The sequence below is a fragment of the Euwallacea fornicatus genome, chromosome 6 (genome assembly GCF_040115645.1).
Source record: "Euwallacea fornicatus isolate EFF26 chromosome 6, ASM4011564v1, whole genome shotgun sequence".
Taxonomy (NCBI): Eukaryota; Metazoa; Arthropoda; class Insecta; order Coleoptera; family Curculionidae; genus Euwallacea; species Euwallacea fornicatus.
Window position 1 is genome coordinate 2,758,058 of NC_089546.1, and position 72,089 is coordinate 2,830,146.

At 35.2% G+C, this 72,089-nt stretch overlaps 1 protein-coding gene and 1 long non-coding RNA gene across 3 annotated transcripts; one reads left to right on the forward strand and one right to left on the reverse strand.

Moving 5' to 3' along the window:
* Positions 1–16,801: 16,801 nt before the first annotated feature.
* LOC136339748 (uncharacterized) lies at positions 16,802–17,881 on the forward strand. The gene has a single exon (XM_066283198.1). It carries the CDS (start codon positions 16,802–16,804, stop codon positions 17,879–17,881), a length of 1,080 nt encoding a protein of 359 aa, XP_066139295.1.
* Positions 17,882–23,676: 5,795 nt separating this feature from the next.
* LOC136339727 (uncharacterized) lies at positions 23,677–57,726 on the reverse strand. 2 transcript variants are annotated; one of them, XR_010732197.1, is made up of 3 exons: positions 57,489–57,726; positions 24,836–24,918; positions 23,677–23,845 (listed from the first exon to the last, which is right to left on the reverse strand). It is a non-coding gene; the product is annotated as an uncharacterized lncRNA (long non-coding RNA). The 2 variants fall into 2 exon arrangements; XR_010732196.1 differs by lacking the exon at positions 57,489–57,726 and adding an exon at positions 47,979–48,022.
* Positions 57,727–72,089: the final 14,363 nt, after the last annotated feature.

A 72,089-nucleotide genomic window follows, 5' to 3' on the forward strand; every position in this document is an offset into this window, starting at 1 on the left:
TCTATTTCGCTCTCTATCTCGCTCTCTATCTCGCTCTCTGTTTCAGACAACCATGTCCTCTCGATTCAGACAGTAGAATAACGCTATGCATAAATTTCCTCATCATATTTTCATCATCGCTAAAATAAAATTTTATCGTCTTTATTCCTTTAAGTAGTTCAATATAGAAACACAATTTCTGTAGCGTATTTCAATTACACAGCAGAATTTTTCCTCCTTCCTTCCAACTAATTTTCTATACAATTTTCCTTCCCACATTTTCTGTATCACTCTACAGATGACTTGTCCTCTAAATTTTAGAAAGCACTTTAATACGATGCCCCAACTTGTTCATCATATTCATATCTCCATCCAACAAACAGTTTTTCTATATTCTGATAGTTGGTTCAACACACACTTCGCACCATTTTTATAGCCCCATTCGGCAGAATCATGTCGTCTTTACTCCAGCATAAATGTTCATAGTCTTAAGACTATTTTCCATACGACTATCCTCTTTAAAGAAAATCTTTTGCACAGATTATGAGTAGAACGTTTCTGAGGCATTCAGATTTTACCATCTTATTTTCATCCCATATTCTGCATATATAGGATGCGCGAACTAAAACGAAACTAAGCTGTTTTCTTGATTTATGAAGAAGTTATGCAAAAATACTCGGGCACGTCAACTGTAGTATAGAGGAGAAAGGTTCTTTATTAGAAGTTTACAGGGACTTCCTTCACCCCCTAGGCAGAGAAAAAACCGCCATTTCAAATGGCAAGGGGGTTAGAATAGTACATCAAATGCGAGATTTTTTTAAGGGCTTTATGGTGATACCAAAGTTTCTTATTTTGAAAAAACCGTTGACGAGCAAATCGTTTATTTTTGTATGAACACTATTATGATACATAAAGCACAAAAACATATAAATCATTTGTCCAAAATGCCGTCCGTAAACTTCCTGACAGTGAAACATATTTGTTTCGAAACGATGACGCACCTTCTGGATTATTTCGGGGCTTATTTGGCGGCATTCACTGACAATGCGTTCTCTCAATATTTCCACGGTACCTCGAGAAGTGACAAACTTTTTCGAGATGATTCCAGAAAAAGAAATCCAATAGGGTCAAATCTGGAGACCTTGCGGGCCACTTAATTGCACCTCTTTTATCGACCCTGTAACCAAGGACATTTTCATTCGAAAATTGTCGAATCGCTAATGAATTGTGTGATAGTGCACCATCAATGTCAAAAAAATATCTGAATAATTTCGATTATTTCCACAAGATCTATTAACTGGAGATAAGCGAAGTTTTCCAACAACTCTAAATGGGATAATAACTTCTGAGGCATGTTTCGCGGGTTGTGGAAAACTTCTTGTCAAATTTAAATACGTCAAAACATAGCTTATTAGATCCTCTTCAAGCCCCAGAACACTGATTTCAAAATTTGGAGCGGCGAGCGTATAATACTGGTTTTTATGGGATCTTGAAGTTGTCAGAATGTTTTAATTTTTCTGTATAATTTGGAAATGGTAAAAGAGGAATTTCAGAGTATTTCACACAATGTAAATATTCATATTTCATATAGTTTATTTACGTTTTTCTATCATTTCTCCCTAGATTGTGAAGATGGTGACAGATTCGCCACCCAAAACGTTAAGGAAGGTACCCATCCAACCCATTAATAAACAATAGATGCTACCCTCAGCTAGTTTTAATTGATAATAACGTGCAATTTCACTGCTTCAGCAATATTTACTGAAGGTTGGGTAGTTCTGCCTAAAACATAAATAACCTGCTACAAACCTATAAAACATATTTTCGATAGTTATATTTTATATTTTACAGTGTGTAACATAAAACCGGGAATATCGAAATATCTCCAATTCGAGGCATCGTATAAAGAAATGTTTAGTATCAAGCTTTAACCATATGGAGGAGGAAATGTATTGGTGCTAAAGTTGACTACCCTGCACCCCCCGTGTGGACGGAACGTAAGTTCACTTTTTAATTTGAAATGTTAATCCCCTTTTTTTTCACATTCACATAATACGGCTAAAAATAACTGTAATTAACGAAATTCAATTCATATCTAAAATGGCAATCTCCACTTTTAAAAGGTTTCTATAGGACAAAAAAATCTAAGATAACAAAATGCGACAAATCAGCATTAACGTAAACAAATAAAATATGCTCTTTTCAGCATTCTGTTAATACTGTTTCAAGAAGGCATATCTGAGTGTAGAAGAGAAAATTGAACTGGTTTTGGTGATCGTGAAGCTGGTAGGTATTTAGTTAAGGCTATTAATCTCTATGCTCAGCGTTTTCTTGATAGTCCACGATCCCTGACTTTTTTCTATCGTGTGATTAAAAGAAATATTAATGAAAGGACTGTAAATCGGAAGAAGAGAATTCGCCCAGCTACCATGTGTGGGCGAAACAGTCAAATCGCAGTCCTAGGGGCTGTGGCTTTTCGTTCCCATATGAGCACAAGAGAAATATCAGTATTATCAGAAATTTTCCATATGGACGTATGGAGAACGCTGAGGATGCACAAATTTCATATCTGACCATATCTCTTTGCACCAAAAGCTCCATGAGGGAGATTGTAAATGTTTTAGACTTTTATAAGTCGGCATCTGAGCAAAGAGAACGAAATCCAATTTTTTTTCGTTGTGAATTATTCTCCGACGAATGATCGTTTACTAATCATGGAACCCTTGATAGGCACAAAAAAACATTACTGGAGTGTTAAAAATCCGCATTGACTTCGATAAGTTGAGTGCCAACATTCTTGGGCTGTCAAGGTATTTGTGTAGAATCATTGGCAGTAAACTCATCGGGCCCACAAAATTAACGGCACCTTGAAAATGTACCGAAATATTTTAGAAAATAAACTGCTCACATTACTCCAGGACTTAAACCTAGAAATGCGTCAGAACATGTGGTTTCAACATAACGGTTCTCCTGATCACTATTCTGCGGCGGTACGGGAAGTTCTTGATCATAATTTTAACGGAGGATGGACCGGCAGATCGGATCTGGCGAATCGACCTACTGGATCTCCAGATCTTACTCCGCCGGATTTATTTTTGTGGGGATATATCAAAGATCAGGTTTATAAAGAAATATCAACGACACGTAAGAATATCATTCTGCAAGTGATATATTTGCAAGTAACCAGGAATTTTAGATTTTTTTTTACTCCAAAAATTGCAATAAAATATCATTAATGTGACTACAAAATGACATTTATTAGTGTACAGTGTGCTTAGAAACTGCTTGTACATTAATCAAATATGCCTAGATTCAGAATGCAGCGAAAATTTCATCAATTAAGCGGGTTTGAGAGAGGTTGAATAGCGGGTTTACAAGAGGCTGGTCGGTCATTTAGGGAAAATTCCCACTAGATTGAACAGTAGTGTAAACATTATAGTGAAATGTTTTCAGGCATGATTTCAAAAAGAGCAAACACGCAGAATTAGAGGTACTGAGCGATCCCGAAGAAGTACAGAACGCCAAGATCTCCGCCTTCAAATAATGGTTTTAAGAGATAGGTTCGTCTCGTCGAGAACGAGTTTGCTGAGTATGGAACTCCCATTGGGCTTCAAATCATTTATCGCCGGATAGGAAGTTTTGGACTGATTTCCTACCGTCCCCATCTTGGGTTATCCCTCACCTTAAATCATCGTCAAAATCGACAGCAGTGATTCAGAGAACGGACACGTTGGAATCTGGAATGGGATGATATTGGGTTTAGTGACAAATCCAAATTCTGTTTGGGTATTCATGATGGTCGGGCAAGAGTAAGAGGAAGACGGGGTGAAAGATCGGATCCTCAGTTTACGATACAGCGGCATGTCCATCAGACTGTTGGGGTGCTATTGCATATGTTAGCAGGTCACCTTTACTTTTCATTAAAGGCAGTATGACAGCCTAACGATACATCCAAGAATTTCCGAAACCTCATCTCATGCCTTATCTGAAAACTCTTGTTAATCCAGTTTTCCATCAAGACAATGCACGATCTCAGATGGCTAGAGCGACTACGCACTTCTTTCGACAAAATGCAATCAATTTGTTACCTTGGCCACCTCTATCTCCAGACCTCTCACCTATTGAATACGTATGGGATGTTACAGGTAGAAGATTACATAATTTACCCCATCCCCCATAAACTCTTGCGGCGCTATGTCATGCTGTCCAGTTAGCCTGGAAACAGATTCCCCAAGAGGACATCAATCACCTCATTAGATCCATGCCTAGACGTGTACCAGAATGTATAAAACACTGCGGAGGACCGATTATTAATTTTTTTTGGTTTTTAACAATTAAATTTGTTCAATTTTTAATTAAATATTTGTTTTGGCGTGAGAAACATACACACCATAAATTATTCAAGCAAAACCATTTTTGCGGAGTGGTTTTTTTGTGTCCCGGAGTTTATTAAAGCTTGTGCCAATATTCCAGAAGATTTTGTAGATGTGTGGGTGTGTACAAACTATGCAAAAATTCACGTTTTCATTCATTCTAAAGTAGGTATGATCGAATCTTTCGATAAATCATAGGCGAAAGAGGTAATACAGAGAGAGGTGCATCTCCAATTTCGTTAGCTACAGTGTTTTTTTGTGATAAATGGAGAAAAAATTCGCCTTTTTAGCGGCATTACCCGAATCTGTAAAAAAGGAAGTTGCTGATTGATATTAAAAAGTTCACTCCCACCCGCCCGCATGAGCGGTGGTGAGGGATCAACTTCAGCACCGCTACATTTTCCCCTCAAAATGATTAAAGCTCGATTCCAAACGTTTCTTTGTAGGCTGCCTGGTATTCAAAATATTTGGATATTCCCGATTAAATGTCACAAACTGTAGCTTAATTATTATTTTCATGCCTTCCCGCAGTATTTCATGTGTCATCCCAAGTTTGTTATTTGCCTATAACGGGCCAATAACTGAAATAGAAGAATTGCCAGTGAAAATCTTCGAGAAGCAGTTCCCATAAAGTAATAGCAACGAAATGGCTCGATATGGCGGAGTTTAAAGGTGAGGCGAAGCTGGGGTGCAAAGAGACTGCTTAATTTACAGAAAATGTGACTCTAATGCCAACGTCTTGAGAGAATAAGCGAGCAGAGTCATAACGATAGTCGTTAGGATAAGAGGTTATAATTTTATTGTAGGAATAATGTCGCGAACCTGCAGAACTTACGACTTTCTTAACGATACGTATAATGCGGTCATTCGTTACCGGCGACAGTTCTATTGACCCATTTTAGGCACCGTATATATTTCTCAAATTACGAAATTCTAAAAGAGGGCTTTGGCAAATAGAGAAAGATGAGTTCTTCGTCGTGTACCATTGTTATCACAAGTCCAATTGCATTTCCGCAGTGTTCTGCTCAAGTGCGCTAAATGTTTCTTCAAACAACACCGTTTCTCATGTAAACAGCGCGTTTCAAATGAAAGTGCAGCTGCTTAAACTTCCCCGCATTTGAAGGAAATTGGAGTAGACAAGTCGTGTGACAAATAAATCCAATTAGACCACCGGCATGCGTCGCAAAATATTTGAATCCCAGTCGAAAAGAGGAATTAATGAATGCACCCCCCTGACTATTTGCCGTGGCAGAGGTTTTTGGAGCCGCTCTCAGCTTACGAGGAGCAAATTTCAAAACCAGCGGCGTAGAGCTCGCCGAACGACGATACCCATTGATCGGCGAGAAAGAACGAGTTTCGTTCAACAAATCCGACTTGTTTGAGCAGTACCTTGATTTCGTTAAATTTTCATGGTTAAGTAAATTTGCAGCTAACGATGTTTATTAAACGTGTACCTCTCCAGGATATACAGACAATTTGCATGGTTTCCGATTAAAAATTTAATTTATTTTATTAAATATGCCACCGCTAAATGTTAATTTAAACTACATTTCAGAGGCAACTGACATGCCTGGTTATATGCGACACAAACACACTCTCATTTAAATAAAATTACTTTTTAATTTAAATCCAAAACAATATGGCCATCATACAATTTGCATCTAGTGGAAACTGGCTACTTGTAATTATGCTGTAATGTTTGGGTTTCGACCATTCGGAACGCTACTGTTTAATTTTTCCGGGCAATTATGTGACGTGAAGGTAATACTCATTTTTGTAGAAAATCCCGAAAAATTAACGTGCATATGGGCATAAAAGGAGCGGGGGTCCCGTGGGCCTAAGGAAGAAAGGGCCCGTCAATCATTCGACTGCAAGTTCGGCTCTGAAAAGCGGGATTAGCATTTCAAAGGAGCCGATCCCCCGGCCCACCGCTAACTGCCTAATTCACTGTCATTCCAGAAAGCCCACAGTTATTTTGATGCGATTAGCTGACGACTTGTCGTATTTGTCGTATTTAATGCCCCCCCCCCCTCCCGCCACCCCCTCTCCACTCCCTCACCCATTTCGCGTTTCGAATTTACCGTACAGCTTTTGTGGGAACTACCAGCTGCGTAGCTGAGCCATATAATTGTGAAGAAGGTCTTAAGGCAAAAGCCCCAGAGATAATTTACTGGGTTAAAACCAAGCAAGTTGTAAAAGTTTTTGATTAAGGCATGAGTCGAAAATCCAAAGATTCGAGTTGCACATACAGGTTGTTGATTAAATACGAAGCCAAACTTTAGCAGGTCCGCAAAGGCAAAGTTCTCGAAATGCAGGGGATTCAAATTAAAATTTTAATTTCGTTTTTCGGTTATACTTTTGGACCGTAATTGATTAGCGGACTTTAAAATTACCGGGTGTATGATTAATAATGGCTAATCTTCTTCATTTTCGAGTACCGTAAAGTGGCAACTCTAACTGACCGCTCAAAAAAAAATAATCTATAGGGTTCATATCGGGTGACCTGGGAGGCCATGAATGCGGTTCCGTTCTTTCTATCAGACCGTTAGACCTATCAGAAATTGACACGCAACTAAACTAAACTGTGATGTGTGCCATCGTGCATCAACCATTTCTCTTGTCTGGTCTTTAGATCGACCTCTGCCAAATGTTGAGATAGATCGTACTCCGAAAACCTTCGATACTGTTAGTTATTAAGATTTTGGAGAACAAGGCAAGGTCAAGCAAGCTAATCACCGTTTGTTTCAACCGTAATGTTTAGAGCAAATTTTACTTCATGATGATGTTCCATGAGAACATGCGATTTCGCTGCGGCCCGAGTGTGGTTATTGTGAAAATTAGTGCTGGTGTTTAGACAACCGAAGATACATGTGTGAAATCCGGGATTGTTACTAATTGAGAACGTAATTAACTGCAAAATTGTACTTTGTGAGGAAAATCCCTATAGTTCGCACACGTAATGTATGATAAAGATAACGTTGTTGAGCTTTTAAAATTTGCCACAAAATTGCATATGAAATATTAAATTTCCTGGAAAAGTTTCTTGTATTAATTTGAGCGTCTTCTTAGATGTTAATCGTGACCCTTCATTAATCTCAACTGTTCGGACTATTACAGACCTATCTGGAATGATATGTGATAGGGGTTGTCCTTTTGAAAATACCAGTTTCATAAAATCTTGTGTGAACATTAATAAAAGTTTGGTGGCTTGGAGACAATCGGTGGGACAATTGCATTAGCATGGGTCATTCTGCGGACAAAATGCATATGTGTCATTTCTGCATTGGTAAAATGGATCATTTTACATACAACGGACAATTTATTACCCAAAAACACAGCTTAAAAATTTGCAAAAATACACATAAAATTAAAATATTGACACTCACTGTTAGGTTTTTAAAATGCACTACCAATAAATTTTCTCATTTTGCTGCCATGGGAATATATGCATTGTTTTCCAAGGCTGTTTTGCGCATAATATTTTCTTGCATATTGTCGTTTTAGAAAAAAAATATAGGTTGCATTTTGCTGTTTTAATAGAAAAAGTACAAAAGTCAAACTTGTCTTTTTTCAAAATAATTTATTTCAAAGAGAAGTACTGAGACCATCTCTTAACAGTTAAAATTAATGAAGAATAAGTTTGTCCTATGCGAAAATCGTATGAAGTGAGCTATAGCCTGTATCATAAGAAGTTAACGGGCGCAGATCCATGTTAACGTGAACTTTTTAATTTAAAATTCTTCAAAGATTCACCCCTTAAAGGACAAAAATATGACGATAACAAGCACAAAATTAATTATCCCTCATGATTCATTCTTGAAAAGTCATTAATGATGGAAATATGGTGAGAGGAGAAAACAGAGGAGTGCAAAATGGAAAATTGGACTACTTAGTGCGACAAGGAGGATACGTTTATATTGAGGAAGTAAGGAAATGCATTCCCGGACAAATTTAGAGAATCACTCTGATATGATTTTTTTTGCTCTGTTATAACGGAAAGAAAGGAATCTTATATTGTGGTTTGTATCATTAATCGCAAAACTGAAAAACATTGTTAAACATAATTCTGGATTTGAATGAAAGGAAAAATGAAAAAAAAGAGAATATTTTAACATGAAAGCATACATATTGCTGTTTATGTGCATATCGAATAATAACAACCTCTTTTGTTAAAAAAATATGGAATTTACTTCTCCCAATATCAGGATACTGTGGCACACTTATAAATATTTCATTGTCATATCATAGTTAAAAAAAACATCATTGTGATAAAAAAGCAATTAGAGCGACAACTCTGATGATGATGGAAGAAAGATTTAGCCAAAGAAAAATTGAAAATGACTACAAGCGACTGGTAGTTACTCCCGCGGGACAAGATAAGGCCACCCGAGGCTAACTTCTGCAAGAGATGACCATTTTTTACGGTTATATGCTTTTCGCGATCGGCACGCTACTGGTCCTAATTACAACTTTCTTCTATAAAATTTCAGAAACGTTGGACTGTGAGTTTACAGTAAAAATAAGGCTTAATAAGTGTGAATTGACATCTCACCAACCAGCTCCGAAACCGCTACTCACCAGAGAACACTGTGTTCGTAGATTAAGATTTGTTCAAGAACATCTAAATTGTACTAGTATTCTCGGATGACTTCGAATTTTGCCTAAGATCTCCGAATTTATTTGAAAAAGTATGGAGGAGGCCAAATGCAATTTTTCGCCTAGAATAAATTTTGGTGGAGGTTCTGTGATGGTCTGGGCGCCATCTTTTAATCGAAAGACCCCCACGGAACTAGCGGTGATCAATCGTGGTTCTTTAACTACTGCCAGATATATTACAGATATTCTTAAACCTCTTGTAATGTGTCTCTCTCCATTTGTGAACTCTCAGTTTTTATTAATACACAAACCCAAGTTGCTGAAGTTGGTCAAGAGTATCTGCATGAAGTTGACATTGAAACAGTGGACTGGCCTGCAAGAAGTCCTGATGTGAGGCCAATAGAATATATATGCGACATCCTTGGAAAACGGGAGAGAATATGGCAACCACAAACCTTGGAGGAATTGCGAAACTGTTTGCTTGAAGAGTGAGAAGAGATCATTCCTCAATAAGAAATTGGAAATTTAATAACAGGAACACTTCGGAGAATGGAAGCTGGAGATAGTGCCAGGGGAGGAAACACCAGCTACTAATTTTTAAATGTCTAAATGTGATTTTGCAATTTTTGGCTTTTTCGCTTTATGTACGATTCTTCGGTCTTAAATAAAAACGTTGGTATTTAACGTAAATTTTTATTTTTATCTGACAATCAACTAACGATAATATCGTAAGTGTTGCTTTGTATCACGAAGCAAAAATAGTCGAAAATATTAAAGTGACCTTTAAATTTTATCCGGGAATTTATAATAGCAAAAAAGATGGAACACATTACGAGGATACTTGGTGGAGAAAGGCAAACGCTATTTTCTTAAGGAAAAACAAGAATACAATGCGAGAAAATTTAGTCACGGTATTAAGCATCTAAATGAAAAATATGACCGGTTTCTGTTGAGTAAAGCTGAAAATAATATGGAACAACTTGATGCTGTATTAAATTAAATGCCAGAACAAATAAAGTTAAAATTCTTTTGGGTGGGTAGGAGAAGCATGAGAACTTTGTTAGAAAACGTGGACATGGTACCTACCGCAATCGGGAGTACAACATTGGGTTGAATAAGATTATTAACACAGTACTAGTGAAGTAAAAACTATTTGATTCTACTGAGTGTATTCACACCAAAGAATTTGCCACGGATATATGCTAAGAAAATTTAAACCTAGGATTGTATTACCTGCATCGATAGAGGGCCAGATTATATTCATGAAGATGGAAGATTTGGAGAACGGATTTCTGGCAGATTCCATAGTTGAATATAGAAGAAATGTCATATAGGAATATAGCCCGTATTAGACAATACAGGCTGTTCATTTCAAAATGAACTGCCCGAAATATCTCTTGACTGAAACGAAGATTTAAAATAATAAAAAAACGCCTATTTAGATGTCTGGAGGGCAAGTTGAATTTGACATTAGAGAGAATTGTATCAGTCACCCCCTCACCCTCAGTTACCCACACTTTGATATTTCAAATAGCACCCCCCATCGAGTGGCACATCATTGCAAGCGGAATTCAATTTACTATGTAACTGTACCGAGAACATTCAAATCTGTTAATGGAGTCGGAAGTTTAGAAGACAAAATGTGTACTAGTGCAAATGGTTGACCGAGATTAAAATAATTTATTTTATTAAGGACTCAAAACGTGAGTCATCATTAGCGAGGAAACAATCAAGTTTGTTTTCAAATTCTTCGTGAACATTGGGCAAAGTTTGCGCAGTTATAATTCTACATTACAGGAACATTCTGTTTTTCAATTCTTGAATACTTTCAAATGGAATTCGAAATATTTTATTTTTTAAATAACCCTATAGGACAAGTCTAGTAAACTGATATCTAAAGATCGTGTTGGCTACTCTAATGCTGCTCATTCTGATGCCTCTCTGCTGCCAATCAATTTTTCTGAAAATCGTTCATTGAAACATTCGCGAACTGATTAGTTACAGCGAGGAGGAGGAGGAGGAACGCCATCTTGTTGGAAATGCATGTTGTGTTCATCGAGTTTCAAAGTGCCATTCTCAACAACTTAATTTTCCAGAGATTGGACGAGAAGAGGGTCTATCGTATTTTGTAAAAGGTTCAGATACAGTTTACCAGCTAAATTCTCTTCCAAAAAAGTGACCCAATAATTTCGTTTCCATAAATTCCTGCCCAAACGTTGATTTATTGTGTAAATTGAGGGTGACATTTCTGAAATAGATGCGGATTTTCATTTTCCCAATATCTACAGTTATGTCTATTCACATGTCAATTCAATAAGGAAGTTAATTTGTTACCAAAGCAAATATTTTTTGATTAATTGAGGGGTCATCTGCAATTTGCAGATACATAATTTCGCAAAATGAAGTTCTATTACAATCATCCTTCCTGAACTGATGCAACGTTTGCATTTTGTTAAAAAAAACTCATTAAATAGTAATACTTTGAGCACAAAACCGGTTGAAATACTTGTTAGTTTAGCGACTTTCCTAATAAACAAAGTTGGATCTACAACGAAGTGACCTAGCAATTCAATCTGGCATGCTTTGTCTACAATTCTTCTCTGTAGTTTATTTGTTACAAACAGAGCCAATTTCTTGAAATTTACACACCAACTCCATCACGTACTTGTGCCCCACTTTTTTATCTAGTTGCTCCTCATTGAATAATTTCGCGATTCTACGAGGGCGTCTATTTTCAGCCCCATAAAAGAAAATTATTTCTGTCCTTTCAGCTAAGATATATCCCATTTTAAAATGATAATTTCGATGTAAAACTAAATACAAGAAAAGGACACTTCAAATAACAAAATTCAACTGTTCGTAAAAGTATCGAAAACGTACGTTTTTGCAATATTTTATTTTTTTTTATAGCGGAGGTACTATTGTTGTTAAAAGATATGATGAATTTATTTATAAAATGAAAAATTCCATTTATTCTTTCAAACAAATTTTATCGTCTTCAAAGTACTCCCCCTCGGACACAATGCACTTACGTCATCGTTTTTTCCAATCTTCGAATCAGTCAGAGAAGTCTTTTTCCGGGGCGGCTTTCAACACTTTCTTCGATTCGGCTTTTATCTCCTAAATCGAGTCAAAACGGTGTCCCCGAAGCGGTTTTTTGAACTCGCTGAACACCCAGAAATCCAACGATGCTAAATCAGGTGAATACGGTGGTTATAGAACGATATGGGTCAAGTGTTCGGCAAAAAGCGCAAAAACCAAGACTTATCTGCCCGTAATTCTGCCTTCTTGAGGTGAATAGCTTCACGCAAATGAAGCATAGTGCTCCAATAATTTTTGTTGTTTAGCATTTCGGCTGGAGGGAAAAATTGAAAATGCGCAACATCGCGATAATCGAAGAAAACTGCCAACATGAACTTAAGTTTTGAGCGACTTTGGTGCGGTTTTTTCGGACTTTTTTGCAGCTTTTGCGCGATGTTCGCCCGATTGGTCGATCGCTTCCAGATTTTATTCATAAATTCAGGTCCCATCTCCCATAATGATATGTTTCATAACGTCCTGGTAGCCAGAAATCATTGTTTGGCACATTTCAAAGATGTTTTTTTTCAAAAAATTGACTATTTTTGGACCCAATCGAGAAAATTCACCGTATTTTTTTTTATCACAGTAGTACTTCACACCAAAACTAGTACGCACACTTTTCGATCCAACTCCCGATTCCATTCTTGATACAGTTACGTACGAAATGAGTTTTCACTTGTAATAATGTGTCATTCCATGGAGGCCGCCATTTGAAATATCCAGGTGAGGATGGGTGGGGTGAAGGAGTAACTGGTACAATTGAAGGAGTAAATGGTCAAATTAAACTTCTTCCTAGATACACTCAATCAAACTTATGTGGAATGACCTAGTATTTTACCGAAAAGTGTTTTTACTGATTTGGTTTTGCATTAAAATAAAAAATGTTGTATTTATTGATAAACAATGTTTAGTTCAATAACATATTAATGTGAGTACATCGGTATTATAGACTTTATTAACTTAGAAGTAACGTCTCAGGTTTTTTAATTTGAATTTTTTGTTTTAAACTGCCTTAAAATGCCTTTTGTGGGATTATCTGATGTACAGAGAGGAAGAATAATTGCGTTAATGGAGCTGGGTATGTCTCAAAGAACTGTTGCCCGTACAGGTAGTGCTTCGCAAGGGGTAGTTTCAAAAACTTATTGGAAGTACTTAGAATTAGGAACATTGCAAAACAGGCCAAGAAGGAGTCGCCAAAACGTCACTACAGACCGATAAGACCGATTTTTAGTGCAAATAACTAAAAGAAATCCAACGGTAACAATTCCAGAGCTTCAAAGGCAATTTCTATAAGCAGCAGAGCGTATCCGTGGAAACAATTTGAAAACAACTTCGGGCTAGAGAATTATTTAGTCGAAAACCACCAAAAGTCCCCGCATTGACGACACAACATAAACGCGATAGATTAAATTAGTGTTTGCAGCACCAAAATTGGACAATGGACAAATAGCAAAATGCCTTGTTTTCGGACGACACCAGGATTAGTCTTAGATGTGATGTTCGGCGATTCCATGTTTTAAGAGGCCGTAGAAGGCAAACCAGGCTCCAAACTGCCCGATCTGTCCCGAAATATAAAGGGATATGATAGGAGAACAAACTCTCTTAATTCCCATTCGACCCACCTTAACTGGACAGAGTTACGTAGATTTGGCGCTCCAACCAATAATAACAGCTTGGAAAGGTACTGGTGGAGAGAATTTTTTATTTATGCACGACAATGCCGCACCGCTTACCAGTAGAGTCGCGAAAAATACCTTGCGAACGGAGAGCATCAGAGTTTTAACGTGGCCAGCTTATTCTCCAGACCTGAATCCCGTAGAGCATTTACGGGACATGATTAAAAGAAAGACTAGGGCTCGTCAACACAATTTGGAAAATACAGAAAGACTGATAGAGGTAGTTCTTGAAGAATGGAGAAATCTTCAAGAAAAAGTTGACAATCTTTTAAGAAGCGCCCCTCGTCGCATTTGTTCTTGCATTGAAGTTAGGGGTGGAAATACAGATTACTAAAACACCCAAAAAGTGCATAATTTTATTTATAATTTGAATTTCTTATAACTTTTGCTTTAGAAAATAGAAGTCTTTGTTTTATTTTCGTTGTTACATACAGAATTGTTTTTTTCTTTCTTTGAATTCTTGCTATATGAATATCTTTTGAACCTAATCTTTAAATTTCTTGCACGCAATTTCCACCAAAAATAATTTTTTTTTGCAAAATACTGGATGGTTCCACACAAGTTTGATGGAGTCTACCTAAATAGGTGCTTTTTTTTATTATTGTATTGCGAGTGGTCGGTTTTGAAATGAACACCTTGTGCAATTAAAAGATTAAAGAGGACAATTTGAGCCCCTTTAAAAAACTTTTAATCCATATTTTTAGTATTTTATCCGAACGTATGGAGATGTTACTGAATGCAAATAATCCTCAACATTTAATTTAGAATTGTGTAAAAAAATATTTCCACCTGCTCCACAATTTTAACACCGACAGAATAATTAATTTACAGAAGAGGCTACTGTATAATTTACATTACGTTTCGCGTCACATATCGTTCACTGACCACTGTTAACAACATTTGAGCAATATCACGCTTGGGCGAACCATGCAAAGAAACATTCTGCATGCATGTAAATTAAAATTAATTAAAATGCGTTCATAGTTAGTCATTAACGAGGTGCTCGACGTCAAACAGCATTAATCAAATGAAAAATCATCCCACCACATTAGCAAACATTAATTGCATTAAAAATACTCCGGTAAAGGGCTAAAATGTAACTTCAAAGTATTTTATTAATCGCTAATGAGAAGGGTTCGCGAGGCGGAAGGGTTGTGGGCGGATGATGATTACCGTGATGATTACGTAATTGGATGCTGTAATATAGTCCCGTTAGAGGGATGGGGAATTAAGGGACGAACGTGTTATAGTTTTTGCTACATGTAAATATTCGTTGTTAAGAAGATTCGTCATTTAAAGTGGCATATTTATAGGCGATCGTAAAATGCGGCAAATTAAACTAAGAAAGTGCCCTTTCTGCCAATTAATTTCATGGGTGTGTCGGATTTTCGCATTGTTACACGCGCAGTCTTGAACGGCCAAAGTGCTTATCTTTATGAGCTCCAGACACTCGATTTCATTTAAAGTAATGAATGGCGAGTTTTAGCGAAAACCCACTTTTTTCTCCACGTTTTGACACAAAGTCGCCTAATATTTTCCACGATTTCCCATGAACTACAACTTTCTCAATACCACAGTCCAGGTGCAGGCAGACTTCTTTAATTGCGATTGGGCACCATTATAACTAAATGCAACTGTAAAAATTTACCCGCGATAACCCACTATCTGTGCGATATGCTAAATTTTATTATCTGTTAATTGCCTAAGTATTATGGTTCCGAAGAAGTGATATTAGTCTCGGTGGTACCAGAGAGGCGGATCTAATTTACATTCGAGCATGGGATAGGCTGGTAATGGGTTTTAAACACATTACATTTATTCCAAAATACATAGATTTCGCTCTCTTTTAAGTACTATACCATGTCAGAAGAATGCAGTTGGGATAATGAAGGTTCTTGTCTCAAAGCATCTTCTCAGTTTCGATACCGAATTTCGTCTAAATTTATTATTTGCAAAGCGATATATTATATCATTAGTAATTTACAACGCAAAATTAGGCTTTATATTCTGTTTGCCAAATCCTCCCTTTTCACATTCAACTGCACCAACGGTAATATGTAAAATATATAAAACTGATTTGCATATTTTATTATCGAAACCAGTGGTACGGAAATTAAATTTATTTTAGTGGAACAGAAACAGTGTATTGGAAAATAGAATACTGATTCATAGAAACATTGTAATTTGTATTATCATTTGGTATTTGTTGTTGAAGGAGCAGACTTTCCAAGTTATTCCATCCGAAACCATGGGAAATATCTAATATATGTTTGGTTCCATTGATTTATGTCAGAATTTATGAGAAATTGCCTGCAACACCTTGAAAGACATAAGTACTTTATTTTCCAGTCGTGATATTGAAAGGACAGCTTGCAGGAAAACTATATTGTAGTACTTTCTCGATCCATTGCGACAGGAGAAATATGATTTTTTTCCATAACCGTTAATTTAAAAATTGCCCTTTGATGGAGTCAATGTGCAGACTCTTTTGCGGCTGTTTGCGTAATTGTGAATAACAATCGCGGGTTTGAAATTTCTTCTAGAAATATGCTGTTTCATTTCGAAACTTCCCTGCGGGCCCTAAATAGAAGATGCATACTAGAAACACTTATAACTTAACAAGGAAGTGTTTGCGCGGATGAAGTTTACGATCCAAGCCATCAACAGTTTCTGTAGCATCTAAACAATTATTCTATGGTATGTCTAATTAAGTTAGAATCATGTGGGAAGTTATTCTTCATAAAACGTTTTGCACAGTCTTAAAATTAAAACAAAATAATATTCATACATCATATTTCAGGAATCGAATACTAATTTTCTTGAAAATATAAATTTTATTCAAGAAAATGTTATTATTGTTAGTTCCAATAGTGCAATTTATGTCTCGTCTATTGAAGACGTGATAACTTTTCGTCTCTTAATATGTTTTCATAACAATTACGCCACTGAAATAAGTTATTAATGCATAACAATGTTTTATTTTTTTCCCTAGGTGCATTTCGATCCAGCCCAACCCACTTACTCTGCATTGAAGCGCATGAACTACCCCTCTCGCTCAGAAGGCAGCAACTGACGCTAGCATATTATGCCCGAATCATGGCATGCCCGAAAAATCCGACTTCCAGACTCTTTAATATGCAAACGCCATTAGAACCCGCCGGCAAACACCCACTCTCTGTACCCCAAATTCTATGTGGACTATTGGAAGATGTCGAATACCAATCAACAAATACTAGCTATCTCCCAATGACTCCCCCCTGGACGAAAATCATCCCATATACCCACCAATCCCTCTTACACCATGGCAAAAAAGAAGCATCACCTTCTGACGTCAATCAATCATTTATGCAAAGCATGCATACAATCAAGCCCAATATCACCATCTTCACTGACGCCTCGAAAAATGAACAAGGAGTAGGCTGTGCGGCCATAAAATCAAATAACATATTGTGGTCTTCCACCCTGCCCAAATACTGTAGCATCCACACCGGAGAACTTTATGTAATCCTTCAGGCCTTAAAAACTGTAAACGAAGTAGGTCAAGTAATAGGTATTTGTACAGACTCCTTGTTGGCCCTGCATTCCATTAAGAACCCATTCTCTACAAACGGACTGGTGCAAGAAATCCACGACATATGTCAAGTCCTCAACACATATCACAGCGAAATCCATATAATTTGGATCCCATCTCACAGAAGTATCCCAGGAAATGAACAAGCTGACCTAGCTGCGAAAGATGCTATCGCCAGAAAATCTCCAACAGCTGAAATATCATCCCCTGGTGACCTAATAAGTCACTTCAAACAATCAGTCAGAACCAAATGGCTGGACACCTGGAATCAATCAAACCCGGAACTGGCACAGACAGGAAGCACAAGATCACCACCCAACAACTCATCGCTAAATAGGAAAGATACCATAATCATCAGAAGGCTCAGAATAGGTCACACCAGAGTAACACATGGCTTCCTTATGACAAGAGAGGCGCCCCCTAACTGCATAACCTGTAATACACCACTTTCATGCGAGCACATCTTGATAATTTGCCCCCAATATAGCCAATGCCGAACCCTACATAGAATAAAACCGGATCTACGAGAGAATCTCAGCACGATAGAAAATCAAAGAAACGTCATTGACTTTCTAAAAGACATTGATATATATAATTGTATATAGTGTAAGTTACAGATTATGTAAAACACCGTACCGAGTGCCAATGACCAACGCAGTCGAGGCACTATAATATCAAATAAAAAAAAATAATAATAAAAAAAAAATGTTTTATTTTGTTGATGGGAAAAGGCGAATATTCAATAATTTGTATAACTAGTTAGAATTATCGACTTCAATCTTAAATCACTCCAACAGGGTTTCGACCTAGCCACCTTCTCTTATAAAAGTTCTTATCATTCTTTTACCACATTTCCTTAATACGTTAATTACCACATTTGGCATAATTTCCTGACATACTTCGGAAATAATTCACTCCAAATGGTCAGCATTTTAAAACAACCTATGCTAGTTTTCAGTAACCTCCTAAGAAATAATCCATAGGGGTTAGGTCGGGAGATCTTACGGGCCAAGGAGTATTTGAGTCTGTGCGAGTTGCTTTTCCATTGAAAATACATTGAAGATGCCGTCTAATAGTTAACGTATTGCGGCATGAAGCGTTGTTTTTTTGGAACCAAATTTTCTGACGTTCCCGTAAGGGTTAAATGTTCTGACACACATGAAACTTCCCTGTGAAAGAACGATTAAATAATTTAAGTGTTTGCATCTAAACAATTTTAAATTAAATGTTTCACTTAAATTTAATTTAAAATAATGTAATAATAAAAATGTTTACTAAAATTTCTATTTTTAAGAAAGTTGGTATGCAACTTCAAAAATGTGATGTCTGATTATTTTATATTGGGTTTAAGACCTTGAAGCACTTTTTTAAGTAATATTTTTTTAAAGTTTTTTTTTACGAAAAAATACATTTTTTTCGTAAAGTTAATAATAATAGTTAATAATAAAAGTTTCCCACAGGACTGAACAACCGAATGCACCTATCTCCTCTTTATTCTCCTAAATTCAAGTGAATCTCTCCTGGCAGCAAATAGTACACTTCTCTCCAAATCTAATCGTGAGACCTAGCTTAAGACGTCACTGTGAGAAAATCTCAGTTCCTTTATCACTAACTTTTTCGAGATTTTCTCGTTGTATTAAAGGAAGGATGTGGCTATAACTGCTTACTGTTGTGAAATCCGTATTGAGCAATATAGAAAACGTACAAAACCTCAGTGTTATGTTAAAGTATCTTCCACCTCTAATATTGTTAACCGAATTTAAGCTAAAGCGAGCTCGTACATCGAATTAATTATCCTGAAGTATATGGAAGGCTGGAATTTTCATTATCTAAAGTGCGTTATTATAATTAGGGTCTAAGAGCATTCGGTATACATTTTAATTAGCCTCTTATTAATTTCGCAAAAGGCATATCAGCAGGCCCCGTTTAAGAATTTACGACTAATTGGTATTAATGGCTGGGCCTGGTTGCAAATTTCACATCAGCGTTGCCATATTTCACGGATATTTATCGAGCCAAAAACATTTTGACATTTCGCTTGGTTTGGAAGGCACTTCAAAGACAGGGACAACCATTGTATTCGACCATTTTATACAAATCCGAATCACACACGTTCCGAATGAACGCTATCTCTGGTGAATGCTTTAAATATGTTAAAGAGGCCATTATCCGAACGCCTATCAATTTATCTCCAAACGTTTCAAATTAGAGAGGCCACAATGCTCTCCTGTCCCCCATGTAAACAGGTAGGGCGAAAAGGGTTGGAAACGAGTAATGAATGTGTAAAGATTTGATTTTGGGTTCCCGTTATTAATGACGGTGCTTTTTCCAGCTTTTTTTTAATTCTCTTTGAAGTTCGTAAATTTTATCGCTGTCGGACATCTTCAGTTATCTGCCACTGACAATTTATAGTCAGCTATAGAGCTGATCTATTTGCCTAAATACCATTTGCATTTCGAGATTGCTTTTAAGGCAAAAACTTGTCTCGCGAAGTAAGGAGAATTACTTAACTTTTTTTGGTATCTAAAGTGATAAAGTACCTCACTTGGAACAGACGAGGCGTGGCTGCAGCCTGGCTATTCAGGTTAGGTTATAAATTTCTTTAATAATTAGCATGCATGGGAAGTTATTATAGGCAATATTGACGCCCTCTTAATACCCAAACGCAAGACACTTGATTTTTTACCATTAAAGATGGTTCAGGAAAAGTCTTCTATAAAGCGAAGAATTCGCAGGCCTCTCAATAAAGATCTATTTACATTGAAATGAGGAATTGCCTAAATGTAGACCCGAATCAATTTGTTAAAAAAAAAATAATAAAACCCGGCGCTTTTTTGAGCCCCAAAAGGGCGAACCTTCGCGCGATCGACAACCCAAATTCTTAGCTTTAAGACACGTATTCCACAAGGAACAGAAAGTCTTTCTGCCACGTCTAAGGGTTTCTCCAATTATTCCCTCGAACAGTTGATTGCATTTCCATTTGTAATGAAGACAAATTGGAGTATTAAAACTTAGCCCGATAGTTTCAAAGATTTATTTTATATGGAAAGTTTTGAAGGAACTTGTTGGCTTTTGTGTTCACTCGTGGGGATTATTTATTTCAGTTTCCATTTCCAAATCTTCGTCGAACTTGAACGAGCTTGGGGAGATTACACTCAGTTCGCCAACAGTCTGAAGGGGTTCGCCTTCGGGTGTCTGATGGTAAACATTAGAATGAGTTATTTCGTTCTCAGACCAACAGTAATAAACGACGAAACAGGCCAGTTTTAATGGGACAGCTAAAAATTCATAGATTATTCAACAGAAAGTACAATGTACGGAATCTACTCTAACTGTATAAATAAATGAGTAGATTTGTAGTAAGTTCTCCACATTACAAATCCAAGTGGCATTCCTCGGGGAAAACGCCGTTACAATAAATTGCATGTATGCTGGAATCATAAATATTTGACTATCATTCCTTCACTCAACTTCGGTGATATGGCCAGGTTTGTTTTCCTTTATTGTAAGGGGGAATTTTCGCTATGATTTCAATTTTAACAAAAAGTAATTTGGATGACTGGAGCGAATTGTTTAAGAGTACAACATCACTGTTATTCGACCTAGGAATTCAAAATTGCAGAGAATGAAGAAACATTTTACATGAAGGGAATAAAAGACCTTCTAAAACAATCGTGAAATCAAACGGTTTATATGCGCCTGATCAAAAAATAACATATTCTATAAGGAACTAAAAAAAATCTTCTAAAAGTGACTCGTTTGGCTTTAGAAACAAATATTTGGATGGTCCTAACAATACAGGAGTGGAGCATGACCCACCAGAGGTAGCCGTCAAGGGTCCTTTGATGGGCTCGTCAAGGGTATACTAACTTGGTAACAAATAAATGGTTTCACCAAGTCACCGAGAAATTTTAAGGTCTCTAGGTCTTCCATTGCGACAGAGCAGACTCGATCATTAATTGCATTACATTCTTCAGACATTCTGATATATCATAATTCTGCATCTATAATAGTCAAGATAGCTTCGAAACCTCAGATATTTATTAAGGTTTTACGTTGCTTCTAGGAAAAACTTCATGTTTCTTCGATTGCTGCCTCAACTACTTTCATAGTTGCCTTGTTTCAGAACCCTTCAAAGCGGGTACTTTAAAACAAATATATTTGCAGAGCGGTAGATACGTTTTTGTCCAAAGCAGTACCGTTGTAGTTTCCATCCGAAACTGCCAAAAGACTGCGTGAAGCCTTGCTTAGTTGAAGAAATTAAGAAGATTAACTCTTCAGGCTCGCTTTTTAACCACAGAAAATTCATAGCGCCGTTCAAAACTTGACAGGATAAGTTCACGCAGTTTCTCTAGATCAAAAAACAATAGTAAAGCCGTTCAAGACTTTTTTATTTTGAGTCTATACTCTTCTTCCAGATCCCTGAAGAGACTTCATGGAAAATTCTAACCATATCTAAAAGTTTCCCCCCAAAGTTTTATAACAAGTTTTCCATACAAATCTCTTAAAGCTCAGGAGACTTTAGAAGGAATTAAAAAAAAACTGAATTGCGAACTTTCTTTTCGTTTCCCAAATCAATTTTTTTCACTACTCGTGGGACCCCTCCTCCTCCACAAAAAGGGTTCCCCTTTTTTATCCTAATTCGTGTAAGATTCCGTCCGGAAAAGAAAGCTAAAAGCAAATCTACAAAGGAGCTGAAATGAACAAAGTCCTAATTTTCTTAATTTTATAGCTTGAACAAGGAATTCGAATTCCTGAAACATGATAATCGGTATTCTATTAACTGAGAATGAAGCTACCGAAGGTGTTGGCCAACCAACATTTTTTCAGCAAATCCAACCTACGGTGTCCCAAAAATAAGACCAGTGACTTTCTTCAGTTTCTACTAATATACGGGGCGTTTTTATTCAAAATATGCCAGAAATAGCTGCGGACAAAAGTATGGAATAATTTTAAGGAAAATGCTTCTTGGTTAATCATTCATGCTTTTGCCCTCAAAGTTTATGGGTAAGGTAAATGTTATTGAATTTATCATGTGATATTTGCCTTAGGAATGTTGTTTTCAAAAATGATATTGTTAAACCCAATTTTTTTTGCTCGACAATAGTGGAGAATACTATGTAGTTCTGTTATCTAGACGGGCATTCTCAGTGATTCGGTGTGATTTTATGGTGAATTTTATACGTGTCATGGCAAAAAAAAAATATTTTTCTACCAAAAAGAAATTGCAAATACTTTGAAAATTAGTCAAGGGGCTGTTTCCAAAATCCTTTAAAAAAAAGAACACTGTTGAAGGTGTAAAAAAATGTTGTAAAAATGCAAAAACCTCAACGTCCAACAAAAATAAATATTGTTAGTGATCGATGAATAAAAAAAATCAACTGAACATCCTCGAAAGCCATCTGGGGTTATTCAGAAGGAAATTTGCAACAATATCAACAATGCTATAACTTATCGAACTGTAAGTCGTCAGTTGTGTGAAATGGGCTTGGTGGGAAGGATTGCAGTGAAGAAACCATTCATTTTTAAAAAGAGTAAAAAGCAAGAATAAAATTGTCTCAGGAAAATTTATTCTAGCTTCCTTCAAAGTGGCGCACTGTTGTTTTTAGTGATGAAACTAAAATGAAACGTTTTGATTCGGATGGGAAAATTTATGTTCGACGGCCGTTTGAGTTGGGCTTCTCGATCTTAAGTATCGAAAACCAACAGTCGAAAATAGTGATGTTACACAACAGTTGTAACGGCGTGGGAATGTTTTTTTTGCGATCCGGCATTGGACCATTGGTCAAAATTGACGGAATTATGGATTGGTATAAAGGGATTATCGAGCAACATATGATACCATTTGCAGTCGATGCCACTAATACGGCGTTTTTACCATAACGACGACCCAAAATATTCATCCCATCTAGTTAAAAATCGGCCGGTAGAGCATCAAATTGCGGGCTTAGAGTGGCCGTCTCATTTACCGGGTTCAAATGTGATTGAGCATATCTCGAAACACCTGAGACGAAAAATTAGAGACAAGAATGTGTCTAATCAAGATGAATTGTGGAAAACGCTGCACGATAAATTGTTGAAAATTCCCATTTCTATCTGCAAAAACCTAGTCGACACAATGAAATGTCGATATCACGCTGTTGTAAATCCACAAGGATATGCTATTAAATATTAATTTACTTAATGTTCCGATTGGTTTTTAATAAAATCTGCAAAGTATTTAATATTTTTGTCCAGATTGGATTATTATTTTTCATTATTTAACATGCGTAGAAGTGCTTTCAACATTTTTTGCCGATAATACTATTGAAAATATTCTTGGGTTTTTGCATCACATGTTTATTTATTGATAATCAATATTTCGATGTGAAATCACTATAAGTTTGGAACGTTCCACACTTTTGGCCACCACCACCACCATCAGGTCCTGCGGTGTAAAAATGAAAAACAACCCGCAGTCCTCACCCAGCAGATCGTGGTCCGAGACTCGTGGTGATGACGTCGACCTTTTCTTGGCTCTGGCGGAGCCCTTTCCCTTCCGTATTTCTTGATTTCAATGCGTGGCTTCTCTATTAAAAAAAAAAAAAAAAAAAAAAAAAAAATGTAGAACTCACTTTTGTTCTGTTGGTATAACACGTTTCTTGCAAAAATTCCCTCATAATAAATTTATAACGAACATTCCGGATATTGGCATCGGACCGTATGTATTCGACGTACCTACATAAATGATTTAGACTGTATTACTCCGGTTACATTACCGGCGGTTACATTTGTTTGAGTTGGCGAGCGGCAAAAATTGCATTAGGCAAATGGCAACGTTTTGCGAGGTCGCCGGAGAAAAATGGACGTGGACCATCCGTGATTTGAAAAATATCTGTTGCTACGGCGTAGATAATACCGTAGTTTGAAAAATTGCCACTGCTGTCCAGTTTATTTATTTATCCGGTGAAATTTTCTCTCTATGGTCGCTGTCGGGGTGTTAATTTCCACGTGACATTTTTATAAAAGCTTTATATTACCAAGGGCTCGGTTTATTTGTTTGGGCAACGCTTTAAACCTTCGCAATACTGGTTTTATGGCGATTATTAAATTCGTTTTAACTTCCTTTTACATGAAGGATACAAAGGGATTTCTATAATTCGCTCTAGCAGGACGATCGAATCATAGTTTGGGAAGTTAACACCTGCAAACGAAGCACATCAAATTTTTCTCCCTAACAATATGATTGATCTCACTAGGGACTGACATTCGGTTATCCATCACAGCTGATTAAACGCTCTGTCTGGCGATATGTTGCAGGATTATCGAGTAATATCTGGCCTAATGCATTTTTTATGGGACTGACCAGGCAAGTTTATATGGGGCTCTGTTTAACGAGATTTGTGTTACGAATTGTTTCCGAATGTAAGAAAGTTGGAGGGAATGTCGGCGATTGAGTCTTTAGGAACAGAAAGTTTCCCACTAACAAGACTGTAAATTCATGCTGTGAAGGAATTGGGAACCAAGCCCAAGACTGATTATAAAGTTATGACATTGAAAAACTGCCTGTTGAGTCTTACCTTTCATCGGCAAGTTGTTGATTAAGAAGTGTCCAGCGTGGTGGAGGCACTCCCCCTAATAATCCGAGATAACGTGGGATTCGCTGAAACAAGTGAGTAAAATTTCTTTAGTTAAAAAGCTGTGTAAATTTTGTGTAATTAAAATGGCTCCCTATTAGGGGACTAATGTGAATATACACTCTCGCGCATACAATTAGGGTTAGTTAAAAAATTCCTCCTAACTTGTATAAACACGTCCCAGAAGGCAATTTTCCAGATTAGGGTGACTCCTCTTCAAAAACGGTCTCAAACAATAATGACATGTCTCGACGAACGTTCCACAAAAAAGCGACCCCGTGAAAAAATTCCTGAAATGCATTTTTCCGTTCTGTATCTTTACCTATACAGGGTGAGTCGGGAGGATCGTGCCAAACTTCAGGAGCGTGTTGTACATGAAAAATAAATGTAAAAAAACTCAAATGTTGTTATCCGATTTTCGTTTGTTTACAAGTTATAGCGTAAATAAAATTTAAACATAAAATTTAAAAAAATTATAAATTTCATAAGAAATTCCATAAATTAACGTTTGGATATCATAGTAAATGTCCAAAAAAAATGCCATTAACTTCTAAACATTTTCGGCTTCGTCTATGAAGAGCATTCGTTGCGCTCCTGATTGTTTCATGTCTTTCTTTAATAGCAGCTGCAGCATTTCTAATGCGTTGAATTAGTACATCTTGAGTGTCCACTTTTATTCTGTACACTTCAGTTTTAAACCAACCCCACAAACAATAGTCTAGTGGTGTGAGGTCTGGAAACCTTGGAGGCCAACTAATAGGGCCACCACGACCAATCCAACGTCCAAAAAAGGTACGTTTATGGTAAATAGAATCCTAGTTAAAAAAAATTATTTACGCTATAACTTGTACACAAACGAAAATCGGATAACAACATTTGAGTTTTTTTACATTTATTTTTCATGTGCAACACGCTCCTGAAGTTTGGGACGATCCTCCCGACTCACCCTGTATATTGCAACTTCTACGACTGGTTTCACTACGACTGTCACTTTCTTCTTTCGTTAAAATGCCCATGAATCTCTGTCATTGAGACAGGAATTATGGCGGCTACAAAAGTTGGTCACCGACATCGCGAAGATACTAAGACCCATAGAGTAAATGTATCTAGTTTGCAAGGAGCGCTTCAACAGTATGAAGAGAGTGAGCTGCTCACTCGAAGACCCAGATTGGGACGAGGAAGAGCTAGAAAAGTTAAAGATGACCGCTCTCTCCTCTCTATGGCTTTGAGGAATCGAACCACTACAGCTATTTCCCTTAAGACTCGTCTGCGAGAAATGAGAAATGTAAAAGGAAGTGAGTGGACCGTGAGGAGGCGATTTCATGTTGCTAAATTATGCTCTTGATCTAGAGTTTGAGGGCTTCCACTTTCTTGTGAGCACCGGATGAATATGTTGAATGTTGCACGAAAGCATTTGGCTTGAACGATAATATATTGCGATCGCGTATTATTTTGCGATGAATATCGATTTTCTCTTACGTGCTCAGAGAGAAGTATGAGAGTGTAGCGGAGATCAGATGAGAGGTATAACTAAGCGTATATTGTTAAACGGCTTTCATTTGGTAGAGGCTCAATTATGGTTTGAAGAGAAATTTCTTTTGAAGTTCGTATGGAGTTAGTCTTCATCCTAAACGAGACTCCGAATGCCTACAGGTATCTGACAGAGATTCGAAAAGCCATGTTGTACTGTTTGTAGTCATTCTTGGAGAGAAATACATGATGATGCACGGTCCCACGCTGCTCGCGTAGCTTCCGCTTTCTTGACGGGCTCTAAATCGTACGATTGACCTAACGAGCTTGAACTCCGGATTTGAAGTCGATAGAGCATGTTTGGGATGAGATAAAGAAAAGCTTACAGAGACATATGGGTGCTCCTAGAAATTTCAGAGAACTTTGCGAGTTGCTGGTGCAGGAATGGAACAATCTTCCGCAGGATGTGTTGCAAAACCCGATTCGAAGCATGCCTCGTCGTCTGCACGCTCTTATCACCGCTAGAGGAGGAAACGCTGGGTGCTCAAGTCCGCAAAAAAAACCTTCGTCTTCGGGATAAATGCGTGTATGCAATTTTATTGTTTTTATTATAATAAATTTTGCAGCGAAAACAGAAATTCCTTTTGATTCGAGCAATCACGACAAAATCACCGTTAAAAGTTAGTAAATTATTTTACAGATGAAAAAACACTGATTCAACCATCAGCTATTATAATAATAATGCAAAAGACGAGGTTTTTTCACGAGGTAAAAATCTTCGAAAGGCAACCAGCCTGTTGTTCTGGTGGCTAGATAGTGTGGGATTCGCCGAAGCTCCTACCCACTGAAAATCCTCGGATTTCCATTTGTGACTTTCGCCGACCCGGAACTGTCCCTGGGAGATAAATGCATCGGTGTCGCTGGAGGCTCCGGTGTTCTTTTATTTTTTCTTTCTGTTTTTTTATAGCAAAATTATTTTGGGACTTTGGGACTGTATTTATTTGGATTAAGGATGTTAAATAATGCCGGTTTTTTCCGTACTCCATAGGATTGTGCGTCTCGAATGCCGCGTTCAATTTTTTTTTTCTTTTTCCATTTCGGAAGTGGCGTTGCTGCTTTGTTCCATTTATCTTTACTTTCGAGCATCGCCTCAATTAGTGACTCCGAAGTTAGAGTTAAAGCGCTCACGCACGTCTGCAAGTCGTTTCTTTGAGTTTCGAAAACTGGGCACCGGAAAATGCAGTATTCCGCGGAATTGTCGATTCCGCAAGTTCCGCATTCCAGCCCCGTTTTTCCGATGCGATGCAAAATTACGAGGTGATCCTAATTTTATGCTCGGGAGTGCAATATCGACTAATCTTTCGATAGGTTTCTCAATGAAAATTTCGACGAAATTCTACATATCCAAAATGGTATTCCATCGGATGTGTATATACACGTGTCCAAAAATTTTGAATATTGAGGAATACAATACGTATACCTCTGGTTTCCGATGACCCTAAAAGTGGTCTGGCTTCTGATTCAAGAAAAACGCCGATTTCTAGGACTCAAGGGGAAAACAAGCCCGGCTGGAAATATGTCTGCCCCGTATCCCTTTCGAGGATAGAAGCGTTATGTTTTCAGGTGAAATTAGGAAAGGAGCTAATACTCCTTTACTAATCCTTTAGCAAAAAATCTGTGGTTTTGTTTGCATCAAAGAGGTTGCACGTGTAATTGATGAAGTGTTTGTGTTTCTGAATGCCAATGCGCTTTCTCACCGAACGACCGCAGTACAAAATTATTTTGAATACAAGGAAAGAATACGAATATTACCATTTCCTGCCAACTCTCCATCATATCATTTGCATAGAACATATGTGAAATATATTAAAAAGCTGCATAAGGAGAAGGAATAGTCCACCTCTTAACCTACGGGAACTTAAAGACGCTGTGCATGGGGAATAGGGAACAATTCCTCAATACCATGTTGGCTAATTGCAAACGATTTGATTGACAGCATGCCAAATCGTTTGCGAGCTTGCATAGAGACCCATGGAGATAATACAGCATGTTATTTTTTTAGTAAAGTAACATTTTCTTCTTAAAATAATTATTTCAAATTAATTTAAATTAATGTAAAATTGATGGTATCAAATAACAAATTTTCTTTTAATTCTTTGTTTAATTTTAATTTAAATTTTGTGTGTTACAATAGTTTCGCTCCTTGTTGAGGCCCATGAAAAAAAAATACCACTGGAACTATGAGAAATATGAATGTTTGAAACTTTTGGATGCATGTGTAGTAATAGTGTATAGTGATTTTAACGAGGATTTTTTGGAGGACGAAAGGTCCTTCTTATTTTAAATTCAACTGATTAGTTCAAAAAGTGCCAGACATTCCACGACCATCCAGATCGATAATATTTTCATTAACATCAATACAAATTGGATTAATAACAATTTTTTTCATGTCTGACCATTTTGGACAACTCTTCACGTTTCAAGTAATCAAAGTGGATGTATATCCGAAATATCAGATCTTTTGCAGATCTTAAGTTTGCTCATTGAACAAAGGTTTTAGTCTATTTAATGTATGTTCAAGGAAAGGAGATCTCGTGGACGGGTAAAGGGTGAGAATCACCAGTTCTCTCAACATGCAAAAAATAACTTACACAATGTAGTAACTTCACCTTTGATTAATGTTACAGTTAAAATTCCATATAGACTTCTCAAAGAACTATATATAAAAAATGAGCAAATTATTGCTATGCGCGAAGCAATAATGATAATATATAAAATTTGGTTTAACAGACTGGCAAAATAAGGTAAAGAGGCTGGAACGAATATAGTTTCTGTCGGATAATAACTTTATAAACTTAGAAACCAATATATTGATAATAAAAATCAATAAACACAAGAATAGGAAATATTTGTTGTGTTAAATTCCGGTACTCTTGGCGAAACTGAACAGACAGACAAACTGCCAAATGTAGCTTGTAGACAAAACATATCAAAGGATGTTATGGTTAACAAGGGTGGTATTATTATTACAATTAGAATGAAAATTTGTGTTCACTATATGTATCCCAAATTATTGAAGAATCTTAGAAGTTCCTCGGAAGGAGCTAAAACATTGAAAACCCTTTCTATCGTTATAAATGAAATAATTGTCGCTAAAGTTAATTCTTAATTAATTTCCTTCTTCTTTGGTCGGTATCATGTCAATTTTGAACTACGCAGTTTCTTCGACATACCTTTCAATAAGGCACATTTAGGCTTCCAAAATAATTCATTCTAAAAGCTCTAACACTCCTAAAATCCTATATTCTTTGGTACTTTGGAAATTTCTAAAAAAAAAATGGAAATTTTTAAAAGTATATAAAATGTGCTGAATTCCATACAACACAACCAGAAATGACAACATTAAAACAATAATCGCCCATTGGGCTTATCCAGCAGGGAGAATCTGAGGCCAATTATTACAGGGGAGAAAGAACACGTCAGTAATGCAGACAGCAAACTTTGGGGTTCTGTACTCCCTCACGAAAAAAATAAAAGTCGTTACGTATTTTCGACACGTTTGGTAATGGCAGGGGAACTTCTTGTAGGTGTCAATTGAATTACTACAAGTTTTATGCGAAACGACAGGCCTACAGGCTCGTCTTGGCTTATTATACAGGGCGTCCGGGTTTTCTGTAGCAAGATTTAAACCACATATCCTACGCATTAAAATCATATTAGTTTGCTATGTAAACTACATTTGAGAAATACTTTCTCAAGAAAATACAGAGTATTGATGTTTAATATTTTTTTCAATTTATCTTTCATAGTATCCATAGTTTTTGAGATATTTAGCTCAAATCTGGAGCATAAGTTACTCTTTAGAGCCTCCATGATTAGACAATACTGGACGATCGTAAAAACCTATAGGCTAATATTTTTTGGGGTACACCGCATAGTATTTAATTTTGGAAATTTAAATTGCCCGTTTAATTTAGAAATTTTAATTTATTTTGACTATTTTATTATCTGTCACCGCTTTTTAGTTACAGTGTAATCCACTTATTGCGATCTCGCATGTACTCACATAATATTCCAATCCCAGATTAAATGTATATAAAATCACAAGTAAAACCCTTAAACGAAATGGACTCGTTTATAATACTCTCGCTTATAACGATCCAAAATTTTCTTTTTTGTCTATCATAAACGAGGTTTTTCCGGGATTCCCCGGTACGATCATTTCGGGTGCAGGTGTAAACAACATTTTACATCAGCTCGCCCTTTACAGTTGATCTGTGGATGTTATCTGGTACGTCTTATTTATCTTTAAAAATTTTAAAAAAGGTTAAAAGTGTAAAACGGGCATTACTTACCCAAAAAACTAACAATAATAAATGATATTGAGAAAGGATTGTCTTAATCATTTATGCATTCAAAAACGGTGTTAAATATTCCACAGTGTCAAATAATTGGAAGAATCGTGAGAAAATTAAAAATAATTGGAAAACTAGTAACAAAAAAAATGCTTTTGCTTTTACACTCTCGACTAAATACTATTTACGTGATTTCAATAAAAAAGAGCGAATAATTTCCCCATAAATGGGCCAATGGTACAAGTGAAGGCACAGGTATTTGGAAAAATCACTGACGATGACTTCACATGCAGCTCTAGATGGCTTTGTCGTTTAAAAAAAAGTCATAACATTGTGTTTGGAAAAATATGGGATGAATCGGCCTCAGTAAATAGAAATATTACAGATGAGTGACGGGTCCGTGTTTGGTCTCTGATGTGTTATGATTATTCAGAAAAAACATATTTAACACTGACGAAATGGGGATTTTTTTATAAAATGTTGCCAGATAAAATACAAAAGTTAAAAGGTGAGAGATGTAGTGGAGGGAAAATGTCTAAAGAACGCATCACAGCCACCGTTTGTGCTGATGGTTTTGGAACCGAGAAACGAAACTTACTCATTATAGGTAAAAGTGTTGAAATTTTTGTTTTAAGTGTTCAAAATTTGATCATCAGTATTTCAGGAAAATTTTTAAATCCTAGGTGATGTCAGTTTTTACAGATTACTTTAAAAAAATGGGTCCAGGAGCTTTTCAAAGAAAAAAGAAATATATCATCGTTAGTTCATAACTGTCCAGCTATCCGGACATTAAACTGCATAACATAATGCTTATTTTTTCACCACCCAATGTGACGTCAGTTTTACAGCTCATGGGCCAGGATGTAATTTGGAGTTTAAAGCAAAGTCACAGAAAATAAATGTTGGAGAAACTCAAATAAATGTTGGAGAAACTCTTGGAGACTCAAAATAATACGAACAACAAAATTGTTGCAATTTTAGACACTATAAATTTATTAAGTCTAGCATGGAATGAGGTTTCTACACAAACTATCAATAATTGTTTTCGCCTTCGACTTATCTAAAACATCTTCTAATATGGAATTTGACCCAGAGGATGGTGTTTCATTGACTCAATAGAGAGCTACTACGACAAAATAAATTAATGAATTCAGTGAATTTTAATGATTTTGTGAATTTTGGCAACAATATTGTTGTACAAGAAAAATTAACAGATACAGATTTAGTTTATCAAGGACTTAAAGAAGAAGAAACTGAAAATAATGAAGATGATACTGAAAAAGACTCTGTTGTTACTACAAAAGAGGCTCTTAATTTTGTACACACTTTACAACAATATTTCCTTCAAGAGGAGGACAGTAATAACTTCTTTTCTAAATCAAATAAAATTCAACTGCATCTGCAAAAGAGTTACATTTAAAAAATCTCTGTTCGAAGAAAAATAGTCGATTTCTTTGAGAAATAATTATGAAGAATATAAATTTCTATATACTAAATGTTTTTAAATTAGACATTAAAGCGCTTTTTTTTAATTTTGTGTGTAATTTGTTTGATTTTTATAAAATGAACACTCGGGTATAAGGAACTAATTTCTCTCGGTCTCCTCAAGTCCATCATAAATGGATTGCATTGCATTTGCATAATGGTGAAGTTTTTACTACTTCTTCCATCAATTAGGTTCTGTTGGTTCCTTACATTGCTGATCTTCTTTTGATATTACATTTTTTGGCACACTTCTACGTAGCAAATCGTGGTACGAATTTATTTACTGACGATCTAAGAGATTTTTAGAAAAGAAATTTAAAAAAATAGCAAACAAAACTACAATAATGACTTCAAATACTGAATAAATTGAACGGCGATAATTTATTCGATACCGAAATAATTTAAATCAATATCAAATAATTGTTCGGAATGATCGCCGGTACGTTCTACACATAAATTGGAATGTCGCCATAAAGACCGCCGAACATCTTTCAAATTCTGAGCAGTTATTCGAAGAGCAGGATTTTTTATTCGCTTTATAAGTTCTTTTTAGGAGTTTACAGGAGTAGAGTACACATTTTCTTTCTTACACTCCGAAGCATGAAAATTTAGAGGTGTCAGATCAGGCGATCGAGGAAGCCAAGCAGTGATCCTCCACGACTTACCTATCTTTGTGGATAGTTCATATTTAACCGTTTCCTCACCACTAGGGAGTAATATGAAGACGTCCGTTTAATTAAGCTATTAATTTATTCCCAAAATTTGAGCTACATATCTCAAAAATTTTGGGAGCTATAAAAGATGAAAAAAAAAATTTAAACACCCTAATTTCCTTACCGAAGTATGTTTCGAATATAGTTTATATAGCAAACTAAAATTATTTTAATGCGTATAACACGTGGTTGAAAACCTGGTACAAAAAAACCTGAACACCCTGTATAAAGTTATTCGCGCCTTTAATTCAATTGCTCTGTTTATGAGATACATGTATATAGGGAAATTAACATTGAGACTTCCTAAGTTCCGTGACACAAAAATCACTTAAAATTAAGAACAAAAACTGTATTACAAAGGCGTCAAAAACATCTTAAAAAGCTATTCCAACCCTGCAAATTGCAATGAAAAGGGGAAGCCGGGGTGTTTGATTAAAGGGAAAACTGCATTTCGAAGTCTTTGTTTGTCATCGTGGCATGAACACTGAGTCTTTTGGAGGGGTGCTCCAAGTAATTGGCAGGTAGTGGAAGAAATTGCTGCCTCTTATTGTCATCGTCAGTTATTAAAAGTGCAATAAACGCGGCAAACGGCGGAAACTTTGGGGGTGAAATTGAAAGCTTATTACTTCACGAAAAAGGCTCTCTTTTTCTTTTAGATTATGAATTTGTAACGCTTCTTTGGCGCGAACATATCGGTAATAAAATGCCAATATTGCAGACGAATCCGCATTAATATGTTCTGGGCAAAGTTTGAGGAAACTTCCCAGGAATTTCCAATTCCGAAATTATTTTCGATACGTATGGTAAAAGTTCGAGCGGCGGTGCAACATAGACGTCTATTTTTAATTTCGCTACGTTACACACTACGGAAAGTTTTCGAATAAAAACATTTCCTTACATGCAAACAAAATCAAGTTTCTGGCAAGTTTGGTATGCATTAAAACTTCTTCTCCTGGAGTTCGGAATTCTGGAGAAGTTGTCGCGATCCCGGGGACAATCTAGACTCCCTTGTTTCTTTTATTCTGTTTGGAAATAACGCCTTACACATAAGTAAGGATTGTTGGAGCGGTCGAATTGCACACTACTCTTAGTTAAAATTAACAGAGAATAATACTCACTCTTTACTGAGGGGTCGGACGAACGCCCTCGTTAACTTTTCGGTGACGAATATGTCACTGTCTTGAAAACCTTCCAGAGGCAACGAAACTTTGTGTATGTACGTGTATGTGACGAGGAAGAATTTCTAATTATTATGATTTCTGATGATTATTTCTATGATACACAGGGTGTTCAAAATGACGACTCCAAACCTGGTTACATAAAGTTGTTCTTTGAACTCTTCAATCGCGGATTCTTTGTAAAATGTGCGGATCTTGGTACATGAAAAGGAAGGCTGAGGTCACTCTTTCTAACAATTCCACTTGGTTGGCTACAAGAGTTTCATACACCTCCGAGCTGATGTAACGTCGAAGGAAAAATTCCAACGGGCCGAAATCGGGACTGCGCCCCGGCCACCTGATGGGTCCGTAACGTAAATTGAACCAAACAAGTGGAAAACAGTGAATTTGCTTCTATTACAATTAAAATAAAGTTTTCGCAATATCGAGTTTATGAATGCAATTAATAAACTTGTCTCAGAAACTTGTAACCAAAAAGTATTTATTTCGTTTGTTATTATTCTACGGACCTAAGTTGAATATCGAAGTCTTTTGAACAAAAATAACTCTGTAGCCAAAATGGTGCATTTTTGACTAGAGAGTTCCTTTTTTAGGAAAAAGTTGTTCCCTATGACCCTCTAAAGTTTGATACAACTTTTTTTAGAATTCCCTGTATGTAGCTAATACAGCAAATTCGAAAACCTACATTTTTCTGTTATCTAGGAAGGTTTCCAGCGAATTTCTAAAATATTGTAGACAGATCTATATATTTTTGATAAGCCCTAATGAATTATTTCACAATGGGAGATTACTGAAATTTGGAGATTTTGAGGTATGGTAATTTAACTTGAAAATTTCTGCTGGTCTTCGAACAAAATTGAATTAATTTAGAAAAGAAAAAATTAAAAAGAGTAGTTGTGTTGTTATTTCTATGTGTGGAAGTGGAAGAATTGATTCAGAAAAATGTAAAATTGTTTAAGGATTTTGAGGAACTTCTGGTCGTCCTTAACGAATTAATCTACGATCGTTTTCAATTCCCTATTTATCATTCTTTCCACGATTTATCAGAATAAGTGTTCCATTGTGATAAATAACTGTTGACTCATAAATACACATATAGGGATATTCGGCTCAAGAAGCAAAAATAATTTTTCGGACATTTTAAAAAGCTTCCGCAAACTTTGCATAAATCACCTATTATAAATTACATTTCAGGATTACAGAGCCTTCTAAGTGCGTTTTGTTGGAAGTTTTAAAATTTCAATGGTATTTTGCCATTGCAGGAAGCATTGGATCGTGAAAGAAGTGCAGGAATTGGGATTTTAAGATAAAAGATTTCCGTTAGCCGAGGATACAATATACAAATCAATAAATCAAATCCAAAACTGGAAATGATGGTATATATGTATGTATAGTTAAAAGGAAGTTCGAGGGGAAATGGAAGAAAATCTATTACATGTAACCACTATCACTTCAAATAATTTAATATGACTATTTAAACATTTATTGTAAAATAGGAATTATGAATATTCAGGGTGTCACATCGAAAGTTTTTCACTGCAGTTATTTTGGATAATTACAAAAATATGATAAAACGCCAAGACACATCGATTCTGTTTTCAAGGGAGCACACGATGACGTGGATTTCAAATTTATTGAAACAACCTTCTACGTAGGGTTGAAGTTAGCTTCGGAATATCAAATGTGGACGAACATGGGTGAAGTGACCCTTCATTTTAAAGGTAATAAAATTCTCTTTAACATGAGATCAAATTTTTTACTTTTTTGCCACAAGTTCTGAGAAAAATTACGTCCAAAGTATGCAGAAGATGCGACGAAATATTCACAAAATTACTTTAGCGGACTGAAATAAAAAAAAAAAAACTTTTTCACCCTCATGACAACAACAATTTTTACTTTAACAAAAGAATTCACACAAAAAATGGTTTGAGATCTTACTTACATTTCGATCAGCTGTTAAAAATTTATTTAGTACTTACTCCTTTGAGCTGCGCCCAAAAACCTTAAGTGAATTGTACATTACTATTGTATCCCTGAAAATGGTTTACTCTACGACAGAGAGGGTTGAACTAATTTGGCTGTGTTTCAAGCACAACAATTGCGCTTGTGTCACAGCACAAATTTTCAATGAAAGGCACCCGGAGAAGACTACTCCCATGTTTACTTAATTTCTTTGGTAGAAATATTTCGAGCAGCGGGGTCCGTACATGACAAAAAGGAACAATCTGAAAATTCGGTCAGAACCGAAACCATCAAAATCGCTGTATTTGGCCAAATGAAAGCAGACCACGTCTTGAGCATATGCAAACTATCAGAAGTTTCAGGTGTATCTGTGCCAAGTTACTGGCGTACTTTGAAAGCTTACGAGTACAACCCCTATAAAATTAAATGAGTCCATGACCTCAACCGAAGACAATCTCGATCGTCGCCTTCAGTTTTGTGAAGTGTTGACTGAGAGACTTGTGGCTAACTCTAATTTATTTTGCTCGATTTGCGTTTCTTACGATTATATCTTTTTCAGAAATGAATTGGTTAATCGTAATAATTCGCGATATTGTCGTGATTCATTCCAATCCGAGGCTTTTCCGAAAAGAACGCACTCAATGCCCTCAACAGCTGAATTTTTGGGTTGGAACTCTCGGTCACCAAGTAAGCGGGCCACTTTTTTTCTGAGAATCTAAATGAGGAATTGTACTCAAACCTTCTGGAAACTCACATCTACCGATGGTTGTGGAAGCCATCGAATATGATTAAAACATTTTAGAACACGAACTGTAGTTTCAGCAGAATGGAGCACCTTCATATTTTACAGCATCAGCACGCCAATTTCTGGATGAAAACTTCCTCAATCACTGGATAGGTTGCCGAGGACCCAATGAGTGGCCATATATGTGACTTGATTTAACATCTCTAGATTTTTTTTGTTCGGCAACTTAAAATCGAAAATTATCTAACCCTTCCAGGTTCCCAGAGAGAATTAAGGAAACAAATAGTTGAATAGTCGTCTAATCACTTCTGAAGTTCTTGGAAATGTTCCAAGAAATATGGAACAACGTTTATTTTAACTGCATGAAGGAGGGGGGTAGAGAAAGTCTCATTGCACGTTTAGTTACTTACTTTTATGTAATTGTTTAGGTAGGTACTTCAGGTGTTACGATTCTCAACCCTAATGATCAAAAATTTAAAAATTGGTCGTTATGTTAGAGAATTTTATTACTTTTAAAATTAAGGGTCTCTCGACCCATGGTCCCGTTTAAAATTCAAAAGCCCGCACAGAGGGCGTCGTTTCAAAAAATTTATATCAGCGCCATCATGTATCTCCTTCGAAAACAGAATCGACGAGTCGTAACGATTTACGATATTTTTCTAATTATTCAAAATAACTGTGATGGAAAATTGTCGATGAAACACCTCATATAATTTCAGCTGCGGGAGAAGACATTGAGGAGAAGTCATGGACACCAAACATTGATGATAGAGTCGTAGAATGTGAAAACTCTTCGAGCACTCGCAACAAAAAGAAAAAGATAATTTAGCGTTCTCAAAAACTTTTGTGCGTTTTTGTTGAGAAACATTTCATATACAAGATATTTCAAATTCGATCCTCATTATTGGGATATCAACAGCTAGAGAAGATACGAAGAAGTGTAAATGGGGGTAAAATTGCGTAGTTTACCGCTTGACCGAATGCAGTTTTAAAAATTAGAATTTCCTGAATACTCCCGAAGGTATCCGGAAAAGACTAAAAATTGGAGATCCCGTTTTTATTTTTTTCGGCGTTATTTGACAAAAAAGCCCAAAACCAAAAGCTCATTTTCATTGCCACATTTTCTCAGCTACACGATGACGTTTTCAGATTTGCCATCCGACTAGTTTCTCATCGAAACATCCATTGTCGGGCTGATGAGAAAAAATTAAGTTGATGATGATGGCCAAAAAACGAAACGTCGCATGGCAAATCTGAAAGCGTCATCGTGTAGCTGAGAAAGAGTGGCAATGCAAATGTGCTGGTGGTTTTGGGCTTCCTTGTTAAACAGCGCTAAAGAAATAAAAGCGATATTTCCCATTTTTTCATTTCTTTGAATATCTTCGGGAATATCCGAAAAATTTGAGGTTTGAATGCGGCATTTGGTTAAACGCTAAATTACGCAATTTTTCACTCATTTAAACTTTTTCGAATCTCCCCTAGCTTTCGAGATCTCAATGGTGAGAGCCGAATATGAAATGCCCTGTACACACACGCACATATTTTTACAACCAACCACGAAGTAGAAGAACATGCGAATAAATGTGGTTGTCTCTTGAATTAAAAAAAGTCGTTAAAGAAAAAGAATAACCGAGTCCCTCTTGGTCGAGTGTTTCTATCTTGTTATTTAACTAATGTTAGCAGCGAAACGTGTCATGTTAAGCTCCCTAATTATAAAAATTAAGTCTGCTGTAACCGGTCTTGGGTTAGTCATACATGCACACAACTTGTAATTAATCGCTGCTTACCACAACCAGATAATGACACGCTATTAAGAATGGATTCTAGTTAAGCAGCAGAAGCGATAAGTGCACCTTGTAAATTTCTACTGGCCGTTTATGTTATGGTGTTTGCTAATTAGAGTTGATAGGGAACGATATAAGAAACAATCAGAATTCTGCACGAGCTTAAGAGAAAAAGAAAATCAACTTGCAGCTTCCTACGAAAGTGTGTTGTATTTTAAGCGAGAAAAATTGCTACATCAATATGAAAAAGCGGCCTGGAGGAGCGGTGTTTCCAGAATAAATGTGCTCGGGTATAATTTGCTTCATATGTGTTGGAAATCTTGATTAGAGGAAGAGGTCGCGAAAAGAAAACGGATGATAAAGTGGGAAAAGATTAGGTTAAATGAAATACCTTCAGGCTGGAAACGGATATATAAGGACTGAACCAAGGCGCATCTGACTTTTAGATTGAAGTAATTAGGAGAAGCAGAGATAAATCAGATTTCACGGCTTAATTGTGAGATGTGAGCGGCTATTGATAAGCAAGAGAAACAATTTATAGACGGAGGACGAACTTTGTCGTCTCAATCAGGCCTTTAATTCCTCAGTTCAACGAGTCCACGAGTCCGCCACAAAATGAAAATTCTTTCTATTTTTTAAAATATTTTTTTGGAAATTCCGATATTTAGAGTATTTTTCAGAAACATAAAAAGCAACTATTTTCTCAATATAGAAATAATTTTTCAAAATATCTGTAGCTTTCATGTGACACGTTATTCTAATCGACCACACCCGTTTGAATATGTAGTGGAAAAAAGTCCAAGGTAGCAACATTGACGTTATTTTTAAATCATGGAATCCACGACGTGATTTGATGATTCCCCCAGGCATTCAGTTCGAGTTTAAATAAAGGAACTGTATATCATTTGTACTGTGTTTCTATTGATATCGAGTAGTAAACCCAAAATAATATTTAACTGTATTTAGATGTTATGAAAAGGTGAATTCTTTAAACACTTTAACAATCTGATTTCTCGTGCTAGATGCGCATATGTTATATTGTTGTGACACTAGCTGGTTTTTATACGTGGTTGACACCACGATTTAGGTTTTTCCGGATTGAGGAAACTCACTAACAACTTTTTACTTCACTAGAGTTTCCAATGGGGAAGATAATACGAGTATTTAGAACACAAGAGATTCAGCAACAATTTATAATATAATGATAATTTGAATGAATCTGGAATAATGGAATAGAGATTCCATTATTCTAGATTCTGGAATTCATATTCCAGATTTACAGAGATAAATCTGGAATATGAATGTCTTTTTTAAATGTCTTTGAATGTCTAAGAATGAAAGGGTCTTGACTACTTATGCTACTGTGAAACCATAGGAGTACAAGTGATAACATGAATTTATTTAGAGCACATCGTTAAGGGTAGTTAGTAATTTAAACAGATCTTAGGCCTTTGGTCTAAGTTAACTATATTTTGATGATTTTGTCGTATCAGGCAAAGAGATAACGTTGCTTAAATAAACCAGTACTCTAGTTGCGCTGTAACATCACCATTAAGTTTTCATAAGAAATCAAATAGGAACATTATAAGGGAAAATAGATCCATAGGCGTAACGCAGGGTGCATGGTTTAAGGATAAGAAGGTATATAACAATATGTGGTACTATCTGAAATGGATCTAGAGGTGGAGAAAGTAAAAAAGTTAGTTCAACTTCATGCAGGAATTCTAGCGCACAATGAAATTAATGATTCGGACGATGATTCAACTGCAAATCCGAATTTTGCGTATAAATAATTCAAAAAAAATTTATTTTTTCTTCACGAAGGCTTGTGTTCCGAATTTTATAAAAAAATATGTCTTAATAATTTTAATTGACATACAAAGTATGTCATAAAAGGTTCATAGTAAACATGGTCGTAGGAAATTATTCCAAGAAAAAAAAAGTGTCACCAGTAGCCTTATCAATTTTGTCCCTCACAGACCCCGCCCATGCGAGTGTGAAACTGATAACGCACCCGTTAAACGCAGGGTTATAGGACCACTTGTAGGCAAGTGTGGCCGAATCAAAAATGTGAGAATAAAGAACCCAAAAACGACTAAACGGACTAATAATTCCGTTTCGATTAACTAATAATAAGAAATGCATGACGCAACGTAAGGAGCAGTATATAAGCAGGATTCCTCTAGGGATCTCGAAGACAACTGTTAATTACCCCGTTCACTTTAATGAGATTAAAGCTCGAGGGACTTTGAGTCTGGCTAATTAACTGCTGTTCAAGATTGGCTTTCTCTTAATTGTACTATAGAGATCCTACATAACTGTCGATAATAATAGTCTGGAATCGTGTTATTTTGCGCTAAACGAGCAGCCAGGGCATTATCAACTTCTTTCCTTGCCCGGAGGACTACAGCGTCATACACACACATATTATTCGCGATTAAAAATTCCGCTTTCATCCCCCAATCTTAGTGACGATTTATCAAATTTAGTTGTGTAACTCGACTGGAACGGACACGTCACCCTCATCCGTCAGCGGCCCTTAACTTTTCCGAGCAGGGACAACACAGACATCGACGCAATTTATTCTGTAGAATTAACTCAAACACTTAAAATAAGAGTAAAACCTGTTATGTCTGACACGTAAATGTGTCACTTTTCACGCTCTGGTTGGCCCGAAAAGGGAGAACAGTCCCTGCGTTTCGGAGCTCTTGCCCTATATTGTGGGATAATGATTATGGTGATGGCAGTGGCGTAGTGACAACTAAATTTAATTTAAATTATTTAACGAAGGGATGACGGTGGAGATTGATTCAGGAGGCGTCACAGAGACTCGGCGCATCAAAATGCCCAAAGCCGAAATGACCACATATATCATTTTTTTCATTTGGTGGAAACATTAATTAAATCGTACCTTAGAGAACTTAAATTAATAACACAATAATTAAAAATCTGAAATACCAGTATTTTAGGAATAATTACCTGATGTAATAAATGTTCAAGATGAGCCTCACCTGCTTCCATGCAAAAATAGAGATTTTGATCAAAACGTTGTCGGACATGTCGCAATATTTCAGATGTTATCTAGTTAGCAATCAGTTTCAATTCTTTGGCATTAAACCTCTAGGTGTCCTATGAAATAATGTACACTTTTGATTTTAGGTGCTCCCGTAACAAGAAATCTACAGGTGACAAATCAGGAGATCGGGCTGGCTATTCCGTAAACGGTCTCTTTTTTGCCGATTCGACGGCCAGGTAATGTGTCATTAAGATATTCTCGAACACGTACAACGTAGTGTGAGGAAGCACCTGCTTGTTGAAAAAGGAGAAGATTTTGGTCAAATCGTTCACTTTGTTCAATTATGTTTGTAACTCCAAGATTAATGGCGTTTTCCAGCTGATCAAGATAAATATCGCCGTGAAAATTTTCCAGTAAATAAACGGGCCAACTAAATAGTCGCCAAAAATTCCAATCTAAACATTCAATTTTGATTGTCATTTGGCTCATGGAGACAATTATGATGGTTTACTTTCCTGTTGAGAAAAAAGTACGTAGCAGAAAAGCAGTTGTTACAAATAAGATACTCATTGGTGGAAAGTATTTCAGTCAAATCTTCACAAAATTGTGCAATTCTATGAAAATCATCCTTACTTAATTCTTGTGTGAAGTGAAGTTTGTCAGGATGAAACTTGTGACGCCTCAGTATCCTGTGAATGCTATTGCGACTTATTCCTGAAGCTGTTGCTAATTTTCTAACACTTATCGTTGGTGCAACATGCGTCTGGTCAAAAATTGCAATTTGCATCGCTTCATTGTTCACAACGGGACCATGATGAACTTTTCGTTTTTTATTTAGAACACTTTCAGTTTCTCTAAACTTAGCGACCAATTCTAATACGTACTTTCTGTTAAGTCGTTGTTATAGATGATTATTATGAAACAGTTACATGGTTTTGCCAGCACGATTGTTATTAGAAAAGGAAAATTCCAGAGTTAAATATACCCAAATATATAACCAAAGAATATATCATTGTTAATTTTAAACTATATCAAAACATTAAAATTAACTTTAAACAGCGAAATCCCTCACGTAACGACATTTCGATTGATTATTACTGAATTGCTTAAGTTTTTGTTTAATTGTTCAAGTAAACAAAATTTCATATTGAAGTTGCACCGTTTCGCAAAATCTTTGATAAAATTTAAAAAATTAGAGTATTTAAGAAAAAAGCTGTAAAGACCTTTAAAAAGAAGTAACACTCGATGGCTCATTCCGTTTAAAATTTTTAGAGTTAATATCACCCCTGCGCAGGGGTTGAGCACGGTGATTAAAAAATGTACACAAAATATTTACCCCTTCCTAACTAACTGTACGTGTTTCAGCAATTTTTCATTTTCAATCGACAAACCCTCTAAAATTTCTAGGTTTCATTTCCCTTGGAGCACCCTGTACTTTATAACGAGTTTAAATAATAATTTTACAATGCACGCATGATAGTTTCACAGACTTGTATGGGAAAATGCATTTAGGACGTATAATAAACAACACTTTTCATTGTCAGACTTCGAATATCATTAGGAGTCCAGAAAATAGCATTTTTCCGCGCGCTTACGAAGAAGGTATATTCTCCCGTGTCTTTATTGAGGAAATGTATTTTTAATACAGCTAACAAACTGAGTAATACTCATTTCCAATATAATAGAATGAAAATCTCACATTTCGAATTTCTGAAAATTCCCTTTCTATGTATACTTCATATAAAGGTTTTTTTGACAGGCACACACGAAAATATCTCAGGAAATAAATTCGAAATAAAAAAATTTGGAAAAATCTGCCAGTTGTACGTGGATTCAGTTAGTCTTTATAGATCTAACAAAAGTATTTGAGTTGCTCTTTCATGAGGTACCTGTGTGCAACTAGAAACGTGATCTTCCACATCTAACAAGGAATAAAATATGTTAATAGGTGTCTGAACCAAAAACCATTAAAATTCATAAAAGCGTTACAACCAATTAACTAAACCAAGCCCTCCCATCAACCTTTAATGAAAATTAAAAAGCAAAAACCATGAACTTGAAGCAGATGAAATGGCCGCATCTATTGCTATGTTCACAGGGCAATTAACAGAGATCTTCCAGTAAACAAGAGCTTCCTCTGATAATTACAGATGAAATATATATTCTTTTGAAGAATGCTGAATCTCCAGGTATCAAGGCAGAAGAATGATCATTAAGGGAGTTTTCTCATAAAAGCATTTATTCTCATTTTGCTAATGGTTAGAAAAGGATAAATTTGCCGCTGATGTGTATTGTTATGCTAATGGCAATGTTGGAAATAAAGGGGTCTCAGCTGAAATGGCCTGCAGAAGTGTAATACCGCCAATAATGGAGCAGTAATGCGAAGACTGCTTATTTATCAGAAAACTGCTGCTTTTATTACCCCATTCCTTATTCGTTAATATTGGTTTTAATTGCGCTAACAAGCATTATTTTAGCATTAAATCATATCGGTTACGAGCCTAACAACGCTATAAATTAGTCGCTTGCTAGTTACTTTTGCCCTGTAATTGATAGTTTTACTTCTCCGTCTATATTTTTTGCTTCTCCTTCAATACCAGTCGGATAAGAACTTCATCTTCTCAATGCCCGGAGCACCCGAAACGTTTTTGTTTGTCCTCCTATGTTTTGATGAGCGAACTTTTTGTGACATATGCGGCAATTCATTAGCGAGAAAGAGAGGACAAATAAAACATTGTGGTTAACGGAAAAATAGGGGTTTCGCAAAAAGTGTATGTTTGCTCTGCTAAATTACATGCCGATGGAAAATAAACATTTTCAGTAAATTAGGAATTCGGCGTTGCCATTGGTCGAGCTGTTTTCATAAAATCGTCTCATGCAAATGATATTTTGTGGCGTTTCGTAATGGGAGGTGCAGTTTATCCAAACAAGTCGATTTTTGAGACCCCAACATCAACTAAATCAACAAAAATTCACATATTGGCTTGAGTTCAATCACGAAATGGTTTCGTTGTAAGTTCATTATTGGTTTCATTCATAAATGATACACTAGGGAAAGCTGAAAATTACGCATCACGAGTACTTACTTAACACGAACAGTGGTGGCTAAATGTATGGGATATTCTAAGCGTGTCGTAAATTCACGTCAGAATGCTGATTTTTAAAATATTGACATGTGATACAAAAACCCAAGTGTATTTTCAATATTATATCATCAACAAAAATGCTGCATTCAATTCTATACATTTAAAAAAATACGTAATAATGGACTAATCTGGACAAAATAATGGAATACCGTACAGGGTCTATAAAAAACAAATCAGAACATTACATAAATTCATATTTAGTAGCATATCATTATGAATTTACAATATCCTGCCATCGACGTTCCATTGCGTCCACTAGATTGTTGCAGATGAAAATGAGAATTTTCAACTATTCTTCGTGCAGGACTTTCCACACTTTTTTTATATTGAACACGTTTTTGTCTTTCATTTTTCGTTTTAAGTGTTTCCAGAGATGCTCAATCGGGTTCAAATCGGGTGGTTGCGACGGCCACCCTAAGATAGTAATTTGACGTTTTATCAGTCAATTTTTAATAGACGGTAGAAATGTTCGAAGCGTAGTAGTGCTGAAAACGCCTTATTAAGCACATTTCATCGTCTGCAAATGATGATATATGTTGCTCGAGAATGTCTGTGCAGAGCAATTGATCCATAAAACAGTCACTTTTGATCAATAATCAAACGTCAGATCGCGAAAAAATTTCCTCCCGCCATTACAACTGTTGTGTAACATCACCATTTTCGACTGTTGGTTTTTGGTACTTAAGATCGAGAAGCCCAACTCCAACGGCCGTCGAACATAAATTTTCCCATCCGAATCAAAACGTTTCAATTTAGTTTCATCACTAAGAAGTACAGTGCCTCACTTTGAAGGAGGTCAATATTAATGTTTCTGAGACAATTTTATTCTTGCCGTTTTATTCTGTTTAGAAATGAGCAGTTTTTTCACTGCAATCCTTCCCACCAGACCAATTTCACACAACCGACGTCTTAAGTTCGATCACTTATAGCAATATTGATATCGTTATAAATTTCATTCTGAATAACCCTAGATGGTGTCCAAAGATCTGCAGTTGATATTTTTTTTATCTGTCGGTCACTAGTAACGTTTGTTCTTCTTGAACATCCAGACTTTAAACAATTTTTATATCTCCGAAAGTCTAATTTTTTTTAAGGATTTTGGAAACAGTTTCTGGACTAATTTTTGAAAGCCATCGCAATTCTCTGCTGGTTGCATCCTCGACAGGACATTTCAAATATTGCATATTGAAAAGTTTCAAAAAAATACCTTCAATTTATCATATTACGTATAAAATTCATCACACAAACAAGCTGAAGAACTGATAATGCTCCTACAGATAACACAATTACGTAGCATTCCATACTTTGGTCCAACAAAAAAATTAGTTTTAACGAAAACATTCTGGAGCACATTCCTAAAGCAAATATCATATGATGAATTCCACAACATTTACTTTATCTTATTGATAAACTTTGAAAACAAAAATATAAACCATCAACAAAAAAGCATTTTTCTTAATATTTTTCTATACTTTTATCCACAACTATATATAACTCTGCTAACTTCCAGTTCACATCCCTAACTTATGGGGGGTTGAAATGCTGAATGTTTGGTTTGTAACTTTTAGATTTATAATTTTATTCGGAAATTCAAGGATGTATGCATAGTAAGTAGATTTATGAAGCTCATGGAAAATAAAACCTCAATTCACGAGTTCTAGTTTTTTACTGTTCCCAAAATACAATTTTTGCGATTGACTAAAAAAAATTAATAAAATGAAGGATATTGTGCTTATGTATCCTAAATATTTATTAATTTTACTCAAAACTAATGACATCCACGAGTAGCGTTGAAAAACTAAAATTAAGCTAAAACTTAAAATGGAAAATGTTTAAGTCATTCTATAACAAGTTCAAATATCTTAGAGTTCAAGTTATGTTACTGACTTTTCGGCATATGAAACGCTGGATAGCCTTTTAATTTTTTGATTAATCAACTATATTTTTATTGGTCAACCTATCTAGTTTTAAAAACTTGAAACGACTTCAGAAATTTGATCGATTCTATTCGCAAAATCAAGGACGTACCACAAAATAGATACATGAGGGTATGAAAAGCTAAAATCTCAAATCGCAATTGTAATTTTCAACAGGGATAACTGTCTTAAACTCCACGTTACGTTACTGATTTTTTGACACTTTAAAAGCGGAATATTTTTTTGCAAAACCTGATTTTTTTTTAAATTTTAAATAAACGTAAAATCCTGAGACTACAGCAACCAGTTAAAACTTTTCATGAGTTCTAAAATTTTACCATCCTACATTTAATAAAAACATTAATAATTAACCCAAATATCCCTACAATAAAAATACCAATAGAAAGAAATAATACTTGGGGAAAATTAAGTAATTGTGAATTAAAAAAAAAACACTAAGAGGTTGTTAAACCAATGATACTAGGAGTGAGTTTAGCTTTAGATTTGGTTTAGTATCAAAAATGATTCTAAAAATTTTAACAATAATCTGAATTTAAACATAAATATTTCTCAAGTTTTTTTAATACAAATCCTTATATAGAACTCATCGAACGAACATTTCCGAATTCAGAAACCAAATACAACATTTAATATATGGAAATGTATGGTAAAGCGGATTTAGAAGCTAAAAACTTGTTGCCGAATTTTTTTACGTCAAATTTCATCAATTTTAGCGGTACAAAATGAATTTTTAAGTACTTCGAAACGAATTATTTATGTCAAAGATTGCAGAAAAGCCCAAAATAATCTTGTACTGAAACCTTCCAAGCCCAAAATGGATTCAGTTTTGAGATTGGTATGGTACAAGTGTGTAGTTTTTCAAAGTTTCGGCAGGAAATGGAAAAAAATTTAGATTTCAAGTTCCCTAAAGCGGAAAAAATCATAACATTCGCAAGAGATTTAGAATATAAAAACCATTGTAGTTTTGATGAACTTAAAAGCTGATATAGTATAACTATATACTTATTTCATCACATATGCATCCCTATTATTGCAACATTTTCCATTAATGAAAGATTTTGATCGCATTCTAATACCTTTGATAATTAACGATCGATTAATAACTTTATTTTATAACACGTTAATAGAGTCGTTTATTAACCGCCGCAATTAATAAACTCGTTTGTTAAATATTTATTAATGATCCAAAGGGGAAAGCATGTTTATCTAGCCTGGATTCAATATGAACAAACGCAAACTAATAATAAAACTTGAATATCTTGAAAGAATAAAGAAAACAATAGATATAGAGTTACCTTCGAGAAGATGAGAGCTTTCTTTCACTTTTGTGGAAAAGTTTCCATCAAATCTATAGAGAAGGGATGCCAGTGAACCAACTTTAAACAACCTGCATTAGTTGTCAATATAGAATCATGTTATACAAGAGTGATGAAAGTTTTATGTACATATAAGTCATACATATTATATTCCACCGCGGCTGCATTTCAATCACAAATGGTATTTTGTGGACATTGATAGCAATAGATATAGTATATCAATACGTCGAGTTATAAAGTCAATTGATGGTTTCCTTTTCAGAATATGTGAATATGTGAATGTCTTGAACATACAGGGTTTCTCGGAAATAAGCGTCATAATATGAGTCAATAATAGAACTCGTAAAAAGCATTGTTCTTTTCAAATATGTCTTTGTGTGAAAGGTATAGTTTTCCAGTTCAATTTATTAAAAAATTTATCACAATTCCGTAACCGGCGATTTGGTATCTGAAATTGTTTATTCTATTTCGAATCCCTCACATAGATATCTACCGAATTTTATTGCCTTGTTTCTGATGAGCGTGGTTTTTTTTTCGAATAATCAGTAAACTCCTTCAGCTAAGTAAAAATAGTGTACTGGTTATTGGGGTTATTTACTACTAAAATAATATAATTTTTTTATTTACCTTGAAAAAAAAGTGACATTAAACGATCAAATAGTCTTCCATTATCATCAAAGCATAATTGTATTCAGCGTTGAAAATTTTATTCAACTCTCAGTAACGTTTCCCTATCATTTCGATTCATTCGAGATACATTTTCAGCGTGTCCTCGTAGTTCCTTAAATGTATTAACTGAAATGGAACACACTATCTGTTTCATACGAAGGACCCATCAGTAAAAAGCGCAATGATTTAAATCTGGGGATCGAGCCGGCCGTGCAACAGGACCATTTCGACCAATCTACCGCCCAGAAAAGTGTGAATTTAACGATTCTTGTGCAATTCGGACGTTGAGGCAAAGTAAATACCAAATGTTTTGCCAAATTTTCACCGAAACGCCTTTCAGTAAATTACTTCGCTCGTCATTTAAAAGTTCTAAATAAGTTCTACCATCTAATCCATCCGGTAAAACGTAAAGGCCGCTTACTATTCCAACTCATATATTTATTTAAAATTTCTTTTGAAAATTTTGAGGCCCTACGCCATAAGAATTATTTTGAAATCCTCCAAATAAAACTTTTTGACACATTGTGCGCTGTTGCCAGTCCCAGGAATATTTCCCACATTTTTCAAAATTGCACTTTCAACATTTGCAGAACGATTGGGCCGTTGTCTGCTGCGAGCTTAAATGCACCTGCAAAAGGTCCGCTATTTCGAAGTTCCTGAATAACACGAACACACGTACACCTATTGGGGGGAGGGCGAACCGGGAAACGATGTGTATAAATCTTATGAGCCCGATTAGAGTTCTCAGGGGCTTTCCTGTAAGCTGACATCATATCAGTGTACTCATTATTTGTGAAATGCGACATTTCACACCAAAATTTCTTAATAGTTTCAATCGCTATTATAACGACTGGAACGATACGCAGCAATCGCAAACAATGCAAGCCTCATTGCGCATCTAATTTGAATCACGGTTAGTAAAAAAATTAACGATAATAAAACATGTATAGAATAGTGTGTACTTCGATTTTTTAAATCCATAGGCGGTACCACAGTATGGTTTTAACAGGTAAAATACCGGAAGTAAGTAAATGTGAGTTGCAAAAATGATGTGGCAAAACTCCTTGCTTTTGAAGAGTTCTGTAACTTGTTCAAATTATGGCACTGATTTCTGGGACACTCCGAACAAAAAAGTCCCTCCTGAAATACTTTCACGAACTGATTTTGCGAAGGTATTCGCCATTTTTCCAATCTTAAAGCAGCTTCGAAATGAGCATCGAGTTGCGCAAGTTTGCTTTAATTTAACCGATCTCATATCTTCTCGGATGACCGAGGATCTCGTAATTGAGATCGAAAACCGGCCACCCTGTGTAAGGAAGAAGACACCTGAAAACCTACGTCGCACAACCTGAATTGCCCAGTCATGACTGAAGAAGACCGTTTCTTCACTTTTTGCGTTAGGAGCTCCACTAATTTTTTTAGGGACATAGAAAAAAAATGGATCTACATCTGCATCGGAAAAAAGTCGCTGACAGAATATGTTCAGCTTATTAAGAAATCAAAGCCTCTAAAAGCGATTTCAATTACAATATTCGTTTCTCCTATAGTTTAAGCCCCAGCGGAGTGGCTTTGAAGTTCCCACCAAAATGCACTAAGTCGTTAAATGCAAACCCTGCATTTACATGAACCGAGATTAAAGTTACAGGGCTACAGCCCGCAGGGACAAAGCGTCTTGCGTGATCCTGTAGGGCAGTTGCCTTGTTGCTGTCAGAAACACTGTGTGGGGCGCGTTACATGTCTCTTGTATTATTAGTCAACCCCCTTAGACGTGTGGTCGGATCATCGATGATGATGATGACGATGGAACAAGGCCCTAGGCCAGTGGCGGTTCTCTCTTTATTCGGTAGATATTTAGGCTGATGCCGAAAAAGCGTGGTACAAAAAAAAACTGAGACAATCACCGAGAAAATTATTAATGGCTTTGAAGCAGCCGGCCCAGCGTCAAAGCGGCTGCCCGTGACGCTGATAGCTTAACAATAGGCTCGTTAATTTTTAGAAAACGCCATCCTCGAAGTGCTATGATAAATCGGACGTGCGATAAAAGTGTCCGAGCCATCGCATTGTTGTCCTCTAAACATCGGGGATACAATGGCAAGGCCTGGTCAGCCCCAGACCGTGGACTGTCATAGAGAAACAAAACCACTTGTTCGGGCTTTTTTTCTATAGAATTTAGTGCAGGTCTTGCCTTGACTTGGTCCGTGCATTCCAGCTCAGCCACTGTGAAATGTCTTCATAAATAAAGCTTTACGACTCGTTTATCATAAGATTCCTTTCGTCAGCAAACGCGAAACATAGAAGGTAATTAGAGCACTATTGAAAGCTGGCAGTAAAGGTTTTACAACTGTTGAGAATTGAGGATTCCTAAAGTGGAAATGTAACAGGAAGGAAAACTACCGCCCTCAGAGGTTGGGGATGAATAATGTACGAAATCTAGAGCAGGCGCTCCCTTTTTGCTATTTTTATTACGGACGTGGGGTCGGCTTATTTCAAAATAACATCATTCGGGAACAGGACTGTAATTACACTTTTTCTGCCTGTGAAAAAAAAAATCAAGAAAAGTCATTAATGATGAAACCTTTAATTTTCCCTCTATACCACTTCCTTCTACTGCCTAACACATTTAATTAGACATACTTGTATGTGTTTTATCATGTAGAGTTCCATCTATGCTAGTCGTATAGGCACTAAGCGAGACTTAGTTCTCGATATTCGATTCTCTAATACCAATCCCTTAAATCGAGTCTCTAGTTATTATCTCCTGTATTTTACTCTATGGAACGTCTGGACCAGCTCAGCGACCCTACTCGTAAAGGTGAAATTATTAATATGACATCAACTTTTATTTCAAGCCTAACTTTCACAGAACTATTTAAACAAAGTCTGATGAGTGTTTTTAATATTATTGATTTCTGTGTAAACTAAAGTAAGGTTAAAGTTAACAGCGCATTAATAATTAGAGCCTAAATCTCACAAATGTTTTTCGAGACTTTCAAGACGATAAAATATTCGAATATTTAACTAAAATATACCCTAAATACTTGATCTATGCGTGATTGGCATCCCTATGATATTTTGATCAATTAAAGCACTAATTCATTTCAGCGACTGAAATCTAAAGGTACTGTTCCATGCAAAAAACAGAGGCGTAACGCATGGTAAAAAGTAAACTGTACTTAATACACTACTTTACCTAGAAACTATGATACGCCCTTAGATCCACATTATTCTCATACTATGCAGCTCTAAATTACCCTACGCCTCTTTCCTTAAATATTTGACAAATTATGAATTTTCAAAAATTGAAAAGCAGCATTAAATACGGAAAAAAACACCACCTTTTGACATTGGTTTATTTTTTAATATCTTCCTTGCGTCATCGGTAGAACAAAATGGTCGATTTTTCTAAATTGAAATATGGGTCAAGAGACACCTCAAATTAAAGATCTTCCAAAACTATATTCAATGGTGTATTGTAATAAAAAAAAAAAAAATCAATGTATCAATTGGTTTTTGAGAAAAATAAATATAAATTTGATTTTAAAAAATGCAATAGAAACTCAAGTAAATAGTCCGTTAACAATGAAAAAATTTGCTTGTTGATAGGGAATTGGCGTATATTTGATTTCATGCTTTAACACAGTGATTAGTTGTTTCTCTTTATTCTTTTACTTTTTTGACCAAAGGCTGTGAGCACAAAATGAAAAAGAAACCAATATCCTATCAACAAACATATTTTTTCATTGTTTACATACTATTTAACTGAGATTTTGTTGCATTTTTTTACCAAATTCTTACTTACTAAAATTACCAAAATATATATATAGAGCGTAACAGTTTTCATAATTTTTAACTTGATTTTTAATTTTATTTAGTACGACCCTGTTTGAAAGTTTACTGAAAAAGTTCAGATTGTGGGTTTTAAATGTGGTACTTAAACGAAAGGCGTAAATTGCACCTGAGATTTGGCACCAATTATTTAAAAACAGCTTTTAATTCTGTAATTTTCCCTTTTTATTATTCTCTTTAACTTATTGATTTCGTGAACATCGACTTCAAAAACGCTAAATATTTTATGAAATATTTGATGTGCTGAATACTAGTTAAATCAGGGGCGTGAAATTTGACATTAATTTTTGAGCGTGGGAGCTTATATACTGGGTGTTATTGACTAAGCGTATGATTTTTCAAATAGTCTTAACATGAAAAGTTCTTATAATAAAGTATCCTAACTTATTTAATTTTTAAGATATAGAGTATCACAGTTGAAAAAATAAATCACATATTCTTTGATATCTTTGAAGGTCTTTCAGCTAATATTCCGAAATTTCGTATTCGATAGTTTTTTGAGATGAGAAATTTAAATTTATTAACGATTTAGTTATATCTTCTAGAAAGTACCACAAGCAACCATTAGAACACTTCTTAGCGGTTGCAACTATTTTATTTCACACTGTATGTCACTTTCAAGTGGAAAAACCTTTTTCTCTAAAAAATCACACTGTGAAATATCAGAAACTTATTCAATAACGCCCAGTATTTGCAATAATTTACGAACTGAGACAATTTTATACAGAGTATCCCATAATTAGGTACCAAACCTTAAAGAGCGCAATCTGTGTACAAAAATAATACTAAATTGCTAAATAAACATACCTTCTCAAGCGCCCACTAAAAGAGGCACGGCCCCTTGAAGGGGGCCCCAATGAGATCATTTTTGCTAAATAACTCTTAAATTATTTAACATAAAGATATTACATTTTAGTATTCTTACAATTTTGATGTGTCCGATCCAAACATCTCATTAACGTACTTAATTGTGAGTCATAGACCTATCATTGAGAGGGTTTGTGTTACAAAAACAGCCATACATTTTTAGTGAATGCTAATTTTAGATTTTTTTGCTAAAAACATTTAAACCTAGAGTTTTTTACTCAAAAATTATATTGTTGAATAATATCTCTGTCATTGTTTTTGAGAAAAATGCAATTTTTAATGTTCTGCATATATTTCACATTAATTCCTGTAAAACACTGAATTAAGCTTTGAAACAAAAGCTGCTGGCTTAATATTTGACAGTTTTATTGTGATCAAATATTTGAATTGATCACGTCAAAATCGTGAGAATACCACAATTTGGTACATTTACGTTAAGTAGCTTAGGAGTTACTTGACCAAAATAATCTCATTAGGACCCTTTTCAAGGGGCGGTACCTAGGTTAGGGGGCACTACAAATCATACGTTTATATACCAATATGGTACTATTATTGTACATAGATTACATTGCTTCAGGATTGGCACTTAATTATGGCACACCCTGTGTTAGGGACTTTAAGTTGTTGGTTTTTTGTTTGTTGTTGTTAATTTTGGTTTTTGCTATATATTTATATTTTATCCTTTAAGTTACGCCCGTGTACAGCGATACTTATTCTGAGAATACCATCTGGGTACCGGACCACATGGCCCATCAGGCCAAAACTACGGGTACGTTTTGGCTGGGGAATATGCTACTAGTCAAAGGAAACTTTCCCGGTCGGGACTATAGCCATGATGGGCAATTTGTTGGGCCTGCAATGTTCCCAGAAAAGTGACTAGTATAGATATTCCCCAGATGGCCGCGATTTATGGAATCCGGCGTAGCCATAGCCCGTAAGGGTTCTTGTTGGTGGTGCGCCTCCGGTTGGAATTCCTCGGGTTTAGTACTTAAGGGATAATCGAAGTAATTTTTGCTCTCTCTTTTTTCTTCTCTTCGTGTGGAAGTTGCGTCGGTGTCGGGATGTGATTGGAATCATAGTGTGTAACCCGCCCAATTAAGCATTCTTCCTCTTCCTACTTAGACCAAAACCCTTTCATTATTTGATATAAGTGCAAGTTAAATACAGTCCATTTTATGTAAACCAAATTGGCATTTTCGTGGTTTCATTTATCGAAGGAACCCCTTAACATTTTGGTCCAACACCCTGTATATGAAAATAAAAATACATATATTATAAAAATATAATAGAATACAAAATATAAAATAATGTAATGGAAAATAAGTATCTGATAATGAAAAACCAAAAAAATAAACGATATTCTCGTCCATTTTTGAAAGTGTTTGATTAGTCATTTGAGACATTGAACTGTATTTAAAGGTATACAAAATCGATTTTTTTTCTTTTTTCGTTTCGTTCATATATTTACATTTCCCTAAACCAATGAAAGGCTTGCAGGAAACTAACACCTACCAAGCAGAGTAAATCCCAACTGCTTAGTTATCATCCCTTAAAACGAAATCTTTCAATTTGCGAATAATTCCGAGAGTAAACGTGTTTACTTTGAAGATCAGTAATAGTTTAAAATTGCTCCATTTAAACGGAACAATCTAAACCTAAATCCGCAATTTCCGCGATCTGGAGCACCGTGAGTTGGATCCGGTATAAAGCTCGTTGAAGTTGGAGAAGAAACTAGAACGAGTTTTAATGCGGACGATTGAGCACCGCAAATAGGCGGTATTGATATGAGATGGGGGGGGCTCGAAACCTCCAAAACCAACATATTTTATGCCATTTTATCGACAATCTCTATTTTCTAGATTTGCTCCGTTTCCTCGGCATCAGAGACCCTCTTATGTTATGTTATTTTCTACAAAATCCTATTCTATACGGAAAATTTAGTATCACAAATTTTACCAAACTTAACCGATTTAGAACATTTTAACAATAAATAAGTGAGGCTCAATTAAATAAATGAATGTTTTCCTCTCCTATGGTCGAAATGTTTTATCCAGCAAATATTCCCCAATTTACCGTATTTTATTAGCGGGATTAAAATATTTTCTCCATTCTATCCACTTTTTATGTCCCTGCCTTGTAATTTTATTGAGTTAGAGGCCCGCATATTCATCACGTGAGCGGGGTGACTGGTTTCTCGGTTTACTGGTTTCCAGAGCCGGACTTTTCTTCGTGTTGATAAAGAGTAGGATTGTAGAGATAGCCGCCGATTTATAATTGGACAATAAAACACGTATTGATTATAATTTGAACGAGTGTAGATCGCATGGTACCAGGAAATATTCAGTGTTTCTATGTACCTGCTCATATGAGCGAAGTTCGTCACATGAAAAAGGTGAAGGAGAAATGTAAAAATTACAAACTTATAATCAGGCCGGAAGATGATGATAGAGATATTATTTTAGTTAAATTTCTCTCCATTCATAATCTTTGTGCGGTTTTTAAAAGGAGGAAATTCATATTTTCTCAATTAAAAAGAAGTTTTCATTTCTAAATCAACCACATGGTCAGGAGAACAATGTATCTGCAGGCTGTCCCAGATAAAAAAGCACTCCATAGGGATCTCGTAAACTCTGAGAGATAGGGAGGCAGATAAATTACAGAAAAACTGTGCGTTTCTGTGTTCTGCAAAATCATGTCTTCAAATTTGAAAAATTACGAATTGATCGGAAGTTATTTGAGATTAACAGGTTTTTCACCGTTTTCTTATTTTATTTCAAAAGGTATATCAAAATAAATTTAGCATTTTCGTTGCCACTTTTTCTGTTTTAAAAGATGGTATTTTTAAATTATCGATCCGATGTTTCGTTTCCTCAAAACCATCATCAACATTGTTTTTTCAAATAGTAAAAAAAAATTATTTTTTACTCATACATTCTACTTTTCTTTCTGAATTCAACGATATATTAAACAGTTTAGTCCAAAAAAGCTCATTCTACGTTTTGCATTATAATATACCTGGTATTTGATAGCACGAGTGGTTTTGAAAAAAAATTGTTTAGATCTGTCACTTGGTGAACAAGAAAGTAAACACAAAAAAAATAATTTGAAATTATTTTTTATGTTTAAATATTCCACTCGTATTCTCCAAACATAAATAGCATCGGTTAACGATTTCTTCCATAAGATTATTTGAAATATGTGCAGTTATCTTTTTTCTTACAAATCAAATTACAACCTTTAATGCATCATTTTGAAAAGCCTTACAGTAAATTTCATCGTTGAGGAATTTCCAGAAGAAACGTCCATTGGTGTAATATCGGGAAATCGTAGTGGCCAGTTTATGGGATTCTTATTGGAAATTAAATACTTTTAAAATTGTTTTGGCTAAACTATTTAATAAGTCATAAGTGTAATATATCGTTGAATTAAAAAAAACAGTAGAATTTACTGATCGTAGAATAATATTTCTTTTATTCTGTTAAAATAAACAAAATTCATTATGGTTTCGCAGATACGATCAGTATCTCCGATACGATATCTGAAAGGATAATCTTGAAGAGGAGAAAGAGTAACAATGAGAATGTCAAATTCATTTTAACATATATAAATAAAATCAGGCAACAGTAAAAAAAGAATTGCGAAAAATCGGTTTCTCTCAAATAACATCGGATCCATTTGGAATTTTTCCAATTTAAAAATATACTTTTACACAACAAAGAAAAGCGCAACTTTTCTCTAATTTAACCAATTCCCCATCTCGCATGGTTTACGAGATCCCTGCAGAGTCATTCTTATCCGGGACACCGTGTATACAGGGTGTTAGGGAAATAGCTTTCGCAAAATTAACAAATGACTAAGAACATCATTTCGAACCAAAAAATTCCGTGCAACAGGGGTCGTAAATACAACCATTTTCCTCCTCGGAAACAAGAAAAACATTTTTTGAGAATTGGAAATTTATCGTGCTTATTTTGTTTCGAGAGCTTCCTAAATAGCGGCGTCAACTAGGTATGCATTTTTACACAGTTTTTTTGGGGGGATAATGGATTAAAGTGAACGTTTAAACCTTGTGTGATTCATAGTTTAATATTTTGGTAAGCCACTTACCTTTAAATTATTGTTGTCGTCTCTAACAAGCATAAGAGATTTCGAATACACATTTCACACAATTCACATCACAATCAAAAATGTTCGAAATGTCCACCATTTGAGTTCATTCATGCACGACAGCGTTTTAACCAACTTTCCCGTACACGATGGAAAATTCCGTTTGTCGAGCTGGAAGTTTTTTTTCTGGATGACGATTAGCGTAAACGCGCTTCTTTGGATTTTTTTAACGCCTCTCCATAAATCAAAAGCATCTCATGATATTCACGTAAAAAATACATTTTTACGTAGGTTTTTCACGTAAGTACTGTTAATAAGTCCGAATAAATTCGCGTACTAACAAAAAGGTCTTTTTTTATCAGCTGTCGGGTATTGAGGAATTGCAAAAAATAATCATAACAAAAACAATCGCCATTTCCACGATCACGTTCAATGCGACGTTGCCGCTTAAATTTACTTTTACTGCTTAAGTTGTATTATTAGTTATTAATAAGTTAATAGTGTAATAAATAAATAAAATTTTAAATTGCTTTTGCCAATGTTATTGCTGAGTAAGTTTAACTCTTTGTTACACGTCAAACAATCAATATGTGTCAAGTACGTTTTTCATCATTTTATTAAAATTATAAACTTCTTTTTTTACAAAAAAATATTAAGTTTTCGACCCGGGTTGTAAGGAACTCTTCTGTCCAAAATGATCTTCTTAATTATTGGTGAAATTTACAAAAGTTATTTCCCTAACACCCAGTATAATTACCCTTATTACCAGTCATTTACCAGTCCACTATATCACGTAAGAGTAGATACTTATTACGTACGCTAAGATTAATATGAAGCACATGGGATGCTTTGTTCGTTGGAGGTTTGTTCTTTTCGAATAAATAAAGAGACGATGCTGCGTTTTCAAAATCTAAAAAAGCAAGAAATAATTAATATTTCGTGTTTACATGTATGAATAAAGACTTTGCAGGCAGTTTGCGTGTAGTACTAAGCAATAATTACATATTAGAAAATACAAACTTTGTTACTTTTCATTCAGTGAATAGGTTTAGGTGGACTAGCAGGCCCCTGAAATTGGATAAAAATATATATTTTAATTCACATATTTAGTTTTTGAGATACAGGATGTTAAAGTTTAAGATTTTTTTGTATTTTCCACAGATATTTTATATTTTTTGATAAACTTCGTTCAAAATTTATATTGTAGGTAATCTATGTGAATACCTGGAATACATCCTTCTGACGGACCGTTGTTTTGTGGTAAGAAATGATTAGTGGAACTTACGATCGGCATATTGTTACGCCTCAAGTAAATGTCCTGGCCACGGAACAATTCCTAGAGTCACCAGGAGCAATCTTAGATATCTTTCAATAGAACTCGAATAATTTTTCAAATACCATTTGAGAATACCAGCTCTCGTTTGATTCTGCAGTATTGCACACTGGATGAAATATATTAATCAATGTAATATTTGCTTAAAAATCGTAACTTAGCTATGAAATTTTCTTAGCGACTTAAAAATTGATTTCAGGACATTTCTACAAAGAAAATTTAGAAATTGTATTTATGAACTTATATGAAATGCACTCCGCATAGCCGAATTTTACTGAAAAATTACAATTCCGTGAGCATTTACTAGCTATTTTCACGGTTTCAACAAATCTAGCTTTTTATAGGATTCCAACTATAATCCAAGTATTAATAATAATATCGGTTTATAAAAACTTTTTTTTTAACGGTGTGTCTTAATGAGATGAAACAAGAGGACTTTTATTACTAACATATATTTGCTGTTCCAAAATTTAATTAAAAAAAATTTGAAATCTCAGAAACAGAAAAGTTAGGGCAGCATTTTTGAAGGACACCCTTTATATGTGACATTAATGACTAAAATCTGCCATTTCACCTTATTTAAGTATGCCGAAATTCGAAATTTTAGCGCAAATCGTTTCGAAAATATTTCGAAAAACCAACTTCGGAGTTGTTCCTTTAAGAGGTTCTAACCCCGTCAAGAAGAAATTTTTGGGGTATATTTATAGGAATTTTTTAAATAATTTTAATATCCAGAATTACTTCCCAAAGTATTTCAACATTATTTCCGGACACCCTGTATTTGTCAAATTCATTTTATAAGCACCAAACAATTTTAACTGAAACTATGGTATTGCCAGTATTTAATTTACAATTCATCAAAGCTTTACATCCTACAAACCTTCTCTGAAATGATCGAAATATAATGAATGCCACGAATAACATCAATGATAACAAGTCGCACATGGCGACAGAAATTCGAACATTTGGTTGGAGTCGCATTTACCCCATCATAAAAAAGTCATTTTTAACGTCCGCAAAAAACTCTTTTGGTATTTTGCTAGCCGGGTATAACGACAATGCAGAATATAGTATAATAGCTGTAGTATAAAGTCGACATTGCCGACATTATTTGAAAAGTCATTCACAGAGCAAGCGACATTTTTTAAAAAGCATTGCATTTAGCGGTTTATAGATAAATCCAGAAAAATTCCTTTTTAATATACATATTTGACACACCTATGTATGGTTGTGGTTTTTCTGCGATTCCTATGTAAAGCTGTTAAAATACCGCTTTTTTATGAGACTCGGTCTCTTTTTGCGGAATTTCTAACTGAATGCTGACAGTATCGAATTTATATTGCAATTAGTATAAATGCTCAAAAAATCAATTTCTTTGAGCCATTTACCGACACTAAACAAGTAAAACTGCGACAAAGAGGTTTGTTGATTTAAGCCGTAGAATCTGAGTTTTTTATGTGTTTATATTTTCATTTATGTTTTGTGTGAGTAAATGACTCGAATAAATTCATTTTTTGTAGAAGAGTATAGAGAGATTAGAAATTATCGGAAAAAATCTTGAATTATGAGTGCGGGCTATACAGGGTGTTCGGGTATTTTGTAACAGGATTTTAACCATGTATTCTACACATAAAAATAATATTGCTTTGTTTTTTAAACTACATTCCATGATATGATATAATTTATGAATAATACTTTGTTAAAAAAATACAGGGTGTTAAAATGTTATATTTTTTCAATTTATCTTTTACATAATATTTCCCAAAGTTTATGAGATGTTTGATTTAAATTTCGAGCATAAGTTCATGTATACTTAGACAGATGTCCTTCACATTATTCCCTGGTAGTGCGGAACGAGCTAAGTGCAAACTATCCACAGAAATGGGCAGTTTATGGAGGACCAATTGCACCAGTGGCATCCTCAATCAACTAGATTTTTATGTTTTGGAGTTTATAAAGAGAAATGTGTACCCTACTTTTATAAACGCAAAATAAGAACTTACAAGGCGAATAAGGTATTTTGCTTTTAGAGTAACTGCTCAGAATTTGAGAAATGTTCGAAGGTCTTTATGACAACATTTTAATTTATTTGTTGAACGTAACGACGATAATTTCGAACCGTTTCTGTAATAATTATTTTATATTTCTTAAAAAAAATTGTCGAATAAATTACCGCTGTTCAATTTATTCTGTATTTAAAGTTGCTGTTCTCCTCTTATCTACTATTATTTTTATTTCTCTTCTGTTAAAAATCCGCTTTATTTTTGGATTGTTAATAAATAAATCCTTACTCCGGTTTACACCCTAGTAATGTGTCAGAAAATGTAATGTGAGCATAATATCAGAAATGTCAGAAACCAACTAAACTTACTGAATGAAAAAAGTAACATGTATGACCCGACCATTTTTCAAATAACTGGAAAACGGTGACCGATACTAAAATGCTCAAAATACATAAAGCTTTTTAAACTGAACAGACCATTTGAAACTAAAAACTATGCGATGTCCCACAAAAATGTTATCTTATCTAATGATCCAGATTCTTAAGAACCACTTATGCCCAAAATTTGAGTGAAGTATCGTAAAAATTTTTGGAGTTATAAAAGATAAATTGAAAAAAAATTCAATTTCATATCCTATATTTTCTTAACAAATTATTCCTCGAATAAAGTTTATATAGCAAAAAAATATTGTTTTTATGCGAAGGATATGTTGTTAAAATTCGGCTACAAAAACGCCGAATACCCTGTATAAATTAGAAGCTGTGTTCATTATAGGTATTCAGCTTATTTGCATTTTTGCAATTTTTTCGTATTTTAAAAAATAACTTAAAAAAAAGAAACCTTTCCAGATTTAAAACGAATGAAAGCAACAATACCGTTGCAAATGAATTCTACTTATCGCATTCGACTGTTTCCACAATTTGGAAAAAAAAAACGAAAAAATATCAAAAATACGTTCAATGAAATTTTCTTGCCAAAGAAAGAAATTAAGTTATCCAATCATGAAGATATTTATCAGACAATATTTAACTGATTTAAAAAGGAAAAAAGCGAAGGATGAGCAATCAGTGGTCTAATACTACAAGTAAACGCGGGACAGTTTGCAAAAATAATAAATAAAGACCTGGAACATATGTAAATGCTCAGAATGGGAAATTAAACATTTCCGGCAAAGACATAACATTGTGTATGGAAAAATTAGTGAAACTGCTAGTGTACCAGCTGCAGTGACAGAAAACTGGCTAAAAACTGTGTGGCCATAAATTTGAAAAACTTACCGGAATGACGAGATTTTCATCGTAGATGAAACAGATTTTTTCTACAAAATGATTCGGACCAAAACATTGAAATTTGAAGAAGAGAAGTGCACAAATGGAAAAATGTTTAAGGGAAAAGTTTCTTTTTTTGTTGCTACCACTGTGGCAGGATCGGAAAACCGTAAGTTAATTGTTATTAGAAAATCGAAAAACTCTTGCTGTTTCAAGAATATGAAGGCATTACTTGTATCGTACATGTCGAATAAAAAAGCGTAGATTATGTCAGACCTGTTTATAAACATTTTGCCAGACTGGAACACCGAATTAAAGAAAAAAAAGTAAAAAATTTCTCTTTTGGTAAACAATTGTCTAACTTATCCAAATATATCACATCCAGAAAATATTACCGTTCAATATCTCCCACCAAGTACCGCATTAGTTCAGCAGTCGGTTAACCAAGGTACTATAAGATCAATGGAGATTCGTTTTAGAAAGCTCCAGCTAATGAATATTATTGAAAACAATTAGTAACACAAGAGTGTGCTATTAAACATTCGGATGCAATATTAATTATTTCTAAAGTACAGTACAGGGTATCACCCCAAAAAATCACGAATTGTTTTAGACATGTAACTTTAGAATTAACACTAGTAATTGATGACTTTGAAGAAAAGGACTATCGTCCTTCAGCTGTGGTGGCACGAAGGATAAATAATGGTTTTGAAAACAAAGATGATGGGATTCTTGCTATGACAAAAGAAGCTCTTACATTGTTGGGTCAAGAGAGGAAGAATGGACTGATCTTGTAAATGTTGACCCCCCTCTCTAACTTGCAAACAAACGATGCTTTATCTGCAGAGCAAATTGCAAACGAAGTGCTCACCGTTCAAAATATTCAAAATAAAAGTGATGAGGAGTTTGACGGTGGTGAGGAATTTAAACCACCATCAATTATACAGGTCCTACAAACTGTAAAATCCCTAGATAGTTTTGCACTATACAGTTATTCCAGCGAAAAAAAGCTTTTGAATGAAATCAGTTCCACAGTAAAAAAAATTGAATTGATTTATTTTAATTTACGTTGCAAAAAGCAAATAAAAATTACAGAACATTTGAATAAATAATGCATTTTTACCATACATACGTAAATATAAATATATTTAAAGTCATATTAAATTATTTGTGTTCTGTGGCTTTTTGTTATAGTTTTTATTTTGTTAAATAATATTTTTTGTTTTTTTCCATGTTTCTTTAATCATAAAAAAAAAAACTAGTCTTGATGTATCGGCGATTGAATATGAACGACGCTTTTTCCTCGGTCCCCTCGTCGTCGTTATATTTGACTTTGTATATTGGTGATGAAGATGTATGTATAATGAGAAATTCAACATTGTTCAAAAGCAGGAATTTTCCTCAAAAATAATACGTTTCAGAGCAGACATTGGTACATTTATTTTCTCTGGAAATATTTTCCTTCGAAGCTCCGTTGATTTGCCTGATTCGCCAGTGCTTAATAATATTATGATTTCGTGTTGAAGTAAAATACTTCGTTACTCCAACAAGCTGTTTCCTTGAATAAATTCCTGTACAAAAACGAATGATAAATATCAGTTCCGCTCCAAATAATTATTATTTATTCTCTCATAATTGCAATTAATTTTCAATGTTTTATTAACCACCTCAGGTAATTATATTCACATGGCAAAAACATCAAATGTAAGGTATACCTTACAATGTGGAGTATATTTCGAAGATTGCCCGAGGCCACAAAAATACGTGCATTTTCCTTTTAACATAGGGTCGTCCCTTTAACGTTTTCTCTTATAAAAGGAATATAAAGCCCTTTGCCAATTTAATGGTAAAAAGACAGCATCGCCGCCTTTGAGCCCATGTCTCGGTGTAATTTGCGGAAAATCGACGTTTTTGAGGAAAACAAATCGCATCTGGCGGGTACTCTGCAGGCAAAAACATTAATGGAATTGTGATACGATACAAAAAGAGTTTCCTACTGTCAGGGCGTAAATTGCGCATAATGTTTTTCCCAGGCAAAAGTCAATTTTGCCCAACGAGCGAGTCATTTTCAGCATACTTAATACGCTTGACAAGTTATTTATGACAGAAAATGAAAAAATGCAAGAATATTGGAAAGTATCGCCTCCGATGGCGGGCAATTTTCCAGAAGTTGCTCGTTTGTTTTCCATTTTAGCGCACAGCCAATCTCATTAAAAGTATTTTTCGTTCGGAATATGACGATCAACTTTAATAACTTAGTAAGACAAGCTTTATTAAATTTTAGCTCAATTTTGTAGCTTTATTGTCTAATAAGCGGAATCAAAGCCCCAAACAAAAGCGATTTTACTATGACGTGTATAGGAATCATCGGCATTAGAACGCTCCTGTTTAATCTAGCCCAGTTTTTTGGCTCTGATTTTCTAACAGATTGCCATATCCTCGGCTATGGGTTTATAGTTACCATTTCCATATCTTAATTGGAGACTCGGTTAAATATAGTCATAACTGGCCTTTCAGATATTATTGGCTCAGCAGGGCTATTCGTAAAATCAAGTTTAGATAGAGTTTGGAGTGTCTATTTCTTCTACAACCTCTAAATCTAGCTGGTCAGTTGCGGGAACTTCCTCAGCGCTTCTTGCCCTGGCGACATTATTTTGCCAATTTAAGTTAACTCAAGTTGGTTCAGGTTTAAATCAGTACTTGCCTCGGCACACCCTCCATAGTTTTTCACTAAATCATGCGAAATTTTCAAAATATTCTATGCGCTGCTTATTCGATGAAAAATTTGAGTTCGAAGATCCCCTCTCAATATGAACTAAAATTTTTCTGTGTTAAGTTCAAGTTTTCAGCCGATAGTCAGCACCTTGAACTTTGCGCTTCACATGACCCTCGTTCTTCGTTAATTCACGTGCTATTTTCAAAATTAAAAAATAGTACAAATATACCTAGAGACCCAAAAGTCTTTGACAAATTCTGGACATATTTCATATAACATACCCACGTGTAAATTCAACAATCATTGGAGTATTTGCACATTGTGGCAGTCAGAGTGGCCTTCTAAATCGCGTGATCTCGCCCGTACGGATTTTATCATGAGGTTATCTGAAACCTAGAGTGTATATAAATTAGCCCAACACTATAGAAGAGTTAAAAAATTAAATTATCCAAGAAGATCAACAAATGCCTCCTTAAATAATAAGTAACCTTATTGAGAAATTTGAATTGCGGCTTGCCCGCTGTCAGGAGGGCAAAGGGGCCTAATTCGAACATTTATGGAAATACATTAGATGCTAGTAGTCTATATTGTTATTTTTTAAGTAATACTAGTTCTATCGTTATTTCTATTTGTGGTAATTTAATTCGAAAACTGTTGAATTTACACATAGGTATGTTACATTTCGCAGGTTATGTTCAGAATTTATCATAGAACTCAAAAATGTCATAATTTACATGGGCTTTAATGAGAAAAAAATGAAAACGTGTATTTATCTGCTACATAGGTAACCCTGTATACATGTCTCTTATGTCAGAAAAAGCACAACAAAAAAAAAATATTTACACGTTTCAGCATTTCCATGAAAAATATTTTCTTCAATTTTTAATGAATTTATGCGGGGGCTTTGATTCTCTATGCATGAGCTTACTATTTACGAAATTTATGCCAAATCACGAGCTCAGTTTTAGCTACCTACGTTTTTCTAAATTAAGTTCTAATTTGAGCGAAGTTTCGTCTCTTTACACACCTACTCCGCACGCCTCTGGTTATATCGAAATCTTAGTTAAATTTTCAGGTAAATAAAGCATTACTCGCTACATGTGCGTATGTAAAATTAGGTTTCAAAATCTTCAATATTGTTTTCCTAAATTAAGTTCAAATTTTAGCGTATGTTTTGTCTCATAGTTAATACGTTACGTCCATCTTCTGTACGTCCTTAGTTCGGAAGAAGTCATGGTGAAATTAGCGGAATTTCTAACGGAATATAAAAACTAATTCTGTGCGAGTTTTGAGCTCCAAACCATGCAGGGAATATATAATTTCATTAATTCAGCATAATTTTGGCCCATTTCCAACACCATAGTTTCTTCGTTTTGCATGCTCTTGATAGTGTTCGTTAATCTGTGAAATTTTGGAGTAAGTGAAATTATCGTTATTTCTAAAGAAATGTTCCAGCGCAATCTTTATAAAATTAAAATCCGTATTAATGGTGAAGACTCAAAATAATACTTTTCAATGTACGAGGCATGTCCACAAACCAGGTTTCGGTCCCAAATACGTTTTAAAGAAATGGCACGATTGAAGCGAATATTGTCAGAAAAGCTTCTTTTATAAAGTAATAAGGCTTTGGAAAGTAAATGACCCTTATAACTTTGAAAGTAATCGTGTCAAGTACTGTCAACATGAATAAAGCTACAGGTGATTCGTCCAATTGTGAAATAATGTCAGCGATTAAGTTTTTTTTTATACGCAAAAAATGTTCGACCAGTGGAGATATTTCGGCAAATTTGTGAATTTTATGGCGAAAATTCAATAAGTAAAGTTATGGTAAGAAGGCAGTGCCGAGAATTTAACTAAGATGGGACAAACATGAACCATGAAGAACGAAGTAGGAGGCCACCCATTGTCGCTGAGAATTTGATTTAAAGAGTGAATAAAAAAATTTGTACGAACAGAAGGTCTACAATTTCGTAATTGATCATTTAACTTTCACAAATTTCAAGCCCTTTTTCGCCTGAAATTCTGCGAGAAAAATTGATTTATCACAAATTGTACGCAAGACGGGTATCTAAAATACTTACTGACGGACACACGTTAGGGCGACTGGTAGCAGCCATGACATTTTTCGAGCGCTACCATGATGCTGGTGATGAATTCTTGAACCATATGGTGATTGGTGATCTAACCTGGATCGCTCGTGTCACATCAGGGAGCAAGCAGCAATCGACACAGTGGCGACATAGTGAATCTCCAAAACCAAAGAAATTCAAACAAGCATTGTCCAACCGTAAGGTCATGCGTACAGTGTTTTTGGACAGGCGTTTTGCTCGTAGATTTTATGAAGCGAACAAAAACAGTAAATGTAACTGGTTGTTGTTCTCCACTGTAAAGTCTACGAAGGACAATGAAAAAATGAGCGGCCAGGTCTTCTTATTGCCAGAATTGATTTGACGCATCCACACAATGCTGGTTTCAAACAACAATTTATGACGAAATTTAAATTGGAAATTTTTTATCATCCGCCCTACAGCCCAGATCTCGCGCCCAGTGTTTATCATCTTTTTTTCCACTTACAACGATTTTTGGCAGGCCATCCATACAACACCGATGATAAAGTAAAACCAGTGATTACGGACTGAATGGATACATTGAATAGGGAGTGTTATGTAAAAGCTCGTTACACGCTATAATAAATGTCTGTATCTAAATGGTGATTATTTCATATTCGTAAATTGGTTAAATCTTGCATGACTTAACCGGTGATGATTCGTGGTGTATCATCGATTTTAATGATCTAAATCACCTCAGGCGCACCAGGTCAGATCACGAGTAGTAAAATTATTCGGATCGAAATGTTACAGCAATTCGAAACAATTTTGATCATCCAGTTTTTTGCTCTGCGTACCGCATAGAACACAATTTTTGTGTCTCTATTTGCCACATTAACCACAAACGATTTTTAAATATCAACCCCCATAAAGGGACAGCTAACAAGGATCCGCTATTTTCGGGTCATGTTATCTGTTGCTTTATTACGTTATTTTAAATATGCGTAATTTCAATGGATGTTTCGATTTTATAATCCTGGCCATGTAACTGAACCTTTACCATCAATTTTCATCAAATGTTAGGGAATAAAATGCAACCGAATTAGAGATGATAACAAATCCCAGTTTTAATAGGGAAAAATGGGGTACTCTCTAGATTTTAAAGTAAATTTGATTGGAGTGAAATCAAATGGAAACATCGACAGTTTCGATTCCTAAGAACGCGTGTCCTCTTACGGTTTGCTCGTGATTGAATGTTATCCCCCAATAAAATAAGAAAACTAGCATTTTAATAGCTTCAAATCTACGAAACATGGAATGTTTCATGGGCCAGGTAAACACTTTATGACATTTTCATTACGTGTTCAAACTCCTGTCCCACTCGATATTCAATATCGGCTACCAGTGCGACAATTGTCGCTTTCGGTTTGAATGAATTCCAATGCGGCTTGCATCCAGTATTGTCACCGGTAAATTGCATTTTTGGCGAGATACGTTATTCCGTATGTTTGTTCGTCTATGCCAACTGAAATTCAATAACCAATCCTACACCCACACCCATAAACCTACGTTGCTTATACAAAGAAAGTTGAAGTTGTATTTCAAATCATGAAATTAGCCAGATGATATCAAATGATAATGGTCAGAATTTTCCGGCAAAATCACTCCAATCAACATTTCTCCAGTTATTGCCGGAAAAGCTTCGTTATAGCACGTCCCCGCATAAAAATATGTAAACTGGGCCATGCCAATGCGAAAACCATCCCGAATAATACATAAACAATGGGGAATACTCTATATTTATGTCAAACAACAATAAATTGTTTTGTGTTTGGTTTAAACGTTGGATGCCATTGTTTCGTGCCATTTCGATACAGAGTCAAATGAGAAAATTTAATTTTATATCAGGGCCGGCCAATTGAGGCCCTGATTTATTAACATATGCGTATCAATTAAAACATTAAATTGTATGAATTTGCGAGGAATTTTGTATGGGGAAGTACTACAAATGGCAGAATTGCAATATGTATTATCCAGAAGAGGTTCACTCCCCTTTGAAAGGAGGTGAGATATAAGAACATTTAGTTGCGCCTATTTTCGGTTAATTGTTGACATTAAATGTGTTCGCATACTCGTCAAGATTAGAACATTTAGAGTTAACGAGGATATAAGTACAATATGTAGTGAAATTACAAAATGGAAATTTGCAAACCTACAGGGTTTTCATTTAAAAACTCACCATCCCACCGAGTTCACCACTGAAATAAATGTGGATTGTCGAAATTTCAACAGATGTAAGGGGGAAGATTTTGGCAGCAGCAGTGTTAATATTAAGCACACCCCTTCAGCCACAGCTACACCAACTTCAGAATCTTAAATTGCACCTACCTCGACATGTACCTCGTGTTAAAGGGCATTTAAAATGCATTATTTTGACGTAAATAACTCTAAAATATATGAAGTTGGTTTCGGGAAATTTGTGAATTGCAATTTTTTCGTTAAACTTCTTATCAAGTTCAATGTCTTTTCGACAAAATCAGCAAATATAAAAAAAAATTACAAGCTTAAAAATTCAAATATTAAATGTTCAAATATTCCTCCATTATATTCCAAGCAAAGATATAAACTTTTTTTGACCTGGTCTCGGACTCTCCTGAAAGTTTTTCATGTAATTTTTTAATTCTTCGATTTTTTTATACCATTAATACCCCGAGCCGTTTTGTAAACTACAGATTTAAGGTACTCCCAAGGGAAAAAATGAAGCGGCGTTGAGCCAGAAGATCTTGCCAGCTATTCTATTACACATCTCCTGCCAATCACTCACCAGTTTATGATATTTTGTTATTTTGTGCACTAAACCTACTGAAATTGCAGTTTTATGAGATACTTTCCTCAGTGATGTAGCTGGCTTGGCTGTAAAGTATCCTAGCACTTCGATCGATGCAGCTTCATCCAAGATCCTGCGACTACTTCGTTTTAAGTTCAATACATATCCAGTCGTTCTAATTTTTTCCAATAGCCGAATGCCATGAGCACGTGAAACGTACTTGTCAGAATGTGTCTCATTGAATATGGCCCCAATTGGCCCACGGAAGGTCATTTCTCGAACCATAAATTAATTTTGACTTTCCTTCTGTGGAATAAACAATTTTTACGAAACTAATACTTTGATAATAGTGTTAAATTATTTATCAGTCACTTAATAATAATATTCGTATCTAACTAAATTCTGGCAAGTTTGTTTATTTCCTTAAACAATTGTTTTTCCTTCATTTTCCAAAAATCAATTTTAAAATTATTTGCATCAATATTGTGTATTTTTAATGCCATTTGATATGAGGTACACATCGAGGTAGGTGCGATTTAAGATTCTGAAGTTGAGGTGGCCGGGAGTTAAGGGGTGTACGTAATACTAACATTGCTACTGCCAAAAATGTGCCCTCTTATAACCTTCGAGATTTCGAAAAACCGTATTTCAGTATGTTTTTTCGTTCTAAACTTATATTCTTTCGCTTTGAATTAAAGGTGTCAATAGGGTTTATATGATGGTCAAATGAATCGAGATTGTGCGTTTTTATTTCAAAAATAACGACTGCGCACCAGCTACTGCACATGCTTTCGATGAAATTCGTTCCAACAAATTCATTGGTCATCAATATGATTTGAAGTTGATGCAAAAATTCATGGAAACCGAATCAGCGGCAAACAAAAAACATCAACCAGAAAGACAAGTTATTAATGAACCTGTTGAAATTGCAGTTTTGGGACACGTTGCAATGGATAACAATCAGTCTTTCAATCAACCTTCCTAGATATCGGGCGTTTCAACAGGCAGTGTGTGGAAAATTTTTCAAAAAGCACAAATTTCACCCATAAAAAAATAAAACTTGTTCAAAAACTAAAGGAAGGCGACTGTGATTGAAGACTACAGCTTTTAAGTCTAATAATCTATAGAATAACGTAAATTTGTACAATATTTGTATCAGCGATGAATATATATATACAGGGTGAGTCGGGAGGATCGTGCCAAACTTCAGGAGCGTGTTGTACATAAAAAATAAATGTAAAAAAACTCAAATGTAGTTATCCGATTTTCGTTTGTTTACAAGTTATAGCGTAAATAAAATTAAAACATAAAGGTTAAGCAACATTTAGACGGTTTCCTGGACGTTGGATTGGTCGTGGTGGCTTATTAGTTGGCCTCCAAGGTCTCCAGACCTCACACCACTAGACTATTGTTTGTGAGGTTGGTTTAAAACTGAAGTGTACAGAATAAAAGTGGACACTCAAGATGTACTAATTCAACGCATTAGAAATGCTGCAGCTGCTATTGAAGAAAGACATGAAACAATCAGGAGCGCAACGAATGCTCTTCATAGACGAAGCCGAAAATGTTTAGAAGTTAATGGCACTTTTTTTGGACATTTACTATGATATCCAAACGTTAATTTATGGAATTTCTTATGAAATTTATAATTTTTAAAAATTTTATGTTTTAATTTTATTTACGCTATAACTTGTAAACAAACGAAAATCGAATAACAACATTTGAGTTTTTTTACATTTATTTTTCATGTACAACACGCTCCTAAAGTTTGGCACGATCCTCCTGACTCACGCTGTATATTTTTTTTAATGGAGAAATCAACAGACACAACTGTACGTATTGGTTAGGCACGTATCCGTATTTATTTAGGGAAACCCATACCCAATACCTACAGAAACTTAATGTTTGGGCAGGTATTCTAAGAGATCACATCGTTGGCCCGTTTGTATTGATGTAACTTCAATGGCGCTACTTAATTTTAACAAACATTTTGATTTATCCTTGGATTATATGAATTATGTCTCGCAGGCGATTTTTCTTCTAGACAACTCTACCGCGCGGCTTTAAATTCTTACTCCTACCCCCCTTCATTTTTATTCTTTGAAATCTTGATTGTGCCACCATTAGGGCAAAATGGCCCATTAAAAAAAAGATTGCCTGGGTCGGACGACACTTCAAAGTAAAGATCTTTCAAGGCTACATTCAATGGTGTATTGCGATTCAAAATCTATATTGATTGGTGTTTCAGGAAGGCAGATGTAAGTTTGTAAAAAAATCAATAAATACTCAATTAAACAATACGTCAACAATTTAAAAACTCGTATGTTGATAGGAAACTAGTTTATTTTTGTTTTGTGCTCACAAATAGTTTTCGGTTAAAAGTAAAATAAAAGGATAAATAAAAAT

What these genes read in the sequence shown, in the direction of transcription:
- LOC136339748 (XM_066283198.1), top strand. Translation starts at nt 16,802, where the DNA reads ATGGCATGCCCGAAAAATCCGACTTCCAGACTCTTTAATATGCAAACG.